Below are 72,089 nucleotides of genomic sequence, written 5' to 3' on the forward strand. Positions count from 1 at the left end.
TATTACTTTTTACCCCTAAATGTTGAAAATTTGCAATTTTCCCTTGAACCTCTGAAAAGTGACATTTAACCTATTTTAAAAACTCTTTCAAAACTAACTTTGGGATATGAAATTGTAGTTTACAAAACTTCATCATTTTAAATGAGTTAATGGATTTTGATAAAAATTTGACTTAACTTAATAAATTTGAAAATATGACATTTTAACTCAAAATTTTGAAAAATATTAATTTAACCTATTTTTGGAAAACTTATTCAAACCCTAAATTGAGATATGATATTTTAGTTCACAAAACTTCATAATTTCAAATAGGGCATTGGAATTTGATAAACATCGGCTTAACTCATTAAGTTTGAAAAATGACACTTTCACCCTAAAGTATGAAAGACATGAAACAAATTTTTGTGAGAGCTTTGATATGCAAATAAATATTCTAATCAAAACAAATGTTTCAAGATTACAAACATATCTATCTAAACTTGAGTTTCTCTTTAAATCTTTAAAAATTCTTCACTTGAGTCTTGTCTTTCATTTTTATTTTGATACTCCTTCAAATGCATTAAGTAAATTCTAACAATCTAAACTTACACTCAAGTAAAATCATTAGTCAATATGTTTAGGGACATATTCATTTGTTATCATTAAAATAAGAGTATAATGACACCTTGAGTCAACAGGGCTCAACTTAGCGAGAATCCAATTCTAATTTAGAGTCTAGTACAAGATAGATTATAGTAACAATGATTAAAATTTAAGAATACTCAAATTGCTCTAATAAAATGTGTAAGAGGACAAGTAGAAATAACTAAAAGAATTAGTGAGAGAAGATTTTTTTACAAATGCCTACGTCTTGATGGGTGTCGTCATCATTGTGATCTCGATATGATAGAAAAGTAATTACACTTTAATTATAATTGTCTTAAGTCATAATTTCATGATAATATAAAGTTATTATTTAATATTGAGGAAATTACAAAAAATATGATAACTCCTAACTCTAGTTAACCTCACTATTCCTAAACGGAGAAGCTTCTATTTGTACCATGAACTAATCATATTATGAACTAACTTGTATGTTAGCGAAGCTCCCTTCCCAATGATCAAATTGCTTGTTAGTCTTACTTCTAGTGTTGGACCTGAATTTAGTTTACTTAGGTTTGAAAGTTGGCTCGATTCAATTTGATTTGTTTGATTTGAATTTGAACTGAATTCAAGTTAAGAGGTTCGGCTTTTAAAACCAAACTAAATTTGAGCTAAAAAGAGTTTAACTTGATTTGACTCATACACTAGGTATATAGCTCAATTTGATTTAAACTTGACTCATAACTTAATTTGAATTATATCAAATAATTATCAAACAGTATCGTTTTATCAATGAGTTTCAAATTTGAATAATGAATCTAAGTCACATACTTAAGTTGTAAATTTAAATTATAAATCTGAGTTAAATTCAAATCGAATTTGAATCATCCTTAATAGTAGTTCAATAAATTTAACCGAATTCAAACTAAATTGTTTTTCATTTAAATCAAATTTGAACTAAATGATGTTCAGACTCAGTTTAGCTTGAGTACTTGCATCCATGAGTTTGACAGAAAGAAGATTTGTCCACTCAACTATTGTAGACATAAGGAGACTAATTGTCTTTTTATCGTTGACATAGGGAGACTAATTGTCTCTTACCACAAATAAATTTACAACAATCACAAACCCACAGATTTCACAAAACATAAACAACTGAAAAGGAGTTTGGTGGCCTTGTCAAATCAGGCTAGAGGCTACGACTCTCAGCTGAACTGGAGGTAACAATCACGGCTGGTGGTGGCGTAATCGCTAGCCCAGATTGTGGTTTGAGGTGGTGTCACTGTTAGCCTAGCTCGCCAACGACCTCTAACTGCATGATTAAAGATAAGAGGTTGGCAAAAAGGAAACGCAAAAGAAAAAGAGACAAGAGGGTAGTGAAAAGGAAAGTAAAAATAAAAAGACGAGAGGAAAACTTAAAAAGAATAGTAATGAAAAAGAATAGAGTCTGAACATTGCGTCATACTCATGGATGCAAGATTAAAGTTATAGTTGGTAAATTTCATATGAACATTGTGAATGCCACCATCATCGACTGATTCAGTCCACTGGAGAAGAAGCTGATTGAATTTTAAAAGAATTTTATGTATAAAATCAATTATTGATGATAGAACATTTTCCCTGGAATTATCCCACCCAAAAATTATCAAAATGCCTTTTAATTTTGAAAATTCTACTTGTTCATTTGTAATCCACTTTTGTTAATGAGTAAATTATTAGTTTGTACTGTTGATTAGATTATCATTTACCAATTAGTTTTTATTTTTATTGATACTGTAAAAAATGTCCAACTTCTTTCTTTTTATCGTTTCCCTTCTCTTATGTAACAATCACTATCTCTAGTACAATCCATAAGAAACTAGTAATCAAATCTAACGACATTATTGATCGGTTGATTTCTCTGTTAACATCATCCTCCACATAAGGATTTCACTCTTTCCTCTAACATGTTATTCAAGTTTCCAATCTTTTCAACTTCTTCTACTTCTCCTCTTAGTTTCTTAATTAAACTTTCTTCAATAACATCTAATATTCTTATCATTTGTCTCTTTCTCCTTTTTCACTGCATCAAAACTAACCTGACCCATTGACAAACCCCATTACTTGCCTTTTCAAAAACCCTTTCACTTTTTTCTCTTTGATATCTTGAAGGCTTTTGGCAAGGTTGAAGTGAGTATTGATTTTCTCAGTTTCTTGCATACACATGAGTCAATCAAAAGAATAAAGCCAAGATGTGAAGGCATAGACGGTCTATGTGTACAAAGACAATTAAAGCAAAAATTTTCATGTGGAATTCAAGAGGAAGAGAAGAAGGAGATCCAAAAAGGTCAAAAAATATATAACAGTGTCATTAACGAAAATGGGTAATAAATAGGCAAATAAAATTTTCCAACTTGAAAAGAGGAAAATCATCATTTGATCAAAGTTAAGTGGAAAATTCTCATTGGGCCTTAAGCCTTACTAAAACTAATTTAATTAATAGTGAAATATAAAAATATTAATATTTTTGTTTTATCTTTTTCAGGTCTAACAAACAGAACCGAACAAGTTCCTACACCGAGGGTTTCAAGATCTGCCATTTCTACTCACCGTAACGCATCATAATTTATGTTATTTCCTTTAAATTATCTGTTTGTGTTTCTCATCATTAATGCGTGAAGGGCTCTTTCTTATTACTTTTTTCTTTTTACTCTTTTGGTTAAGTATGAGAATTTTTGGATCTGGGTATTAGTGGTTTTGTGGAATTTAGTTGATTTTATAACTGTATTTGCGTATTTACAGACTTGGCACTTGACTTTTTTTTTTTTTTTAACGATTTTTAGGTTATGAAATTATGCATCTGGCTTTACTCATAAAATTTAGTTAGGGTTTGTTTAGGTTGATAAGGAATGAATTTTTGTTTGCAGGAACAGGACGGGGAATTCTTGTCATCCCCGTGATGGGATTTTTCAGTGTATCATGGATTGTTGAAGTTGAAGTTGTGTATCATGGATTTTTCAGTGTGTAAATTGGAAGCTTGTTGCTTTTGGTGGACAGCATAGTTGGAGTGGTTAGGTGGTGGTGTTGGTTTTGGCAATTTCTTGAGTACCCTTAAGAATTTTGTTTTGTTTGAAGTGTCATCACAATGCCTTCTACTGATAATCAGGGTTCTTCATCACCCTTTCATTCATTTGGTCGTTCGTTTTGGAGTGGCAGGCGTGAACAAGTTCATTCAGTAGAAGGGAATAATGAGTCTAATGCCGATGAGTTGGAGTTTGAATCCTTCTACAAACAGGTTACGGACCGTTTTTATGAACTTTCAGTTGTTGGTGCTGAAGAATTTCTCTCTATTGATTGGATGCAAAAGCTATTGGATGCATTTGTTTGCTGCCAGGAGGAATTTAGGGCTATTTTGTTGACAAACAAAGCTTTATTGTCAAAATCTCCTTTGGATCGAGTAGTTACTGAATTCTTTGAAAGGAGTTTGAAGGCACTTGATATAGTTAATGCAACTCGTGATGGGATTGAGAAGATTCGTTTGTGGCAGAAGCATTTGGAGATTGTATTGTGTGCCCTTGGTTCTAGTCAGAGGGTGATTGGCGAAGGCCAGATTCGCAGAGCTAGAAAAGCTTGCATGGATTTGGCACTTGCAATGCTTGATGAAAAGGATTCAGGTTCAGTCTTTTCACACAGAAACCGGTCATTTGGGCGTCATAATACAAGTAAGGATAATCATCGTCGCCCACCGGGCCACTCTCGTTCTCTCTCATGGAGTGTATCACGATCTTGGTCTGCTGCTAAGCAACTCCAATCAATTTCTAACAACTTGTTGCCACCTCGAGCAAATGATATTGCAGCCACAAATGGGCTTATTGTCCCTTTTTTTGCAATGAGTTATATGCTCATGTTTGTATTGTGGACTTTGGTTGCTGCAATCCCTTGTCAGGACAGAGGCCTGAATATTAATTTTTCAATCCCACGGCAATACTCATGGGGTACTCCGCTTCTCATACTTCACGAGCGTATTATGGAGGAATCAAAGAAGCGGGAGCGAAGGAATTCTAGTGGATTGTTAAAGGAAATTAATCAGATTGATCAATATGCTTGTAAAATTACAGATTTGGTGGATTCACCTCAGTTTCCATTGACGGAGGAGCAGAAAATGGAGGTTGAACAGGGGATTCAGGAGTTAGCATTGGTTTTTGAAGCCATTAAGAATGGATTGGATCCGCTGGAACACAGATTGAGGGAAGTATTCCGTAAGATCATGAATATGCGATCAGAGAGCCTTGATCACCTGGGTAGGGGAAGTGAGTAAATCTGATATGGCAATTTGCTAATGAGCATCAAATGTACAAATTTGCGAAAATGTTATTATATACTATGCATGCCATTTGCAAGGCGGAAGGATGACTTTCAGATGGTGTGTAACAATAAACTTTGAGTAGGTAGCTTTCTTGTATTTATTTCTGTATTTTCTGTAAAGAACATAATATCTATACTCTTCCTTTTCTCATGTAAGGTGCTGATTTCTGGTTTGGTTTGATATCATTCTATTTAGCGCATATATATGATAATAGGCATTCTTTTGGGTGTTGTTGCAAATCAGCTGTGATAATATACTACTAAATTTGGACTTCTGCTTTGAATTGAATGAACGAAAACAATATAGAATTTTGTAACCAACCATGAATTAAGCTGTTGAGCGGCTCTAGATGCATAGATTGAAATGTTGAACCTGTGTGCAGGCTGCTTATTCCTTACTGTGTGCATGTTTTGTTGATGCATTGCTAGAGTAGAGTAACTTCCTCACAAGCAATAAAAAAGGGTAATGATTTTGCATTAAGTTGAATTGTATTTTTGCAGACAAGTCCAGCTGTATATTTGTACATTTCAATTAGGATTGTCCTGTTTGTAAACTTGTATTGAATTCGCTCTTTTGTTACTGTATACTTGCAACGCAGTCCATTCCTTAATTGTATTGTGGAAAGACTGAGTTAAATGAATTCAAATCTACAGAGAATCTCTTTCACGTATTCTGGCTGTCTATGAATAAGAATTCATCAAAATATAAAGGATAGTTCCTGCAGAAAGTAGCCTGCAACTACAAGAGAACCATTTATAGAACAGGTATCACCTGCTCCTTAATATTAAAAAGCATAGTTCCTGTATTCTTCCTTTGTACAAAGAAACTGGTAAAAGTACAGGCATAAATGTAAACCCCAATCTCCAAAAACCGCCCTTGAAATCCACGAGGTAACGTTGATCCACCGTTGAAATCTTGAGGCCTGAAATGCAGCACGTCATGCCACAGAAAGGCCTGTAGGATCACTGAAAATTGCCATCGAGTAAAGAAAGAATATCTTTCTTCAATCACAAACCAAAATTCCAAGCCAATAATTTACACAGTGCAACATTTCAGTGTCATCCACGTGGCAGACCAGCCCGAAAAATCCATCTTGGACCCATACCATGCGATGGGGTCTGCCTAGAAGCCATGCAAAAATCAGGACTTCAGTCATTCAGATTCTGCAGTTTTTCATACTCGGCCCTGTTCAACATTCCTGAAATTCCGTCAGAAACAGAACTCCCGCCCAGAAGACCAAGTGGAGAGAGCAAAATGATAGGAGGCATTAATGCAGGGGTAATTATCGAAAAAGTTCTGGGAAAGACCACATTATGAACTTTGCAAAAATATCAGATTCCAAAAACTCAATATGGGCAGCCCGTCCAATGAGAGTATTCAAATTCCTGCCTTGAGAAGAGGTATCAAAGTTAATGTCAAAGCGCATGAAGACTCGATGCTCAGATGAAGGGGCATACATCTGCTCCAAGCAATCATTTAACATCTCCAAGAAAATGGCACGCTTTTTTGAATTATCCCAAAGAGACGCTTGGGCCATTTCGATTCTAGCAGAATGATACGGAACATACCCATCCTGAGACATTGATGAAAAATATGAGACCAATAGGAAAAAGAGAAGGACAATGTTTTATTATGAATAAGCTATCTAAATAATCAATGATGACTCCAACAAATTTCAATTAATATTAAAAACAGCACCCAAACAAATCACCCAAACTTTCCCATGTTTGATGCTCAACACTGGAAAGCACACTTGATCTCAATTAGGTTAGTCTTTGTTTCATATAATTAACAGAATACAAAGCTAATAAAACAAGTCGATATCCTAAAACTAAACCGCTCTCATAACAAGTATTTGTTTTCAGAAAAAAATGTTTCAAATACGAATAATTAATATAGAATAGAGTTCAGAATGAGCTAGAATGGAATCTGATGTTTAAGCAATAATGAGCTTCTACACTTAATAATTGAAATATACGGCACATCAAATGAAATAATTAAAAGAGTTATCCAATTGAAACTCTCTCTTCAATTCACAAACAAAAAAATTTAATAATACAAACATTATCAGTTTCTGAGACAAATACAGCAGATTCAGGAATGTTATCATGTAAACGCCTGCAATAGAAGAGCAATACCTGGGGTGAAGATAACAGTAATATATTTTTGAAGAACTCCAGTGTCCTGTGCTGGAATAAGAATAAAGGAAAAAAATATTGAAATTGCAGAACTAGGTGTAAAACGTTAGCATTTAACCACTACTCTTCAAAATGCACAGTTTCATGATAAGCACAACTTTTCTCACTATTCAGCAGACGCATATTATAGAATTTCTTCTCAAGGGTAAAGAGGGTCTGTGAAGCAATAGTCCTTTTAATACCTTACACAGATTATAGAAGAAAGTATTCTGAAGATCTGGATCATCTGAGAAAGTAAGTTGATGAATGCATTGTGTACCCCTGAGCTTTTTTAAGAGCCATAACCCAGAGTTGAATAAAGAGTTTGAGCTATATAGATACCCCAAGTGCGGACCGGATATAGAAACATATGTATACAAGAATCTCAGATATGGCTCCATCTTACTCTCTGCAGTAACATAGTCACATATTCAGCACACAACAAAAACTTCAAAGAAAATACGACCTCAAAATGTGCATGTACCTGTTAATGCACTTCTTATAATAACGTTTCCAATGGAATGCCCAACAAAGCTAAGCTTGATATCTCTTAAATTTCCACTTCTAGAGACTTTATCCATTTTCTTTTTGAGGAAAGAAATCACCTCTTCTGCCAGCCTTAGTCCCATTTCTCTAAAATCTCCATCTGTTTTATCTTCATTTACCTCTGACATAAGAAACTCTATCTTGGGATCTATTAAAAGCCATTGATTTCGAACAAGCCTTAAATCCAAATGATGTCCCTACATATATTGAATTGTAATGAGTAATTATTAATCACTGATTTTAAACTACAATATCATTCCAAAAATGGATTAAAAGGACTGTACAAAAATTTCAGAACTTTGAAAGGAAGTACAACACAGGATCATACATTTATTCTCCAGAATATTTTGTTTATCTAGCTTCTTCCATAGATAAAATTTCCTATAAAGAATTTAAAGCTTTAACAATAATTTTACGAAGAAGGAAAGGTAAATAAATTACATGTAATATATGCATACATAGATGTGATGGTTATTACAATAAATGAACATGAGTAATTTTAACATAAGTATTCTCTGATCTCGATGGAGGATAGAAAGGAGGGAGAAGAAAGGAAGAAAATAGTAATAACTTAAGGAAGAACAAAACATTAGGAACTATAGTAAAAAACCCTCATAGCCATCCTGCCTACGCCTAACATATGTGCACAGGCCCCAATGATCTCCAACATCAACTCCCGAGCTTTTAAGAAACAGAGAGGAATTCATATCTTAACAAAGTTGAACATAACTTTGGACCTTTAGACTGTGCTCAAGGAAAAGTTACTCTAAAAGTAGTGCTAATTTAAGATGCAAACTGCAAAAAGAGCTTAATTTTAATTTAAGACTTTATTTTATTCTCATTCTAGTTTTTTTTTTGTCACTCCAACAAACTATTGCCAGGCTCTTCTAGTTGCTTTGAAAACCATTAATATGATTCATCAATGGAGTTTATAATTGTTAGCCAACATTTCTTTCCTAAAAGAGGCACAAACTTACATTAGAAAAAACTTCATATGGACACAATTCACAAATTATGTGCTAGTTCGCTGAAATTTCTTTCCTAAACAGAGAAACTTATATTAGAAAAACACTTCATATGGACACAATTCACAAATTATGGGATATTTTGTGGCCTTTAAATGAAAAGGTATATTCGAAGAATATACACGTCTCAGCGTAGGTGTATGTATACATAGCTTTAGAGTTCACATTTCAAACTGCAGATATATAATGTCTTGGAACAGGAAATTCCAATAGGAACAAACAATGGCACCACTTGATGGCTGACAATTCCAAATATCTTTAATTATAGGACAACTGCACTGTCAACACTCCATTCCAGTATATAGGTGAATTAATCAGCCAAGAGAGCTGCTAGGATAAACATTTTATTTCATTGAAGAAAGCACATTGAGCAAGCCACACAACAGTATACTGCTTATCACATAATCTTTCCACCTCTTCAAAAAAGTTTTGCAGTCATATCTACCACATTTTCAAGTGTTTTTTTATGTGCATCTACCACTTTTTCTATTTTCAAATAAGATGCAAAAAATATTATTAAAGAAAGATTAACTTACAAAAGAGGTGAAACAGAAGCCCACAAAAAAGAGAAAAAAGCAAGACTAAGGACTTATGAATTAATAAAATGTTTCCCAATCCCCCCAGATGAAAGAAAAAGAAAAGCCCTCAAAGAAGCAAGATTATGAACTCTTCCTAGTAAAAGCTCCATGACCTCATATTCACCTTCATCAAATATTAGTTTATTTCTTCTGAATAGTAAAAATCAAATCACAGCCAATTTAGAGCATCTCAAAAGGACAATTGCTTTCTCATCTCAACCAAATGCACAGAAAATAATCAAAATCTGGAATCTTTGGAATATATCGAGCCAAATCAACCTCACTAAATCTTGGACCATAGGTTTAAAGCTATAGGAAAATAATAAGAAAATTACAAAAGTTTTCTGCTTTCTTTCTATGCATAGCCCACCAGTTACCTTGTGAGCTCTAGAAAAATGTTACAATCTTGCAAATGATTAAAAAATAACGTATCTCCCAATCAACAATCCTCATAAAATATAATTATATTACCTCTCACCTATGCCAATCTTTAATCATTTGAGAAAAATATATAGATTAGCAAAATAGCCTTACAATGACTTTTTCAGAAACCCTGACCATAATGTTAGAATCCCACCTATTTTCACGGGAAAAATTACCACTTTCAACCAACAAAATGCCACTTTAAACTAGATATATTAAAAAAGTACACTTTCTGTTTTGAACAATGTATTCAAAACAGTTTAAAAAATTTTTAAATAGAAAAGAAACAAATCTTTTGACATCACAACCTGTTTGTACACACATAGGTAGTAACAGCTTGCACACTATCTTCCTCTGAAAGCAGGTCATATAGTTTGGCTGAACATTGTCACTCAAAATAGAACATATCTCTACGACCTATCACAAATAGTCCCACTGAAGCGAAATCACCTTATAACCTCAACACTACTACAGTAACTTATTAAAAGATTAACATATACAGTGAAATTAGAGCTTAAATTATATAAAGGAAAATAAAAGATAAGAAAAACAGAATGAAAATGTGACACAATCTGCTTTGGCCTGAGGCATGAAATACTGGAAAGATACTCTTCAATCATCGAAGGTTGGGGCAATGAAAGAAATACGAATTGAAGATAGAAATAGTATTATCAATCAGATCATGGATATCTTAAACCAATTTGCAGCTTACTTTTGGTTAGATAGATATAATGAGCTAAGAAAAGTAACACTGCAAGCAAGCATTGTAGTACAGGCCTGAAACCCATTTAACTTACCTAGAGAGTATACATTAATCAAAAGCTTCACCCTCCTAGGAAAAAGTTACCAGTTCATATTCAAAGAACTCAATATGATCAAAGCCACCAGAAAAGATAAATCAATAATTCCTTCATACAGAAATGTATAGAACAAACCTGAAATCCATGTACAAAGACAACTATTTTCAAAACATGACCAGCTGGTTGTGAGCTAGCTCCAATTGACTTTTCCACAGCCTTAATGCTAGGTCTAACGAGAAACCCGTGCTTGTCTCTCTGGTCTAACTGGCTAAAATATAAATTTCCACTGGTTGTACATAATGGTGCACTTGTGCAACGTTCTACCATTACAATAGGGATATGTAAAGGATCTCCAAAAATATGCATGTCCTGAATTGATTGATTGTTGATCTGCTCAGATGCCACAGCAATTCATGAAATGAGCAAAAAGTGTAAGGAGAATGAAGCACTAGAAACCAATAACTCACCCTCATCTGAGCAATGCTTCGCCGATGTAGCTCAGCACGCATAGCTGCACTTTGTGCAGGCTGTCCAGAAAAAAAAAAAAAAACTAGAATTAGAGGTTATACTGTGTATCATGTACAGATATTTATGATGGGAGTGCAGAACAGTTGCAAGAATGATCTTAGCTTAAGCCTAAAGCTTTAGAAAAGAATCATTCAGTGCAATTTACTACAAAACTGAGAAAGGCCAAGTAAATATAGAAGTTGATGCTAATTACATCTTCACTGACACTGTACTTCTGCATACTCAAAGCTTTTGCACGGAAGGCCCTATAAGAAGATTCATCAAGTCCAGTACTTAATAAGTGACTCGGTACCTCAGCTTTGGAGTACATCATCCATATTGACCATTCAGCTTTCCGATCATTTGCCCATGTATCACACAGAAATTCCATTACCTTTGCTCTGTTAGCCCTGGAGTGAATTACACAGAGCAAAGAAATAGAATAGATGATGATTTAGCAAAATATACAGGTTCAACTCTCTATCTATTACATAACTACAAGATACACGCACAATACATATCAAAGGAGTCCTATTTTTTTTTTTCCAAAACATAATATAGAAATACTTATTAGGTGCAAGTATATGATACTTATTACTATCAATTCGATGAAGTTAGGCACTGTATTTCATTAACTAGTCAAGCATATGCAGTCCCAAGAAGTCTTAGTTGGGACCACTGTGGAGCACCAAGAGTATGAGAGAAAGACCATGTGCAAGAGTCTCAAACGGCTATCATGGGAGTCCTGAGCTATATATACCAATTAGGTTAAAAATCCCCAATACAAAACCATAAATGTGGTTAAGTCAAAGGGAACAATATCTTATTTCATAGAATTTAGGTCATTACATAATGGTGAAACATCATAGGGTAAAAACTATTGACTTTCTTAATGACTTAAGAAAATGCAACAATAGGAGTTTTTATGAGCAAGATTGGTGCTTGCTAAATAGTTTCTCAAAAGGAACTCCATATCACTTTTCACTTGTCTTCATGAATATATTAATAATCAATTCACTGATAAACCTAATGGATTAATTTCAATTATGATTCTACAGTCAGTCTGGCTAAAACATTCCCAAAAATAAGTAGCATAATTCTTTGAATGCCAAGTTTGACAGAGCTTTGATCATCACTACATTTCATGACATAATCTAGAAAACAAAACACCTTGTATTCAAGCTGGAGTTGTCAACAACACTCCATCCTTTACCAACCCTCTTGATCAGATTGAATTCCCTAAATTAGTGAAATTAGCTTCAGCCACAAGGTAAAAAAAATATTTACTATGCTACATACTTCACATCTGCAAAGGCGGATTGGACCAGAAAGGACTTAAAAATATCATGACATAACATTATATAGTACATATAGGTCATCTTATAACAATTCTCTATAGCTGCTATTAATCTTAAACTGAAATTTTATTTGCAGAAATATATAATATCAAAGACATAAAATGAAAAGCGCAACTAATACAATTAAATTGAAAAAGAAGAAGACACAGAAGGAGGAGGAGGAGATGCTAAAACTAGAGTAATTTAATTTGAAACATACCGGTGAAACATCAAAAATGTATTCCACAAGGACAAAATTTGATTTCCCAGTATTTGGAAAGCATTTAATAGATCACCCCATGATATAGAATCAGACAGTTCATCATTTAAATCTGTTTTGCCTTCGGCCTTCTGCAAAAAGAGAGGAAAACATTAAGTAAATAATGAAGATTATGGAAAAGAATTGAAAATACTCCAATTTCAGAAAAAAATCAAAGACCTCAACACCGTTCTGTTGCATGCCTGAGAGTTGTCCTAAAACTGTGCAGTCCACACAACCAAACAACTTCGTATCATCCAACTTGAAAGTACAATCAGTCAAATCAATTGCATGGTCAATTGCTTCGCTAATTCTTTGAAGATCTCCAAGAAGAATTTCATAGGCAGTTATTAGGGCTTTAACGAACATGACCTGTTTGCGACCTACAGAAGCCAACTGACCCCATGCCTCCTGGGTTTTGAAGTCTGACTGTGAATAACCAAAGGAAAATTATTGAGCACTTGCTCAACAAAACATAAACAAAGATTGAAAAGAAAATAAACCCTGACATTGTCTTAAAAAACTATTAACAGTGGTAAATTTGCATAGTTTAACAAAATATATTCAAAGATCTAACTTCAGGCAAGACCATAAAAACTAAAATTGTCTCTCTCTTCTCACCTCAACATCAGACAGTTTAAAATCTTTGTGTTATGATTTTCTCACTGTATGGGTTTTCTTAAGTTCTGTATTCATCACTGAGCCATCAAATGAAATGAGAAAGGGGACAATGTTGAAAAGTAATTTGTACTTAGCAAAGTGATGCCATTTCACTCAATGTGGAATTTTCAGCGAGAAGGGAATGCAAGATTGGGCATTTCAACAAGTTTAGTTGCACATTCATGCTGTCATCTTAATTTTGAGGAATCTCTATATTTCAACTATAAAAAGGACAGCACTTATAACCAAAAAGACAAACCAGATATAATAATTCACCAACATGCTCACCAATTAACAGTTTCAATTAAAAATTATTTATGGTTAAAGAAAATAGTTGATTTGACCCACTAAATTGAAGGGACATCTTCCATACCATAAGAATCAGTGAAATAATTTTATTGAGCAAGTTACCTTCATAAAAAAATATAAAAAATCCGTAACAATTAATAGGCAATCAAGAGTAACTTCAATAAACAGACAGTAAAGCCGTCAATATAGGGGGAAATAGATAGAGTTTGTGACTAGTTTAATAGGTACCTTCAATGAGGCCGTGGAAGAACTAGCTTTTAGTAGACTAATGTGTACAGTTACATCAACAAGTACAGTGTGCAAAGCATCAAAATGAACAGGGCAATAAGAATGCAATCCTAGAAGTGCTTTGGGAGGAATTCGAAATTCATGAACTGCAGCAGGACATGCACCAAGAGATGATAGCAACTCAAGGCTGCACACACAAAGTCACCATTTCAGCCTCGAGGAATAATTAAATGGACATCCTATTAATTTCATTTGTTGGCAAAAACTATAAACTAAGTATTGTTAACTAACCCATTCTCCAGCCTGGGAGCATACATGAGCTCAAACTTTAATATAACAGCAGATGTTGATGGCCCCTGAGAAGTAAATACTATATCAGTTGCAATGACATCTCTGAGAAGCATTAAACTCTAGTAACGAATAGGTTCATGCCAAGGAACATAAAATAGATATTCTCATGTAGACTGGAGTTTTTTTTAAATATCATAACAGCAAAAGCTTCAAATTTTGTTCTAAACTATTTCAGTTTTAAGCTCCTCCAAAAATGATTCCACCCACCCCCTCCCTCAGGGCACAAGATATACAACATTGAGCATTGTTTTTCCAGTGATGGTGGCAAAGATAACTGACTCTTGGATATAGCACACTACAAATTCTATGTCCCAGTAACCTTTCTTTGTTTATTTTGATTTGGCTTTACCTTCTTGGCTATTGGAAGATCTCCAAACTTCAGTCAATAACATAGTTAATTTCACATCAAATCTGGTTAAAATAAGGTAAAGAAGGAAGAAGAATGAGGTAGCTACCTCATGCCTACTATCAGCTAAATTGAATGCTATCATAACCGATAGATAAACATCCTGTCTTGCATATCTGATCCAGAAAGGCTGTGTCCAAAAACTGTTTTCTGTATCATCAATCCTCCAAACCCCAGAAGTACCTTCAGGGCCCGGTTCAGGAGCTGCAGGTCCAAAAAAGCGTTAATATTTCTTAGCTCTTAATTTTAGTGAAAAAGAAAAATCAAAGGACAAGCTCATGAATAGATAAAATACAATAAAATAAGTAAACTGTATCTCTTAGCCTGAACAATGACAAAATGCAGTGCATTAACAAGTTTATTAAAAGACAACGAAAGACCTAGAAAATTCAAAAAGATATTGAACACTACAGATAAGTGAAAATGTCAAAAAAAAAACAGAAAACAGTCTTTATAAGGTTTTATAAACACTGATACTGTGGAAAAAAGGGAAATCCGGATTGAGTTATGCCACAGATTAGTCGAATTGGCATCAGGTATGCCGGAAAACATCCAAGAGTAGACCACAAGTTATCAATGATTTTAGTTTAGCTTTGGAACATTTTTATGAGTTTGATGAATTTGAGGTGTCTCGATAGGTCACCTATTTACTAAATGTTGTAACACTAACGCGTTCTTCTATGGTTTTGCAAATAGGCGAGATGATCAGCGAGGCATGCGAAAATCCAACTATCAACATGTATTGATGTATTTGAAACAAAAGAAGAGTTAATACAAAAGGATCAGCAAATTCAAAACTCTAAGCTTTTGGTTTATACTAGGATAAAGTCTCAAAAGAATACTATTGATCCATCTATTCCTTTAATAACTAGCCAATCTCATAATCTAAGGGATGATCTTCCAACTGCTTATGTTAATTCTAAACTTGATCCTACATCTTCAATTGAGTCTCTAAATTTTGATATGCCTATTTTAGATATTCTTGTTGTCATTCGAAAAGAAGTGAGATAATGTACCAATCATTCTATTGTAAAATGTTTGTCATATAAAAAATTATCATATTAACACAAAGCCTTTCTTTCAAAAATCTCTATCTTGTTAGTGCTTAGAACAATTTAGAAAGCACTAGGTGATCTGTATTTGAATTTAGCAGTCAAAAAAGAGATTAATGCTCTTAAAAAAAGTTGAAACCTGGTAAATCATTGACTTACTGAGACATATGACCACAGTGGGATACAAGTAGGTTTTCATTGTAAAATATAAGGCAGATGGAAGCACTGAGAGGTACAAGGTACGACTCGTGGCGAAAGGGTTTACTCAAAATGAGTATCACGAGACATTTGCCCTCATTGCAGAGATAAACTCAATACGAGTTCTTGACTCCTTAGCAGTGAATTATAATTGGCCATTTTATCAACCAGATGTAAAAAATGTACTCTTGAAAGGAGATTTGGAAAAAGAAGTTTTCATGGATCTCCCACCTGGCTTTGCAAAAGGCCTAGGGGTAATCAAGGTATGCAAGCTAAAAAAATTCTTGTCTAGTTTTAAACAAACTTCTAGGGCTTAGTTTGAAAGATTTGGACAGGCAGTGAAAAGTTACGAGTCCTCCCAAAGCCAAGCAGATCATAAAATGTTCTATAAACACACTTGAATTGGTAAGATTGCTATTTTAATTGTTTATGTATGACATAGTATTGTTAGGAAAATTGAAGATCAGAAGAGCAAACTAGTGGGTGAATTTGAAATTAAAGACCTAAAAGCTCTAAAGTACTTGAATGGAATTTGCAAGATCCAAGGAATCTTTAGGAATCAACGCACATATATCTTAGACTTACTAGGTGAAACAAGAATGCTTGGGTGCAAGAGAGTTGAGACTCCTATTGAGCCTTACTTGAAATTGCAACCAATTGAAGTAAAGGATGTGGTGAATAAGAAGCAATACCAAAGACATGTTGGTAAGCTAATTTCACATACACAACCTAACATAGCCTTTGCAATGAGTATGGTAAGTCAGTTTATGCACCACTCGTGCTTAGGACACTTTAAAGCTACCTATAGAATTCTAAGATACCTAAAGGAAGCATCTCGTAAAGGATTACTCTTTAAGAATCGTGCTCACCTATCGTTAGAGGTTTATAATGATATAGAATAAGCAGGAAATGTTGCGGAGAAGGTCAATGTCAAGCTATTGCACCTTTGTAGGAGGAAATTGTGTTACTTGGAGAACCAAGGAACAAAATGTGGTAGCTACGAGTAGTGCTAAAGTTGAGTTTGGTCAATTACTCATGGAATTTGTATAATTATGTGGATAATAAGGCTACTAGGAAAAAATTAAAGGTTCAAACTCCTTCACCAATCAAGGTGTAATATGGCTAGGATTGTGATTGCTGACAACCCAATCCTTCATGACAGAACAAAATATATTAAAGTTGCCAAACACTTTGTTAAAAAAAAATTAATGATGGAGTGATTTGCATGAAATATATTCAAACTATCAACCAAGTTGTCGATGTTCTAACAAAAGGGATGCACAAGAAAACAATTTAATAGTCTAGTAAGCAAGCTATTTATGAAAGATATCTTTAACCCAACTTGAGGGGAGTGTGGAAAAAAGGAAAGTCCAGATTGGGTTTCCAATGCTCACAGTCTCAAATATCTTAATTTTCTAATTTTTTAGAGATTGTTTCTTGTTCTTAGCTAGGATATCTTGTAAATATAGTAAATAAGAATTATATAATATTTTAAGAGTTAGTATTGTTCCCTAAGTTTGAGATCTTCTTCCCTACAAGAATAAGCTAATTCTCATGTAATTTTGTGTGCTGAAATACAATTTTTTCCCTATTATCTTTGTCCTTCAATTTATAAATATGAAAGAAGAATTTTTCACAAAATATTCAAAAGTAACACAGTGTTTGAACAAACAAGTTAAAGATGGTTAGCTTGGTGTTGATTTATTAGAGCTAAAAGTGACAGAAGACATTTAGCATGGAACTGCTTCTTGATATAGGTTCTATTTAAGTTTTTTGGTTAGACTAGAACTTAATGGCCATCCTAAGTCATAAATTCTGTTTTTTGATTAGTGGAGTTGTATGATCCATTATCAGTCTCTTTCTTCTTTCTCCTATAGTCACCTCCTCTCCTAACTTCTACTCTCCCTACAATTTTTGTTCTTTCTCTAATTTTTGTTCCTTTCCCATCATTTTCTCCCTTATCTTCTCCATTCTTCTCTCCATTTTCTCCACATTAATTAGTCTCATAGTGATACTTTTATTCCAAATGCTCACTTAAAACACCAAACCCAATTCTAATAAAATTCCACAGCCTCCACAAAGAAAGCACCCACTTCCGATCTAGACACTATCAAACACGTTCTATAAACACCTCAATGTAAATAGTCAAATGTTCAAGCTAGGACACAGATCTCGCATTATAATCTAATACCGAACACCCACATTATCGTTGCCACTTCCAATCCACTGACTCTAGCCAACCACAAAATTCCTACTATCACAGTCACTATTCAGTTTCAAAATTATTATCGCTAGCACCATTAATCCAAAAGAACCATCCACAAGATATCTCATGAACTAATATGCCAACCAACTTGCATGAGACCAGATTCTATCACACTAGAATAGTTTTTATGCTCTTAGGCCGACTTGTTTAATTTCACTAGTGCTTTGAAGCTCAAACATCCGTAATGAATGTTTAAAAGAGACTTTCTTTCTATTCAATATAGTTTTTAAAATGAACTATGTAACACCCACAAGTAAGCCCAACTACATTTTCGTCTTTTTCTCTGAGTTTGTATGATTTTGGTATTGTGTATAAGTGATTTTTTGTTGGGATGATCATCCATTGCAACCCATTCATGCCTGGAGAAGGGCAAAAAAGTCTTTGTGTAAGGAAAGCGCAAAAATGTTTAAGTGTAAGAGGACAAATAACGTGCATAATCGAGGAAATGCCAGTTCATGTGTTCATTGAATTTGGATTTGGATAAGATACGTTTTATGATGATTTTAGGACACATTTTAATTGGATGATGACATGAACGACTGCTCATAAGGAAGGAATGACTATTCATCATATTTGTTTGGCAAAATAAAAAGAGGTGCAACGCCTGAAGCGTTTTACTTTGAGCATATTATCACAACAGTCGAACAAAGAGAAAGATCAGAGATTTGAGAGTTCAGAGAGCATCAAGGGCGGTTGGAACGCCGAAATTACTGTAGCCATGCAAAGGAAAGCGAGATCGTCAAAAGGCAAATAAGTAGTTGGCCTTTCCTTCTTCCAATCGGTTGATTATTGTTAATGGTGCTATGATTCTTGTATATTGATTGTTGCCTATGATAGCATGTTAAAGTGGTGGATAGTTATGATTATGTGCGAAGTTACAAGTTATTCGTATATACATATATGTGTATGTGTGTGTGTATATATATATATGTGTGTGTGTGTGTGTGTGTGATGATAAAGTATGGTTTTTGAGTAACAAGTTCATCATCTGGAAGAGTAAAAATGTTTGATGTTTGATGGTTGATGGAATCATGCTTAGGGAGATATAGCGACTGTTTGGTGCAATTTGGAGACTATGAATGGTTTTGTGTTGGCTTGAAAACGTAGAAACTAGTAGGGTGCGCAATTTCTAGACAATGATGAACACCCATTCATGCTTGCATGAACGCTTATTCATCCCTTTGGTGGAAGAAGAATTCCTCGCTCACGCAATGAACATCCACTCCAAAGGTTTCAGCTTATACAGTTGTTCAATATGTGACAAAAGCCCATTCATGGTATCTTAGGGTGAATGATGAGGTTAGAGAATGAAATAGCGTTAAGGATTTAATGACATTAGTCAGAAGTTAGTAAGTTGTTACTCAGCGGAAGAACTAACGCCTGTTCACAACAAGATGTACACTTGTTCATAGGCTTAAAAGATGAATTATGAGCAAGCGCTATTGACACCCATTCATATAAAGCAAAATGACTATTTTACTCTTGTGCAATGTGTTAGAAATGGCCTGCAAGACGCAAGATTAAGTTAGTTAGTGAATCTAAGGTGCCCGACTATGTGAAAAACAACATAAACCTTAACCAAGGCAGATTATAGAGAAAAATAAGGAAAGTGGTATATACCTAGATAGTCACCAGTTGTATGCAAAAAAGACATTATATGTGAAAACAATAGGGTTATACAAGAGGTAAATACCCATGAGATGCATCATACACTCGAAGCTAAGGTGTATTAGCCATTTATTTTCAGTTCAGGTGTGCATGGTAAGAGATAGTGACATCAGTCAATTTTCTCACGTGATCAGTGGGATGCATCACATATACATCCGTCGTAGAGGCTATCCTAGGATGGTAATTCAGATAGCAATCCTACAGCTATGTGTATATGATAAGGGAGAGACTACAACCAGTTTCCCCGTGTGACCAGAGTATCACAATTAGTTAGCTCAATAGTACGATCGGTAGTGTACGCAAGACACATAAAGAGTACACATTTAGGATATCAATTGCTTTCAGGAGGGCATCAAATATATCAAGTTCAGCTTAGGGCACGAGGTCTTATTCATCTAGGATGACATTGCCTATATATTAGGGCACGAGGGTGTCAAAAGGAGATGGATGGGCATAGGAGAATGTTGGAAAACATCTAAGTAACCACATAGTGACTTAGTGATATATGTTGTGTGTAAGGTGTCAAGAGGTGACGTACTAATTGAATGTTTTCACTCACATATTCTTTTTTATGGTTTTGCAGGTAGAAGTGAGTAGCAGAATATGCAGGAGAGCTAGCGATCCAACTCAAATCGTTGCATGAAGCTGAGGAGCATCTTCGTCATTTATAGATTTTTATAAGTTCGTGTATTTCTTTTCAGTTGAGACATTGTATTGAATTATGGACAGTTATTGTGGTTTTGTTTCAGACACATTAATTTGTATGGATGGTTTATTAATGATAAATTGAGGTATTTCATTTATGAATATGTTACACCTTTTTGCACGCATTTTGAGCAAGCATGCTCATTATTCCACTGTAATTAGTTAAGAGTTTAAGTTACGCACGTCTCTTGGGGTCATATTTCGTGTAAGGGTATGTATCCGAAGAGGGGAGTTACAGACTATAGATTCCTAGTTTGACAAATTCTTGAACCTTCTTACAAATTGGATGAATACAACCTACTTAGAACATTCCTCAAAAGTTTGGACTAACAATGTGGGGAGCCTTTAGACAATGTCTTAGGTGATTTGGACTTCCAATCCTTCCACAATAAATACTTGCAATACTTTGTCAACACACAAATGCTTCAAATTGAGACTTGAAAAGTTCCAAATCCAAAGAATAATTAAGTCCTGACAAATTTCTGAAAAACCCTCAAATTGTTGACTCATACTATGTGAAAGATCTTAAGAGCCTCATCAAGTAGAATTGTCTTCAAATCCTTAAGGATGATAATATGGACACCATCAAGGCATGTTAGTCTTGTGTACATGCCCTAAAAAATGTATATACACATTTTCTCAAACATTATGCCCATCCTATTGAATCAAATATGTTATAAAGCCTTCCAATATCACTCTACTTTAGAGTTTAATGATGCATCCTTATTTATTGACTAAGGCACTCTCAAGTGACCTTTGTTTCTATTTATGTTTTTACAAATACTTCATTTGATAAAACTTCCTAACCAGCAAGTTCTTCCAATGTTACACATGGTTACAATATCATTTTGTTGGTATCAATGTCGATCAACTTGTTATGTCCACCAGCAAAAATTTAATGTATGATAGTTGATCAGCAGTATCTACCCATAACTGAATTTGCAAAAACTTAAATTGTTATCAAACTTGCAAGAATGGTGCAAAACTTAAACCTAAACACATGTTAAAATACTATACTTTGGAATGGTACTTGATCAAATAAGAATTTCTTGATTCTTATTTAAGTAACATTTGAATTACTTATAATAGATGATCTCTAGTTTGAATTGCATGCATCAAAATGACCACATTATGTTTAAATACCCAGCCATAGTAGAAAATCGAGCAAGGAATACCAATTATGAGCTCAATTAATAAAATTTAAGGAAAAAAAAACCTTCAAATTGAACAACACGTGCCGGTATTCCCATCACTTCGCTGTCCTCCCATCTCAAACTAATCTTAATTTGATACCATCTGCAATTTTATTTTTTGGTTAATTTTGAAACAAGTAAGCATTATTAACAAAAATAAAATAAAACATTAAAAAAAAAAAAAAAAAAGAATGTTAACTTACCCTTGCTGGAAAAGATCAAGATTATGAAACCTATGAATGTAAATAGCGATTTCATAAAGAGTATCTATAGTAACATCGATGACCGCCGTAGGAGTCGATGCTGACGACAGAGGCGAGGCGGGAGATTTAGGGTTAGGGAAGTGATTATTAGCATTTGGCAAACGTTTAATCGACCAATTTCTATGGGAGAAAGGAGTGAACCATTTTAGTTTCCGAAACATATGTAAACCTTGTTAATTTTTATTTTGATTTTCAATAATTTCTTTTTCATTCCTCACACACTCTCTCTCACCTCTCCAACTCTTTTCACTCTCACTCCGTTCTAACCACCACCCATCCCAAAATCTATTATTATTATTATTATTATTATTATTCAATCATCAAAACAAAAATATATCATTATTTTATTATTCACATGCATGCGTAAACTATACATTATTTATTTATTAAAACCTAATAAATACCATTTTTTAACATTAAGTTGTCTTGTCGTCGATGATAAGTTCTCACTCAATCACAGCATAGGCTATCATTAACCACAATCTAACATCGTCAAACAAATGAAAAAGTAAAAAGAAAGGCAATGCCAGAATAAAAAAAGGGAAATTGGGAACAAAGGAAAAAAGGGGTGAGGGTGAAAATAGTTATTTCATTTCTTGGCCCTCTGTTAGATTTTTTTCATTAACAAATTTGGATTTTGGGTAAAAAATGTTATTTATATCACCTATGATTAAAAAAGTTTGTTTAGGTTATACCTTGACTACAAACTCGCCATGTAATTGTTCAACTTAAAAAATTTAGTTTTGACTAAAAAATATTCGAGCTTTACATGGGTTTAGACAAATTTTTTGTCCATTAAATTGTTAAAGCCCGATGCTCAATAGGGTTCGAAAATTTATTATAAATAAAAATATATTTATCAAGTTCTCAAATTTATAAAAAAATTATAGGAGTATTTCTATAAACTTCAAAAATTGCAAAATGAGCCCAAATTGGCCCAAAACTTGAAAAAAAATTAAAAAATCAGTTTTGAACAAATATCTTTGATGTCCAAATGGACAAACCCAAAGTTTGACTCTACATTTTTTTTTATAAGTTCGAGCTTAAATAAACCAAACCCAAAACCCAATAAAATTTAAAGAATTAAACTTAAAACCAATATATTTGATGTCTGAATTGATAGGCCTAAAGTTCGAGCCTAAAATTTTTTACGAGCTAAAGCTTAAATAAATCAAGCCCAAAACCAAATAAAATATAAGGAATTAGGCTTGAACAAATATATTTGATGCTTGAATAAATAGACCCAAAACTAGAGTCTACAATTTTTTTACGAACTCAAACTTAAATAAACCCGACCCAAATAGTAGGCATGATTTGAAAACCTTATTCATGATCAATATTTTCATCGGCAATGTATCAGTTATTTCATGGGGAAGGTGTAAATTCGGAAAAGAAATTATTATCATTTTTTTTTTCCATTAGTTTATATTGGTGGGTTATAAGTTAAAGCATAAGATACCGCATGTGGGCATTTGTAGTGGTTCATGAGTTTTATTGACTTGTGTTATTCTTGTTGAAGTTTTTGTTGATGGTTACTATATTAATATCTGGAATGTGGCATCTATTTTTATCATTTTATGGGGTAGATTGTTTTGCTTACTCATAAAGGTGGGTACCGTTTGTTTTTGAAGTCCAATTGTCCAATGTTTTGGATGGTGGCAATGGCAATGGCATAGGTGGAGGTTGATGAACTTAGTCTTTAAAGCTAATTGCGATTGGAAAACAAACCACCCACTTGTCTGAATTGTTGGCGCAAATACATGTTATGCATAAAAAAAGATAACTTTGTAATATGTTGAACAGATGAATGGTATTTTTAGTTAGAATTTTCAGACAATGGAGTTGCTTTTGGTAGATGAATGAGATTTCAAGTTAAACTTTGCACACAATAGATGATGTTGAATGGTATTGGTTTGCAGACAACTTCAATTTCATTTCATGTCTCTTTATTTGCAGACAACTGAATTGGTTTGGTCAATGAATGTAATCTTATGTTAAATCATGAATGAATGATGTAATGAAATTTCCACTGAATTTTTTTTTTTAACTTATTCTAATTAATTAAAGCTTGATTTTGAGCCAATTTCACTAAATTCCATCTGATATTTTATTTACATTGGTCCAAACTCAAGCCACGATACGGCAACATTAGTCGATTTTTAATCCAAGTTCCATCTTACCTCTTCGCTGTTAAAGCCAAGCTTGAGATTACCTTTGTTCGGGACCGATTTAGATTTAACCCACCGTGGACACGCCTCACCCCCAACTTTTGAGGCTACAGCTACAGCTACAGTTGTGGCCTTGCTTTTGGTCTTAATATGCACCCCCAGCCCTTGACACCGCCGCTCTGGCCTGCTTTGGTGCTGACCTGTGTTAAATATGGCTTTAATTTGGCGTTGGTTTGGCGGTTTGGCTTTACAATACTATTGTGCAAGGATGATTGGATTTTGGTTATTCTACAACTACGTGATATAAAAGGACATGCGAACGAAGAAGATGAGACTAGATTTTTACTTTGCGAATTCGTTAAATTTGACTTCGGGCAAAGAGTTGCGACTAATGCTCCATTTTAAATTTATTTAGGACAAGTCTACAAAGTTTTTAAAGGATAATTTTCCCTCATAAAAATAATAAACATAAGGAATTTTTTTTGTTTCAAAAATGAAAATATTTAAAGGCACCATTAAACAAATATAAAAATATCATACTATAAGATTAGTAAATTTGAGTACAAATCAATTAGTTTTTCTCCAGGTAAAATATAGCAGGCAAGAAAGCTTCCTAATCATAGAGTTCTTACTCTGTTTTTTGTTTGGCTAATTTTCTACAGTATTCAACTTGAGAAAATCTATAACAAATTTGTCAGGAATCTCATATGCGATGGATTTACATATCCATCTTCAATGTAGAACACATTATTTAAGTCTGCGGCTGCACCAGCTTCTGTCAAAGTTTAAAGGACATTTGTTAATCTATTTCACAGATATAAAGGTTTTCTTCTACCATCTACTCTCTAGCTATAGCTTCAATGTTAGACGAAACAGACTCATCTCACCATTAATGATAACAACAAAGCTCCTTTACCAGTTTAGTGAATGCACTCTCCGAAGAACACGAGGTGGTCTTCTCTTCTCAACAACTGGAATGAGATTCTCCATCAACTGCATTTAAAATGAAGCACGAGAAATTAGAAGCAACAAGCCATTGAATTAAAGGCAGAAACATAGGGAGAAAGGTTAATCATTAAATTCACTCGCAGTCAGGTTATGTTTCCAATAGTCACATTAGATCAAGTCTTTGCTTCTAATTCTTAATCTTTTTAAGAAATGAGATTTTGTCAACACGCTTAAGTTAACCTTCACTATCAAGAATTAAGGCACTACTAATAGCCAAAAAAAAAAAAAGTGAAGTCTTTGAAAAGATGGTTTTTTATCTTTGCAGATGACCATCTAATAAAACCTGATCATCATTCATAGGAAAGACTGTCTGCATTTAACTGCAGGAATTTTGAATGGACTTCAATACCTCAATGCCTCAGTAACTATGAAAAACTTTAAGAAACAAAATCTTCATTACCAAAAAACACTCATTTTTTTTCTTAATAAAAGGTTTCAAATTAGTGGTGCATAGAAGACATCTGATTCAACACAAGTGAATGACACGATTGTAGAAACAATAACGTTTAAATATGAATTTCGCAGACATTACTTGATCTTTGTTCATTCTATATGTCAAATTCTGTGGAAAGTAGATTAAAAACTGCATGTATCTATAATATACATACCTGCTTGAACCTCTCCTTGTTTTGGTGAGCCTGCAATCAATATTACCACTCATAAGAAGCCATTTGAAAATAAAAATCCAAGTACAAAAGAAATTAAAAAAACAGTAAAAACCAAACATAGAACCATCAACTTGTTATAAGTACTAACTGAAATAATCATTAATTTCCAGACCATACAAAACATATATACTTGATGATATTAGATCAACAGATTAGAATTATTTTCTTCATTGAAGGTCTCTGACTATTTTTCTAAGCTTCTAAACTATTAAACACACAAAAAAAAAAAAAAAAAAAAAGAACAGTATAAAAATATCTTTAAAAGAAAATTTAAAATAAGATAGATATTTTTGCTAAATAAAGGTCAAAGGCCATCTACCAAAATCTTTCAATGAAGCAGATCAAGAGAACCATTTCTTCATAAACAAAATGAGTTTCATAAACCTCTCAACAATTGCTCTCCACTCTCTCTTGATCTCACATCTTACACTTATATCAAACTGTGATGCTTTCATATCAAACTATTTTATTCCTTAAGATGACTCATCTTCTCTATATCTGTGATTGAGGGTATCTGTTCTCTTGTCCAGAGTCAATATTTCTCCATCGCATGAACCAGTATGCATTATTAATGAACGAAAAATGGAGGCCACTAAACAAAGATTCCCGGCTTGCCAACCAATATAAGGGTAAAACGATCGTAGACTTCAAAAGCAACTAATGGTTGAAGAATTTTTAATTGCTGCTTGACAAATTCAAAAAAACTGTAGTTATTTTAAATCACCCCAAATCACCTTTTAAGTGTATATATAATAAAAAAATTATGAAAAAACAAAACTTCAAAATTGAATAATACCTCTTCTCTCAACAGACGAGCATTCTCCTCCTCCAGTTGCGTTACCAGAGACTCCAGTTCAACTGTATACGCCTGAAAATAAGAACAAACAAACACCCACTTAAACAGTCAAAACCCAGAAAATATATAATACATAATGAAAGATAAATTTCAAAACAATATTCTTAGATTGTTAAAATAAATAAACAAAAATAAAACCTGCTTGCGCTCTCTAGACCTAGCTGCAGATTCACGATTCTTGATCATTCTTCTTTGCTTTTGCTGTGTAGCTTTATCCAAAGGAGCCTCTTCAACTATTCTTCTCTTTCCCCTTCCACTTCCAACAATCACCATCTGATTATTCCTATAATTGCTAACACTACTATTATTATCAATATTATTATTAGTAACGTTATTAACATTATTATTATTAGAATTAGAATTAGAATTAAGTTGATCCTCCTCTCTGACAGCATCAGCCTTGGTCAAAAAATCCTCCAGCGTCATCTCCTCGTCTCGTGATCCGACGCTCCTCTGATCAGTGCCGCCGCCAGCCACCATCTCCTTCCAGACCTCCTCGACGGATCTGTTGGCCATGTCTTTGGAAATATTGAAACTTCCCTCGTGTGAGAAGGATGCGCCAGAGAGCGCGAGTTCATCGGGCGTAGGAACCGAATAAATGTTCTTAAGAAGATCGTCCATGGCGTTAGGGAAAGATGGATCGGGAGGATTGTCTTGTTGATTTTGAAGATCGGCGAGTAAAGAGCAGAGGGATGGACATAAGGGAGACTGCTGACATGACAGATCCGAATTGGTCGTTGAGGATGACGTGGTCGTCATCACCTTCGACGACGCCATCATCTCAGGTGCTGATTTATCAGAAGGATTTTGGTTTGCTTTTTATTTTTAGAGATTTTCGATTTTAGGGTTGGGGGTTTGTTATCTCAGGAGAATGTGAGAATTTTGATTGGATAAAATGAGACAACAGAATCGAAGCATATTAATATAAGATAAAATTATTTCTACCAATTTTTATGTATTATTTTATGTATAACAATATATTACTATATAATTGATATTATTTTATTTTTATATTTTAATTATTTAATTATAAAATAATATATTATTATTTATATACAAAATTTTACGCATAATACTATTTATTAATAAATTTATTTAGACAAATTACTATTTACCTTTAAGTTTTAAAAATCTACCTTTCTTATTTATCATTAAAATTTATTAATAAAATGTGTTAATTTTTTTTTTTATAAAATTAGGAAAAAATATTCAAAAGTAAAACACAATTCAGCCCAAAAAGTTAATTAAATTTTTATTTAAAATAATATTATGTATATTTATTTTTAAGTACATAATAATATATCATCATGTAATTGAAAATTAATTTATCGCTAATTCAAAAGCACTCAATCATTTAACTCCACGATATATTAAATATGTATTTATTTATATACTTAAAATAAGTATACATAATTTTTTTCTTTCATCTATGTGCACAACTTTCTAAATCTTTTATAGATCGATTAGATTGATTATGCCCTAATCAACGTTGTCTTTAACACTCAATCTCTATCTAGCCTAATCAACAACATTAGTCATTTCTTCTCTTTTCTCATCTGTTCAATCAACCATGCCACCATCTTTTCTCCTCTCAGACATCATCTCTATTTCTTCTTCCCTATAAGATGTCAGTTTCTTTGCTCATCCTATGACCATCCTTGCAAGTCTGGAGTGCTTAGGAATTTTTGCCAAATGAACAAGGGAGCTCATCCCAAAAGTAAGGACACCCATTCCCATGACAAGGACACCCATTCCCCTGTTTGGGACGTTCATTCCTCTGTCAATTCCTTTCTATCTGAAGCTTTTGAAATTGAATTCTGAAGGTGCAAAGAAGAATACCCATCCCCGAAAAAGGGACACCCATCTTTCAAATGATACTTTCAAGAATTCAACCATTGGATGATTATTTCAAAGTTGCTAAAATCAGAATGTGTAAGAGGACGCTCGTCCCTCAATGTAGGATGTTCATCCTGTTGTGTTTTCAAGGTTAAAACATCATTATCAAAACTTAACGAATACATTATCCCAACCAATGGTCCTTTAAGCTATTCCAACCATCCAATAGTATAAATTGAAGACTTTTTTATGGGAAATAAGTTAGAAAATATAATGTACAATGCTTATATTTTTTTCTTCTCCAATTCCTCTCACACAAGCTCATAACTCAAAATTCTTGAGAAATAAATTTGTACTCATTTTCTCGTATTAACCTTGTAAAAACATTCATAAATATTATTTTTTATAATCAAACACTTGGGCGAAATCTTGAATAACTATTGTGGTGGGAGAAATCTCGAATAACTATTGTGGTGGATGAAATCCCAAATAACTATTGTAAATGAGGGATTCTTGACTAGTGAAACTTCAAATGAGTTGCTTAAAGAAATGGATGTAAGAGATTTGGAAGAAAAAACTCTGAACCATTATAAATTTTGAACATTTCCTTTCCCATCTCTTTACTTTATACTTTATATTTGTGTTATATGTTTTAACAATTTGTTGAATATTGTTGATGCTTAATTACTTGAGTTTGTTGGTTGTTGGATTTGCTTGAATATCTTGATGAATTTATTTGTTTGGTTGTGACAAATTATAAATTTTCTTATAAAATTTTTATTTAATTAAAAGTTTTAAATAATTTTGTTCACCCATTATAAAATTATTAGTCATTTGAGGTTTTTCAATTGGTATCATAACTTGGACTTTAGGTTTATAAATTTTAGCGAATTTTAAAGTTTAAGATCGAATTTATAATGACTAACACATCTATCCTCGTTTTTGGTGAAGGATATAGTATTACAAGACCACAATTATTTTGTTGGTCAAACTACATTCAATGAAAAATTAGAATGAAACTTTATATTCAATTGGTAGATTATAAGTTATATAAAATTATTGAAAATGGTGATTTTGTGCTTAAGGATCCTTGAACAAATTTCCCTAAGAATGAAGAAGATTTTAATGAGGAAGATGAAAAATTGATTAACTCTAAATGTAAAGGCTATGAATATGTTATTTTGTGCATTAGACTCAATTGAATTTAATCGTGTTTCCTCATATGATTCAACCCAAAAGGTATGGACTATCCTTCAAACCACTTATAAAGGTATAAAGGAGTTCAAAATAGAGCTTTTCTTCTAAGAATACGAGTAGTTCAAAATGAAATTAGGAGAAGATATAACTTAAATGTATAAGAGGTTCTCAAACTTGGTAAATGACCTTTGAGGAATTGGAAAGAAGTTTGAGACCATTGAGCTAGTGAAGAAGATTTTTTGATCATTGTCGGAATTATAAAGCATGAAGGTGATTGTCATTGAAGAATCAAAGACTTGTGCAAAATAGGCATGGATGAACCCATTGGTAGCCTATTGACATTTGAGATGAAGAAAAACCCTAAGAAAGAGGAGACTAAACCAAAGAAGAATATTGTCTTGAATGTAGAAAATGAAAATGATGATTCTTCAACGGATGAGGAAGATATGAGTATTCTTGCAAGGAAATTCCATAAGTTCCTTTCAAGAAGCAAAGAAAAGAACTTCTTCAAAACAAAATACAAGAAGAATCATGACGATGAAGTTATATGCTATGAATGCAAATAGTTCAACCACATCTGACAAAATTTCCCTAAACTCATGAAGAGGAGGAAGGAGAAAAAGTTCAGAAAGAAGGTGCTTGCAGCCACTTGGAGTGAAGTGACAATTCAAGTGATGAAAGTGAGATAGAGCATGAAAGAGTCAACCTATGCTTCATGACCATAAGCAAATCGAAGGAAAAAAGCAACAATTCTAACTCTTACTCTTTTAGTGAATTGCAAAAAACATTTGATTTTCTCATGGATGAATACAAATACATGTGCGCCAAAAATAAATTCTTGAGAAAACAATTGACATATATAAAAAATCATTATGAAACTCTCATTAGTAAACATGCTAAAATCAAAAAAGAACTTGAATTAGTTAAAAATGAAAAGATTTTAGCATCAAATGAGTTAAAAAAGCTTAGAAGTGAAAATGACGTATTACATGTGAAAATATCTAACTCAAATGAGATTTTGGATAAATTCAAAATAGACACAAAAAGATTAAATGAGATATTTACATATTAAAGATGTGCATTAAATAAGGAAGTCCTAGGATATAATGAAAATAATCTTTTTGTTAAAACATATAAACCATTGAAAAATGATCATTCATGGTATTTAAAATGCAAGTTTTGTGCTTTTATAAGTCACTTTATTGAAAATGTCCAATTAGGAATGACAAACCATTTAAAATAAAAAGGTTTTAGGTTTGTAAAGGGACATTGAAAACTAACCTTGATGGACCCAAAACCATTTGGGTACCAAAGAAGTCTTGAATTCCTTTGTACGTGTGTCTTGTAGCATTGGAACCAAAATATTGCAAATTAAATGGCTATGCAAGACACATATCTGAGTAATGGAGATGGGAGCACCAAGGTACTTTGAAAATTATAATTTCTTCAAGATGAGAGCTTAGGATGTCAAGTTAGTACATAAACTTTTCTCTTAATTCAAATAACCATATGAGTTTGATTGTTGGTTGGTTGGTTGTTCGAATATATATTCTTTGAAATATTTTTGGTTGAATCCTCATTAATATGATGATGATAATATTTAAATGCCTTCAATGTTTATTGCAAAATCGAATTGAATTGATGTGAACTTGTGTTCAAAATTGATCATGACTTGATTTACATAAATTATCCTGAAATTGGATCAAGATATCCAAGATTTATATTTTGAGGTATTTTTTATTTGATGCATAATTCATTTATCTCATTGTATGGTTTTAACTTCAAATTTCTTGAAAAATCATATATCAACAACTTTATGCAAAAAGCTAAAGGTTTCACCAGTTTAAGCTTCTGCATGTACACCCTTCTATGCATTTCATTTTTTCTTTTACTCAAATTGCATATCATAACATTTTGAGGAAAATGTTCTTTTCGTTACTCAAACTTGTTCTTATGCTTATTTTGTTAATTATCATTGCTTATAGTTGTGGATGATATTGATGTCTAGGTATCAATTTTGAAAATTTGTATAGATACCTAGTTGACATAGCTTCTACCATATTGATAATGATTTTGATATTTTTCTTGAATATTTATAGTGATTATCTTGATGATGTTTTGAGTTTAAATTATATATTCTGAATTTTATTGACTTGATAAGATATATTTATTGATAATGATTGATTGAATAGCCTTGGGATATATGATATTCTTTTGCATTGAATGTTTGATAGATAGTTCTAAGGTTGAATGTAGATGAAAATTGGTTTAATGCCTAATTGATATAGATATTGAGGTGAATTGTAGCTTGGGGTTGAAAAGAAGTTTGGATTGTATAAATGCATATATTAAAGTGTATTTGTTGTTGATTGAAAAATGGATATATCAAAAATATAAGGGACACTATGCCAAATTTTTTCCAAAACCTTTTCATATGAATTTGCTTTAACATCAAAGCTTTGTAAATATTTTTTGCTAAAATAAGGAGGAGCATATAGACATTGACTAAGGCGAAGAAAGTTTTCAAATTTGTATTGTGCTTTAATTTATTTTTCTTTTATTATTATTTTTTATTTATGATAAAAAGGGAGAAATATTGGTTAAGTTTAAATGTATTTATAAAATGAAAATGATAAGAGGAGAGATGTCAAATTGAATTGTATTGTTAAAGTAATAGAGAGTTTTCAAATGAGTGGGAGCTCCAAATTCTTTCTAAAGTTTTTCAAAATCTTTTAAATTGCTTTTTTAATACTTAAACTTGAGTTTTGTCATCAATCAAAAAGGGGGAGATTATTGAACCTATAGGTGTTCTGATTATGCCAAAACTAAGTTTAAAGTTATTAATTTATATTTATTGAACTAATTCAGTTTATAACATAAAAATTTTAGGACCAAAAGGTAAGCAAAATATATGTTTTTTTTTTTATCTTTTTAGACATGAGACTCCTATCCCTAAATGTGGGATGCATATCCCCTATGGGACGTCAATGCCTTTGCTCGTCTCGTGACCATCATTGCAAGTATGAAGCTTTCAAAAATTTTTATCAAATGAATAGGGATGCCCGTCTTAGAAAAAGAGACGCTCGTCTCTTAAGTGGTGCATTTCAAAAATTCAACCATTGGACAACTATTTTGAAGTTGCCAATGTCAAAATGTGTAAGAGGACGCTCGTCCCTCAATATAGGATGTTCGTCCCGTTGTGTTTTCAAGGTTAAAACATCATTATCGAAACTTAACAGATACATTATCCCAACCAACTATCATTTAAGCTATTCCAACCATTAAAAACTGTAAACTGAAGAATTTTTTATGAGGAATAGGTTAAAGAATATAATGTAAAAAACTTATACTCTGTTTTTCTCTAATTCCTCTCACACAAGCTTATAACTCAAAATTCTTGAGAGATACGTTTGTGCTTATTTTCTTGCACTAGCCTTATAGAGGCATTCACAACAATATTTTTTATATTCAAACACTTGAGCGAAATCTCGAATAACTAATATGGTGGGTGAAATCACGGATTACTATTGAGTTGGGTGTAATCCTAAATCAACTAGGGAATGTGTATGAAATCCCAAATAGCTATTGTAAAGAGGAGATTATTTACTAGTGGAATTTCAAGCGAGTTGTTTGAAAAAGTGGACATAGGAGACTTGGAAGAGAAAACTCTGAACCATTATAAATCTTGAACATTTCCTTTCCCTCATCTCTTTAATTTATTATGTATATTTGTGTTATATATTTTGACAATTTGTTGAATATTGTTGATGGTAAATTACTTGAGTTTGTTGGTTATATGATTTGTTTGAATATCTTGATGAATTTATTTATTTGGTTGTGACTGACTATAAATTTGCTTAAAGAATTTTTATTTGATTAAAAGTTTTAAATAATCTTATTTAGCCCCTTGAAGGTTTATTAGCCATTTGAGGTTTTTCATAATTTGTCATCCAATCAACCCCTTGAAGGTTTTCCTCAACCATTCTTGTTTGTTGCATTTTTCCAACCACTCTATCACATTAAGCAATGAAACCACTAATCCCAATGCCTTTACCAACCTTGTGCCACCACCTCCTCCTCTAATTCCTCCACCAAAATGGTGTTTTTTACCTTCTTGTAATGCTTTTTGATACCGATGATTAGAGGCGTCAATTGGGTTGGGTTAGCCCATGACCCGACCTGATACTATAGCATTTTGAGTTAGGCTGTGGGTCGGTTTGGTAATCTTCACATAATATTAAAAAAATAATTAATTAATTTTTATAATATTAAAAATTAATTTTTTATTAAAATTGATGGGTCGGTGCATGGGTTGACCCGTTTAAGGCTCGACCCCATATATAATAGATTGGGTCATGGGCTTTATACATTACATGGGCCAACTTGGCCCGAAGGCCTACTATTGTAGCGGGTTTTAGGCCCGGTTTGACCCATAGACACCTCTACGACAATGACTCAGTCATATACAATATAGTTAACTTTATAGAACAAACAAATTCATTAGAAGATACATCTGATAATCAATAAAATTCATCCTTAGATAATTCATTATAAATAAATAAAGTAATAGCCCTGTCTATTAATTGTTGGCTTTGCTGACTCTTTTAAAACTTGGTGGGATAATCATCTTAAAGAAAAACAACAAAATCTAATAATGGGAGTTGTAAAAATTGATGATAATGGAACAACAAATTTAGATAGAGATGGGAAAACTATCTAAGACGTCATAAACACTAAAGGAAACGGATAGTCACCTATATATACAAAATAATATAGGGATGATGAGGTGTGTTATAAGAATTAAAATTCTCATAAATCTTGTTAAATGCACTAGTAATTTATGATGTTAAAATCTAAGACCAACAAGTGACATTAAAATCTGGATGCGTTTATAGTTGTTACATATCATAAAAGTTTGACAATTAATTGTAAAAAGTAGCTCCAATGAATCAAATCTAGAACCAATAGTATTAACCTCAAATAAAAGTTGGTCAGGGTATGTCAATTGATGAGTTCTATTTAAGAACTCATGTGAAAGTTGAAATTTAAAAAAATATTCATACAAATAAAATCATAAAATTCTTTAGTTTTATTTAGATGAATATGATATTTGTATACAAAAATAAGTCGGAGTACAATGACAATTTTGAAATTATATATATGTATCAAAAAATTTTAATTTTTTTAATTATAAACAAATCGATTAGATAGACTTCAAATAAGAATATACCCTAATGGGTTTCTATTTTTGTTTCTAAATCTTAACAATAAGTCGACTTTGATTTTGATTAGGGAGATCCTCTCCCTGCTACTTTTAGAGCTATCAATCGGGTTTATTAAATTAGGATTGGCTTGTTCAAACTCAAACCTATAAAAAATTTTAGGTTCGGTTTCGAGCCTAATCATTTAGACCTCCAATTCATTAATTTTTTTAGGTCTTAGACTTAGTTTTGACCTATTTTAGATTCATTTATAATTTTAAAAATCCGTAGAAACATCTTTTTAATTTTTGAACAAATTTGAAAACTATATCCTTGCTCATAATATTAAATCTCATACTCAGACAACCTTTATTTAAATCTGAACCCAAATAATTGAATGAACAAATTTTTATCACTAGGTTCACTCGAGACCCGAATTTTATTTAGTTTGAAACTAAATTTTCTTGATGAATAATCAAACCTTCTATATCCAATTCACTAGTCCTAGCCAATGGCCGATTTGACCCATAAATCAAACCGAAATTGACCTTTGAAAATCAAAACTAGAATCGTTAGAATCAAAATTCAATTAAATTATCATTTCTTATTCTTTCAATTCTTAATACTCTCCCAATCTTTCAATCAAATTATCTCAAATTCAATTAAATTCTTTCTTTATTTTTATTAATTCTAATTTTAATTTTTATAATTTAATTATTATTATCTTCCTATTATATAATTTTATAATTAATTATAAAATTTATCTCTATAAATTGAAAAATTAAGTCCAAGAGGATACATAGTAAATTTAATTAAAAAATTAAGTCTAATTTTTTTTTTAATTTTTAATTATTAATTAAAAATAAATCGAGACCTTGAATTAAAATCAACGGTTTAATATCAACTCCAAACCACGATCATGAACTAAAACGATAAATTTTAAACCAATTACGAATAGTCCTACCACAGTCCAAATTCAAGTTTCTATTTTTTTTTTAAATCATAAACTAACAGTCTTGAATTGAAACCGCTGGGTCATGAATCGTGACCAAGTCTACGATTCATAGTCCTAGCTACCCTAAACAGGTACTTTGGATATCTGCTAACCTGATGGGAACTACATAAATTCCCGCCAAAGACAACTAACTGAACTCTCTATAAAAAAATCTACCCGCAGCGACCTCAAAATCTATTATGCTTCAATGGCGATCAAGATTCCAACTCTCCTCACTCTCTTCACCTTCCTCCTCTTCTCAACAACGACCGTAACTTCTATCTCCACCAGCGATCTTGACGCCCTCCTCACTCTCCTCCGCGCCAACGGCCACTCACTCTTTGCCAACGCCATCTCCACTTCCGACCTCCTCTTCGATCTCCTCTCTCTCCCTTCTTTAACTCTTCTTGCCCCCACTGACCCTTCCCTTTTTGCCCTCGACATGGCCCAAACACCCTCGTTTTATCTCTCCACTCTCCGCCTCCACGCCCTAACCCGCCGCGTCTCTTGGTCAAGCTTCCTTCACCTCCCCAACGGCTCCTCCCTCCCCACGCTCTTGCCCTCGCGTCAATTACGCCTTACCAGACGCGATGGCGCCAATGTTGTTCTGGTTGTTTCTTCAGGCGGCGGCGCCGCCGTTCAGGTTGTCATGCCGGGGTTGTTCTATGGTAACCATGTTGCTGTACATGGATTGGCCGGGATTCTCACTTTTCGCTTCAAGACAGCCGACTATTCGGTTTCTCACCCGAATCGCACCGTTTTCTATCCTCCGGTTACAAGATTTCCGTTTGCTCCGTTAAGAATTCCAGAGATTTTGCCGACTAACCACAACAATCACCATTCTCCGGTTAACCGCACCGTTCTTTCTCCTCCGGTGCTGATTGATCACAGCAACGATTCAGATCATGTCTCTCCAGTTAACCGCACAGTTGTTTCTCCTCTGGTGCCGACAGACATCAGAAACCATACAGACCATGTCTCTCCGGTTAACCGCACCATTCTTTCTCCTGCGGTTAACTACTCCTCAGCCTCTCCTTCACCAAATCCAACAGATTCTTCTCCTGTTCCAGCACCGGCTCCTATACCAGGTCATGATGCTAACGCGGCGCCGAAACTGCAGAAAAATAGTGATGTGGCAACGGGATCAAGCGAATTTGTAGTGTCCCCGGGGTTTGTCGGCACAGGCGACGATGACGGAGGGGTAGAGAACCAGATGGGGTGGTGAAGTGAGAATGTGGAACGTGGAGAAATGTGACGCGTTGAAAGAAGTATGCTGATGTATGGTTTGCATTGCAATGTATGACACGACATGAGCGGTAAAATCAAGTGAGAGTTTTTGCTTGGATAGCGATTTTTGAGTGAACATTCATAGTAGGAAAGGAATTGCTATTTCCTTATTCAATTAATTGACACCCAAATTGCATTTCTTGTAATTTTACCAATATTAGAGGCTCACCCAAAATCTACCCTCCAATGCAAAATTACCCATTACATGTTCTTTAAATTTCGGTTTTTAACAACAAAAAAAAAGTCAAAATTTTTAGCTAGGATAATTTACGCAATTAAAAACAATATATCTCCCGCATTCACAAGAGTTGTAACATGTACCCATTTTTTCCTTGGCATTTATGAACTCTTTCCATCATTTTTATCTACTCTTCTCCGCCTGAGTTACAGATTAATCAGCATCAAACCCTCCATCTCCATCTCCATTGCCATCCCCATCTCCATAATCATTATCATCTGCCTGCTCTTGGTCAGCATCTCCCGTATTAGCATAGAGTGCATTAGTTTCATTATCGTGTTGCCCATCAACATCCATCGGTTGGACTCCCCTATCTTCAACCTTCGGCTTTGGCTTCATAGACTCCCAATTTTCATCACTGAAAAATGAAGCATATGGCTTTGATACCTGTAAGAGTACCTTTTTAGTTAAGACTACAGCTACAGTTATCCATCAGAATGAATAGGATGGACATTATAACTTAGGACCAACAGATTAAGGGAAAAATTAAGGCAAAGGTCATGTTATTTAAGAACATGAAAGCAACCATTTAATCTGATATTCTGATTACTTGCACTAGATGCTTACAACAGCCAGAAAAGATACACTGTTCACCTTAAATAGACAGTCTCGCTTCTCAGCGCTCGTCACTAGGTTTTTCCAGTGCTCATCATGCTTCAGCGTCGATGCAGAACCTACCACCTGATGAAGCAACCCAATGTTTGTTAATGAGTAAAGGTGAACTTCATGATTTGTCAAAATGCCACGTCAGAAAATAAAGCCATACCAGTATAGAAGACTTTGCTCTGGTAATCCCAACATTCATCCGACGAAAATCAGAGACAAATCCTATACTTTCATTTTCATTTGCCCTAACACATGAAAAGATCGCTACATCTTTCTCCCGTCCCTGAGACAAGGTAAAAGAAGTTTAAATGCTGAGCCACACTGAGGTAACCTTATAAATTGTGCAATCTGTAAATGATATCCTGAAAACAATTTTAGCCCCAGTGAGTGATTACGAATCGTGGCAGGATGGGTGAACCAAATCTCTGATGTTTTACAAGCTAAACAAACTTTAAAAATACTAAATTATTATTAATTATTGATATAAATATTTGAAATTTTTAATATGTATGCCTTTCCCACATACCAGTAACAAGGAGGTCTTAAAACACGTTGAATTGTAAAATATTTTTCAGGGTGGAAAACATGCAATAATTTTAAAATAAAAGGTCTCACAGACAAATAATTAACATCTTTTAATATGATCAATAGTTAACAGAAAACAAATTCCAATGTACAGAAAGGAAGAAAAAGCCTTATTACCTGGCAACCATCAATTGTGGTTATATCAACTACCTTCTGTGACTCCACCCCAAAAGTTTCCTTGAATCGTTCTTGGAATTGCTTCACTTGATATCGATAGGGTGATATAATAGCCAGCTGAGAACTTGACTTAAGCTGAGGAAACATACTCACCAGCTTATGATAGAGGAGAAGAGCAAAATCAACCTCATCATAATTTACCCAAGATCCACTTCCAGAGGGCTGGGACTCTTTCCCTTCATGAATGTCAAAGAAGCAAAAAGGTCCAAAACAGCGGTATTTGTGCCAGTCACGAGATGTATAATCCTCAATACCAGACCCGTCTTCCAATGCTTCGTCATAGAACTCCCTTGAAGGAAAGCTTCGTATCTGTCAATCAGATAAATTAACAAAAAAGATAATAATTATAGTCAGATCATTGTTCAAGCAGGTTAGGTTCAAGGTTTAGTCATGCCAGAATAATAGTTAAAATTTGGAACTTGGTTAACATATCTGCAACTGCTATTATAACAATAAGAATAAATTTTTTACAAATTACTTTAAGACATTTCTGATCTAACCTCTGGATGCATTCTGTACTGAGTTTTCAGCATTTTTACAGGATAACCAGCCCTTTGAAGTCTCTTGAACAAACTTGTGCCATATCTTTAAATTAAGGACAGGGAAGAGAGAGTCAGCAAAAGCAGTTGCATAAAAAAGGTAAGCTGCAAAACAATCAATTATTGTCATCATCAAAGTGTTTTACCCCAAACTCTCTGCAATAGGAGAAATAACAGTGGCTGGCAATTGAACTGGATCACCAACCTAAGTCATATGACAACATCAACATAACATAATAATCATGAACTTGAACATCAACTGCATGCAGGCACATATGAGAATGGGTTTAATGCACAGTACTTGCATGTGTTGAACCACCAGCAGCATAGTTTCCATGTTATTATCACTGTTGGTATCTTCCCACATCAAGACAAACAATGGTATTCAAAAATCACAGAGACATGTATCAAGCATTGATTAAAATAATGTGATGAAATCCAAAAAACCAATAAGATAATGGATACTGATAACTCAAACAACAATTTTTATAAAAAAAATCCTCCTTGGAAACATACCAGAAATACTTGTTTGCATCCAGTTGTTAAAGGAACAAGAGTTGCAGGTTCCACCTGACAATGCAAGATAGTAATATACTGAGAAATTCACAATCATTTGAGAAGCAAATGTATAGTTTCTGCAGAACACTTGAGGACACTAATGTAAATTAGATGAGTTTACAAAGTACAGAATACTTTAAATATTGAAATAAAAGTACACTGTTAATAATGTAAACAAAATCTGGTATAACAAATCTTGGAAAATTAGATAAATAAACAAGTATTAGTGACAATCTTATGATTTAAGCCTCAGCACTACTGTAGAATAATTTGAATTGTTAATGTTTGATGAATTATCTAGTTATAGATAAAATAATAAGTTCAGGAGATCCATTTCCATTACCAAATATCTTTAAGGAAAAAGCTACAATGAATCAGACAAAGGGAGAGTGCAAATGTTTAGGACAAGGTAAGGGACAATACAGATATAACACTTGCCTCATTCAACTAAAAACAAGACTATAGTGGAAAGCAAATGACACAGAGAAATGCATAAGTATAAGATCTGAACAAACATCAGACATATATAGAAATGGTCTCTAGCTACTGTATCTCATTTATCATCACTTAAAATTCTGGACAAGAATAATGATCTGCGGACCTCCCTTACCAACCAAAAACTTGCTTTTCTTATTTAGCCTACAAACAATCAATGAACTAATCAGCAATGTGAAAAAAAAAAAAAATCATCAATACGATAGAGCTAAAGATGAACCTTAATTTCTTAGCTCATACTTCAAATGGACATGTAATGTTATCCCCTCTGATCCAAAGATCAGTTCTCAAAACATCTTACTTTTTGAGTATGTCAAAAGAACTAAAATAATTTGAAATTGCAAGTTCTATTATACCAAACTGCACTTATTGTAAAGGGTTCAGGCAATAACAAGTGCTTTCATTGTTTCTCTAGGTCTAAATGTTCCTACACCTAGAAGCCAACAAGTAAACTCAAGGAATGTTACAATTTCAGCAAATGCCATCATAAGGATAACTTGAAATGTTACAACATAAGCAAATCTCATCACAATGATAATTTATGTGCTAAAAATTTAACCCATTCATGGGCGCAGTCTTCTGCATTTTATGATGGTCGATTTTAATTCTGACCAAAACATGACCAGCTTAAGCATTTATAGTATCAACCTTCAAGATAGAGTCCTCTTAAAAAGTAGAGATGATTATCACTTCAACTTCCCATTTACCATTCTATAAATGTTCTTCAATGTCTTCATCAACAAGAAGAATGAAGTGAAGCTTCGGATAAAGGTTTTCATATGGCATATAATACACAAACACCTTGATCATTATTCAATTTAATATGGTTTTACAGGAAGAAGCTCGCTACTAATTTTTTTTATTGACAGGTCACTTGCAGCTTTAATTAAATTAAGAAATCATGTTCTATTATCTTGTCCAACACCTATGGAAATCCAAAACCAAGAAAATATTTTTTGAATTTATGTGACAACTGTATCCATAAATGTCAGAAAAAAAGAATAAAATAAGCCCATCCTACAGACAAAAAAAGGGAGATCTTAAGAAAAACTGAAGGCCTTTAACATTTTATTATAGTTTTGCCAGGGATTCTGATTCTTACTCATCTTGTTCCAAAGAGATTCTACTTTCATATTTCAATGAACTGTAAAGAAGTTTGAATTGAATTTTCAGACTAAAGTACTAGCCATCAGAACACGAACTGATTGCAAATCAATGAAATTCGATGAATTTGAGGCACTCACAGCTTGGGCAGCTTCATCTATTATAGCAACATCAAAACCATGATTCAATTTGCTGAGGAGAGCTGAACCGCTGAAGCTAAGGGTAGAGCAGACCTACCAGTACTACAAAATTAAAAATGAAATTCTAATATGCTGAATTTAACTTTAACACAAGGCTAAAATTACATACGATCACAGCCTCATTCAGAATTGCAGTACGGATACTGTCCCTATCCTTTCTTGTGGATCCATGTTTCTGTTTATCAGCAGCAGAGTCATCACGTTTTTGTTCCACCTGCAAAGGAGAATCTCTCATGTCAGTCTAGACTAATAATGTTTGATAAACTACTATAAGTTAATCTACCGAAATTCAATGGAAACCCAGTCAATTCAAATCAACAAGCATCATATTGTGTCTCTATAGTGTAAATCAGCAACAATTGACCACAAATACATGCTCTATTCTGGCAGCCAGGTCGTTAAAATCCTTGATTACTATCTTTCAAGCTCAGCCTTCTTATTATTGATGCTTTAAGCCATCCTACTTTAAATTAAATTTTCTTCTTTCTACCTTGTCAACCTGGATTATAAGGCATACAGTATTCATGTTTAAGCTTATCAATTACCAGCCAGCATTGGAACTGCTTACTTTGTGAAGATTTCAACCTTAAATTATGAAGCTAGGCTCAAAAGAAAACCGAGCCTGATATTAAACAAGAAAATTCTTCCAAGGTAGTGTTGAATCTATGAACGATAATAAAAGTTGGTTAGCAGAATACAGAAATACAAAATGACTCATGAGATAGCATTGGCTGGCTTAATAACCCCAAAATCACACTTTTTGAATGGCACAACCCTCAACCTAGAAAATGATCTACCTTGCAAAAGGGGAGTCAAGGTGAGAGACCAGTTTACCAGAATTTGTTGGAAAAATAAAAGGTATGGTTTGGTTCCTTTCTATTTCGTTTTAGACAATCAAAAATGACAATGATGGCATAATTATTACAACAACAATGACACCTAAACTATCAACAACAAAATTTCAGTTTTTTTTTTAAATCTGTCAGACACATACAAGGTGATCCATGGAAACTGAATTGACAGAATGATGTGCTTTAAGACCAATCCGAACAATTTTAGGAGTATATGAGCGAACATTTTCATCTCGAATCCCTGAGGAAAAAGAAACATTAAAATGTTACATCAGCTATGACAGTTGAATGCCAGAATATATCTACTTCAAGAAAAAAGCACTCCATTTCCACATATTTTTAATATGACTTCATCAGCCACCTAGTATCTGCTTTGTCACAGTTTTTAACATAGAATTAGCCAAATTGCTCACATTCCTCTATACCAAAAAAAAAAAATCAACCAAGTAACGTTACTCATGATTCATCTGAGTATAGCCAAAAGTTCCTCTATTTATTGTAGGAGTTCTTAGTTATCAGATTAAATTTTTATATAGATAATTATCTATTATCTATTTGAAATCTATATCTTCTATTTTGTTATTGATATAGACTTATCCTAGTTGGTAATTATCTAACTATTTAGGAGAATTCTATATATTAGCTAGCATTATAACATAACAAAATATACCAGAAATAATAGAAAAATAACAGTAAGCTTTCACTTAATGCTTTAATTTATTATCTGAAATTTCAACAATTTTCCCTTCAAAATGAACAAAGCTAACAATAGAAAATCAAGCATAAGAACGAGAGAAATTTTACCAGTATTCAGAAGGCGTACTACAATTTCATCAAGTGCGGAGTTTGATGGGGCACATACCAGCACCCGTACACGATATTTTCGACTGGAATTAACTACTTCTGGTTTCTGAAGAATACTTTACATTAGAATACTGATCTGAGACTCATAATATAATTCTGACAAGGTTCATAATATGTTCTCACTTACCAATTCATTTCCAGTGGTAGGAAAAAAACCATCATCACCATCAATAGGCATAATATTATCCCTGGGATTAACACCAACTAACCATGGGGATGCCTGTCCCCAGTGACAGAATCTGTTAAAACATTCAACACCAGGTCAGTGAGTAAACACAGAATACCATAAAAAGATCCAGTTTTTCTTCATGAAGTTGGTTAACAGTTTATCAAAAAATTAAATAAATAAATTTATTTAAATTACTTTAAAAAAAGCGATAAAAAAGTATACCTAATAGAATTGTATTTTAAAAAAAATGAAAAGTAATTATCATAAAAAGATCCAGTTTTTCTTCTTGAAGTTGGTTTTATCAAAAAATTATATAAACAAATTAATTAATTTAAATCACATTAAAAAAGGCAATAAAAAAAATATACCTAACAGATTTGTATTTTTAAAAATAAAAAGTAAATATCATCCCTGGTCAAGTGCATAGTACAAGTAGTAATTAACTTCATTGAAAGCAAACTATTGAGTATCACATACTTCTCATGAATGGGTAGTTCTGGACCACGCTGTATTTCGCGCAAAACACCTCTACATGAAGAATCAACAAGAAAAATATAAGAATAAAGATGAAATTTGAAAAAGGAAATTGCAAACGTGCAACTTATCCTGATCTGCAGTTTTGAAAACCACAGCAAACTAAGAGCTATTATGGAATCTCAATCAATTAGAAACTGCAAAAATAAAGAGAACAGCATGTTTATACCTGGACTGCATTCTAGCTGGAGTTGCATGCAAAATGGCACTAAGAAGTCCAAGTATGGTCTGTGTTTTCCCCGTTCCAGGGGGGCCCTGGAAAAAAAAAAGCAGGCATGCAGCTTCCACAGATTGAAGTATATAATATATAATAAGACTATAAATATATATTAACAATAAAGGATCAACCTGTCCACTGAAACAAATAAAACCAGTCAAATACAGCCAAATGACAGATGATATCATTTTACAGTTGTTTTAGTTCACTACTCTATTGTATACTTGGGAAACAAGAAAAAAAAGATTATGCATTGTTTCATGCTTCTTTCAAAGTGTGTTTTTGGGTAAATGGAAGTGAAATTGGTGTCTAGCAATATATTGCTAAGAGAGAGATAAGAAAATTTGAGAAACTCTAAAGCAGTGCCAAGAATTTTATTTTTAAGCTGCACTGCATCATCAATTACCAAAATGAAAAAGTCCATCTACTGTTAAATATTATGGCATAAAACTAATAGTAGGAGACGTCCAGATGCTTTTACAAACTTAACCTGAAGGAGGGTTTTGCCAAAAACCTTACCATTTAAACTTTGGGAAAAGGTGAAATGCCAATTTAACCGAACTCTTACCTTATGTCAGTATTTTGTGTAACAACCAAATTTAGCCATACTATCTAACAACTTTCCAACGAGGAAAGCTTCTCTCCTAGTCATGACAAACAATCCAAGTCTACCAAAATCTTAAAATCAAAGTTTTAAATAGATTCACATACTTTAAAATATGTCCTGCATTTACATGGATACCTCAGACTTTTTTTTCATAGGAAGATTTATGGACTATCTGTGAAAATAATACAATTAATAAGTTGGGGACCCAAATAACTGACAATATTCATTCTTTGACACCATAAGATGAAAAAACTGGCTAAAACACACATATAAAAGTAAGATAAAGACAAAATGTCCAACCTGTATCAAGACAAAGGCTTTTCGAGATAGACCTTCCTGCAACAAACAGTAATGTTCTTTAGACTAAAAGAAGCAACAAGGAAAGATACACGATTTTGTATGTGTGAGTTGCTGGGGTTATGTATATTTATGGATGCAGTCAAGTAGAAACATACATATATCGCCTCTTGTTGGGAGACATTATGATTTTCTTTAATATACTCATCCAGGGGTCTAGGAATTCTCCAACTCTGGGATTGAGCAGCAGTTTTCTCTGTAGCTGTTAATATCAAATCCTTAAAAGGGAGAGAACCAATTGACCTTAGAGCAATATATTCCCGGGCAATAGTTGATAAGCTGCAAATCTACAAGATATATTGCATCCATTAAAGGCAAGCCCAAACCAGATATTGTTATAAATAAAAAACTATAGGAGATGTAGTTTGTAATATGTGTCATGGTTAGAAAAATCATTTTGACTGATTATGTAGTTGGAAGAGACAGAATAAGTTTAAGACAGAATAATCACATACATTTGTCAAATTGGGCCACATGATAATGTTATAAGCAAGTCAGCATCTTATACCCATTCTTCCTCCTCATATAAAACCACTTCAAGCCTCTATTCTGATGTATTAATAATTCCACAGAAAGCATGGAATTACTAAAGGTGTATTAAAATCCCAAAAAACTACTTGTTTATTCAATATTTAACATTATTGTACCAATGTATATCCAATGACCCATAAACTCCAGCTTCCTATATCCCTAACTGAAAATACTAATCCACACCCATTTTGAAGGAAATTTTTCAAGGTGAGTTTAAGAAGCCAGCTTGAAACGAAGAAAAAAAATTAAAATGTAACTCATATGCAAAGAAGGGGTATCAAGAAATGTTTCAAAACCTATCCATATATTTAACGCAACTTCAAATTTTAAATTTTATTGTTCTGGTAATTGTGGCAGTAATTCAGAAATCAGATGATAAAGAACAAGATAGGAGAAAAGTACATATTTCCAAAGAAAAATATTATATACTATAGTTTTATTTAGCCAATGTTTCAAATATGGAAGAAAACAAGAAAGAAAAAATGAAGTGGAGCAGGAGAAGAGGAAAGAGAAGAATTCAGTAAAAGTTCAAAGAAATACATGAAGGGATAGTGGTAACATCAAAAAAATTTCCAATTAATTTTTTAAATCCTAGTAAGATGGGTCAATTTTTTTTTTTTAATTTGTTCTAACAACAACCATTAGAAAATACATATCTATGAATTTACTCTATAAACAAATCACATATAAGCTAAAGACTTTTTGGGTTAACATTAAAAAAACATGGCCATAAATCATGAAATTGTTCTGTCATGTACACTTTGTCCTAGCTAGCATTATTTCAATAGAAATTATTATCTGCAAAATTGTTTAACCTTAAATTTTCCACATCTAACTAGTCCATTTAAGTGATTTCCATGTCATTCAGCACCAAATTTTAACAACATAAACATATTAATATATGCTCAAAGAAGTGATGGGCAGCTTACAAGGTAGAAACACGTGCGGATTGAAAAATTACCTTCAGACTGAACAAACATTTCTCTACTGCTTTGACAGATGAAGTGATAAGAGAGCACATATTCACTAGCCTTTCAGATTTAACAGCATCTTCATTCATATGTATGACTTCTCCAGCTAAGTACATTCTAAGCCTTAGAAGATTTGGTTGGGTATGCTCCACCAGTGCAAAAGCATAGGTTGTTGGCAATTTTGAACCTTCCTTAAACTGAAATAAGTAATGCCCTCCAATAAGTCAAGACCATAAGCTATATTACTGATTTGATTAACAATATATATAGACTCCAATCAGTTGGCAAGAACAAAGGGGAAATGATATACAGAAAGAAGAAGCTGGAAAACAAAAAATAAGAAGCCCACTATTTTCACTCATCATTTTAATCATTTTGGAATAACAAAATGAACTTGAACTAGTTCTATTACAATTTTCCCAGTAATAAAAACTGAACTTGCAGAAAATCTCAAGATAAATTCCTTTGATATTGCATGAAATATATTCACAAGAAATATTTTAAATATTAAATCAGTTTCTAATACAATTAAAGATAAAATGTTCAGTGCTCTAGTTACCTCCTCTTTTGAAAGCAGTAAAAGATCATTTGGTGATATCTGCTCTTCTTCCTCAGCATTATAAGTAACAGCAGGTAAGTGAAACTCATCAACCTCACCACATTCCATGACCAACCTAAGTTTCCAATCTCGCACTGGAATTACCAATCACAAAGCTTTTGTGTCATAATCTAAACCTTAAATTACATGAAAAATGATAAGTAACATATCCATTTATACTAAGAAACTGAAAGAAACAAAACCAAAACCACCTTAACAGCAAATTGCTTAACATAAATTATTTGGAATTGAATTTCATTTCAGATTACTTGCACTTTCATTAACTTACAAAAAGAAATAATAAGAGTTAAAGTAACTTCTCGGGATGCAAAAAGAAACTAAATAGAGACACCTTCTTCATCATCTTTCTTTTGAATAATCTGAGCTTTGACTTCTTCAAACAAAAGGGGCTCAAAGGTAGCCAAATAATCATCCACGTCCTTATAAATGTCCTTCACTTCTTTCAAACCCAATATGGAAGCATCAACATTTTTACTGTTTTTGTTATTTTTCTGCTTTGAAATAATAAAAACAAAAAAATCAAAACATAATTTGAAAACAAAACATACACAAATATTTACAAGTACATACACTGAATTCTTTAAGAAGGCGAAAGTAGTCCCAACCAAGAATAGTTTTGCAGAAACGATATATTGAAGCTTCATCCTGAGGCTTGTCTTTGTCAGCTGCCATCTACTACCAAAACACAAGAAAAGTCATACCTTTTCGTGTTTCTGGTTAGAAGATACTCAACCCAAACCCAATCGGAATGAGAATCATGTCAAAAACACCTAAACGAAACACAAGCTGTTCTATGAACTAGTTGACACAAATTAACCCACTTAACACGTTTTTACGTGAAACGACACAATCTATCAAAATAAAATTGCAATATTATGTTATGAATTGATAATCGATTAATTTTTATTATGATAATAATTAGGATGATACTGATAACAAATTATAAGAAAATGACGGAGATTTGAATACGAAGACTAGGATATTATTTAATTAGGATAATATTTATATAGGATAAGAAGTTGTTATGATTAATATTTATGTGGAATAAATGGGATTGGGGAGTTATGAAACATGTATGGTATGTGTTGGACTGGGGAGTTATGAAGTGGCACGTATGGGCAATATGACAATTGCTAAAGCTGACCTCTATTGGTCTCTAAATGCTTAAACTAAACCTTAACAAACGTACAGTCATATATCAAGCAAACATTATAAACAATTCCAAGAGTTCGAAAAGCTTAAAAATAAAAATCACACTAATCATTGAAACCAATCGGACGCGATAGATCAAATTGAGCCAAAATAACTTCTGCAGAATATTTTCATGAGCCTTTCTGACTGCATGTGTTCTAATCTAAACATCAAAATTAAATAAATAAAAATAAGAATTAAATTTAAAAAATAAACAACAAATCTTGCTCCACACAAAAAAGAAACTAAACAAAACACTTCAACAAAATAAAAGTTCCCAAACGGAGCTGACCCAAACCGATCCAAAATTTCCAGAGAATTAAACGCAAATATAATAATAATAATAAATAACAGAAAAATCTGAAATTCCTACTTAATTTAAGCTGGAATTTTTCTAGTTACACTACCAAAAGTAAAAATTGTGAAAAAAAAAGTATAACTAACAAATAATTATGTAAGCTATAGGATTGTATTGGATGCGGCTGGCCGCAACCTTGAAAAACCATGTTTCAATATTGAAAATAAAAAATCATATTTCTAGACGATGTTTGGGGGTTTTCATACGATAAATTATAGAAAACACACACACACAAAGCTAACGATTAAGGAAAATCAATATGTTTCTCTCAAAAAATAAAAACAATTTTTATTTGGTTTATGTACACTAATCTGAAAACGATGAGAAGAAAGAGAAACGTCGAGAATAAGGAGAGATGAGCGATACATTAGTTAAAAATTTATATAAAAAAGAAACACAGACACACACACAAAGCTAGCGATTGAGAAAAAACAATGTTTCTCTCAATACTAAAAACAATTTGTATTTGGTTTATGTACAGTTACCCGAAAACGATGGGAAGAAAGACAGACGTCGAGAAGAAGAGATGAACTACAATGAGAGAAGCGACAGAGAGAGGAAGAAGAGATGAGCGGTGGTCGGCCGGTGGCTGGCTCGCTAGCTCGGTGATCCTACTTTGCTTCGGGAATTAGGCTGGGGACTGGTAGGAGCAAGTGTCTTAGATTTAAAAGGCGGCACTAGCATATATGTTGGGGAAATTGAATTTTTTTTTTTTAAATATCATTATTTTTTTAACAGCAAATATATATTATTTCTTTTAAACCCTAAACCAAAATACCAAAATAATAATTTATTTTTTAAAATATCTTTATTGGTATAACTCATAGAAAAAAAGAAAACACCATCTCTCTATTTTATCTCAATCTTTCAGTAAAGAAGGAATCTCTGTAACATAAAAAATATTATTTAACAGAGAAAACATATATAATTGAACAATAAAACTCCTGGAAAAGCTATTACAAGATATTCAACTTGGACATAAGGAAGGGAAAGACAAAAATTGTTAAATTTATTTAGAGAATTAACATTTATTGTAAATATTTCATAGCAAAATCATTTACATTCAAGTCAGTCATGATTCAAGAGCATATGTTATGTGTTTTCTTGATTAACAACAGAAAATCAAATAATATATAGTAGATTTATGTTTATAACTTTACATAAAATATAATTTTGTTGTGATTTTATATTGTTAAATTGTTTAATGTTGTAATTTCATATTATTTCTATTGTTTAAAGTTTTTATAATGTTATATTGATGATTATAAAATACGAAAATTCAGGTTTAAAAAAACCCAGACGAAGAGCAGAGTGGTGTTAACGTCAAGGGTTGGCGTTAATGTCAAGACTTAATTAAATTTAGATCGAATAAAATTTAATTGGTATTTGTAATTTACATTGAATTATTTATGGGAAATTATATTAAATACCCTTTTTACCCCCTCCATTAAGCAAAAATGTTCAATTTTCGTATTCTTAAGCAAAAATGCCCTAACTTTTTATAAAATACCAAAATTATCCTTCACCACACTACATAAATTCTCTCACTCACTCTTATTACACACACTCCTCATATTACTTAAACACTCACTCTCACTCTCATTTTTACTTAATATTAATTAATATAGGTTCGTTTAGACGAAAGAAGTTCGTATTTCTAAATTCTAATTGAAAAGAGTCAATTCGTGAAAAAAAGATATTTATACGAATCTTAACTTAAAAACTTAATTTTATTTATTAAATCTAGTTTATATGTCTTGTAAAGAGGGTACTTGAAATTAGATAATAATATAGGGGTTAAATGAATGTTAGAAAAATATGGGGGGTATTTTGATATTATACAATATATAAAAGATTTAAATAACATGTTAAGAATAGATAAATATATTTTGATATAAGACAACATACAAGGGTGTTAAATAAATTGTTAGATAATTATAAAAGGTCAAATAAAATGTTATAAAAATATGAGAGACATTTTGATATTAAACATTGTAAGAGCATTATAAATGAAATTTTAGGAATAGATAAATGTATTTTAATATGAGACAACATACAAGGGTGTTAAATGGAATGTTAGATAATTATAGGGGATAAAATAAATATTAAAAAAATATAGGAGGTATTTTGATATTACATAATACAAGAAGGATTTAAATAATATGTTAAGAATGAATAAATGTATTTTGATACAAGATAACATAAAATGGTGTTACATGAAAGGTTATATAATTATAAGAGGTTAAATGAAATGTTAAGAAAAATATGAGGGTATTTTGATATTACATAATATATGAAGGATTTAAATAGCATGTTAAGAATGAATAAATGTATTTTGATAATAGAAAACATATGAGGGTATTAAATGAAATATTAGATAAGTATGAGGGGCTAAAAAAATGTTAAAAAATATGGAGATATTTTGATTGTAAACATTGTAAAAACGTTTTAAATGGAATGTTAAGAATAAATAGATACATTTTGATACAAGGTTATTAAATAAATTGTTAGATAATTATAGGGGATTAAATGAAATATTAGAAAAATATAGAGAGTATTTTGATATTAAACATTGTAAGAACGTTTTTAATGAAATATTAAGAATAGATAAGATACATTTTGATACAAGATATTATATAAGGGTGTTAAATAAAATATTAGAAATTATAGGGGTTAAATGAAATATTAAAAAAATATATGGGGTATTTTGATATTAAACATTGTAAAAACGTTTTAAATGGAATATTAAGAATAAATAGATGCATTTTGATACAAGATAACATAGAAGGGTGTTACATAAATTGTTAAATAATTATAGGGGGTTAAATAAAATATTAAAAAAATATGAGGGGTTTTTTTATATTAATAATTGTAAGACTATTTTAAATAGTTATTACAGATTTTTTGTTATAAAAGATTAATTTTTTTCAAAAACTTGTCATTGTATGATTGATAATTAAAATGGATGGTTATGCATTGGTTCGTTACCAAAAAGAATGAATTCAAGGTGATGACAACACAATGAAATATGTTGGAAGATCCAAACAATTGATTAAAATTTCTTATGGAACAATATTTGAGGGATTTATTCAGATTGCGGATTGCTCCAATGAAAAACTATCTTTAACTATCAATGAAGCCAAGAAAAATTGAGCTCGACTACTCCGTACAGATCCAAAATGATGAAGATGTCCAAGGTCTTATTGATATGTCTCAGTACTTATAGGAATGTATTCCTGTTTTTGTTACATGTTCCCCAATTGAAGGACAAGAGGAAGAATATGAAGATGAAGAAGAAATTAGTAGGGTGAAAAAAGAATATGATTTGGAAAACTTGATTGATTTCAGTAATGACCCATTGTACATTACAAACTCATAGGCTCATGGAGAGAAAGATAAGGTTCCTGATTGGTGACTTTGATGGAAATGATATGTCTGATATTCCTTCTGAAGAGATAGAGCCCGAGTATATACCACCTGTTACGGAGAGTATAGATAGTTTGCAGCTTGAAGATTCTATTTCAGGTGGGAGAAATTATTTTGGGTCATTTTTTGACAATGTCCCCACTGATCCGTTTAGGTAGCTTTTTAATTTTCCTCCACAACCATCAACATCATCAGGTGGCACAAAATCAATCTGAGAAGAGAACAGTGTAAAGCTTGGTGATATTTTCCATAATAAAGTACAATTGAAAGATGTTATGAAACAATTTGCCTTACTGAAAGGATTTCAATTCATGGTCAAGAAGTCTGATAGTAGGCGATGAGATATTAAGTGCAAGGCTGAAAATTGTGAGTGATATATACATGCAAGCAAGTCCAAAGTCGGTGAAGTGTTTCAAATCAACTAAATGAATCCAACCAACACATGTTTAGTTGACCAAATCATGTCACATCACAGACAAGCTGGGGCCTGAGCTTTAGGTGAATTAATGAGGTCAAAGTTTGTATTGATTGATTGAATTTATCAGCCTAAGAAAATAATTATGGACATCGTCAACCGGTATAAAATTGACATTTCATATTCACAGGCTTGACAGGTAAGAAACTGTGCTTTAAATTCATTGAGTGGCTCACTAGAGGAATCATTTATGCTCTTACCAAATTATTGCTACAATCTACAACATACTAATCCAGACACCATTACTACTATTGAAACGGATAATAACCATCGATTTAAGAATTTTTTCATGGCATTAGGATGTTCCATTCGCGCATTTAGAGAATATCTTCGACCTGTTATTTGCATTAACGTTGTTTTCTTTAAAGGTCGATATCTAAGGCATTTATTCCTTATGGTGGCTCTTGATGGTAATAACTAGATATATCCTATTAGTTTCAGTGTCGATAAAAAAGAAGATTATGACATGTGGTGTTGGTTTCTCAGAAAGATTAAAGAATGCATCCATGACTTCTGCGAGCTGGTGATAATCTCAGATCGACATCATACTATATACTTTGCAATGGCTGAAGTCTTTCCAGATATCCACCATGGATGTTGTTATCATCACCTTCTTTGTAACATGCGAGCAAAGTATAAACGAGACTAAAAGATAAAGTGTTTAAACAAGTATTAAAATTTTGAAATGTTTATCTTTTTCATACATTTTGATTATAAAGTTCTCATATTTTTTACCACCTTGCAGGTTACGGGTGTTTATTGGAAAACTGTAAAATCATACATAGAAACAGAATTGGAAGCTATGATGCGATCTCTTGATTTGATGAACCCTCAAGCTGGGGCTTATCTACATAAGGTCAAATTTGAGCGCTGGAGCACACTTTTTGGGATATCGATACAACATCATGACAACTAATGTTGCAGAGTCATTTAACGCCCTTATTAGACATGCATAAGGCCTATCTATCACAATACTCGTCGAGTTCATTCGTGATACCATGCAACGATGGTTTTACGAGAAGAGAAACCATGCAAGTACGTATCCAATCGTTAATAATTAAAAGTTTTTGATCATGTATTTCTTCCCTTATGTTTGTTATTAACAAATTTATTGTTAATATTTTTTCAAATTATAAATGAATGCCCTAACTTTGTCACCCTTTGGACGGAGGAGAAGATCAATAGTCATCTGTCAAAGTCTGCATATTTAGAGGTTTAGTCAATTACACCTACTTGGTATCAGGTTGTTGGTTTTGGTGGATACATAGGTATTGTGGACTCTAGTGAAATATCTTGTACATGTAGAAAGTTTCAACTTTCACGTATTCCGTGCAAGCATGCCATTGTTGTTGCACGACACATAAGACTCACAAATGTCAATGCATGGGTTTATCCATTTTTTTGCACTGAATTTTACAGTGTAATATATTAGGAACTTGTCAATCCTCTTAAAAACAAATCAGAATAGTTGCATTCACCAGAAGAAATAGTTATTCTGCCTCCCTTCCAACAGAAATCGACGTTCTTTGCAAGGAGAAAATGTTATACCTAGGATTTGCAGTCGTTGTCATGAACTAAGGCATGTACGAACCCAATGTAAAAGCCCAACACCCGTCCCAAGCTCCGCCCCGTAACATTTATCCAGAAAAGGTAAAGGGTCGAGATCTATAACCGATGTATTTTTATTATTGTTTCAAATGTGTAATTTTATTCACGTATGATGTAATAACTTTAGTGTGAATAATTTCTTTATTTCATATTTGTTAGAATGAGCTGTTTGAGTATTTCTTTATTTCATCTCACGTTTGCTAGTAACATCACTCAAATCACATATAATTATTTCTATGACAAGATTGTTTAAAAAATGAAATCAAATACATATTCATATATAATGATAGATAAAATACATCGTATACATACGCACATACAATAAATATATACATAAAAAACATATGAAGAACGATAAATAAACAATGAGCGAACTAAATATACACTCGTGATCTACTTGATACAATGGAAATACAGCTACGATGTTAAACGTCAATGCATAAAGGTAGACGACTCTTGGAGAAAATCGACGCTTTGTGACAATGCCAAACACTAAAAAAAACACAACATAAATATGCCACAGTCACCGGAACCCTCTCTCTATTGAGGGACATCCGTCGCTTAATGTAATATGAGGGGATCACGTCATAAAGTCTGCCTAAAAACTGTCCAAAAACTCATCGCTTCTAATAATGCGGGTATGAATGTTGTATACGAACGTATCTACTGTTCGAGAAACCCCATATTCCCTGAGTATGATACCTCAAAGTAGTACACCGTAATCAACCACTCACGAAAATCTATAACTCTGGCTACCCAATGTGGGTAGTCGAAGTTTATAGAAATGTAAACATATAAATAGTGACAAATTAAAGTTGATTATAAACTAATTCAACGTAAAATGTAATGAAAATACTATTATATTATACCTTATTGATCATCCCTCATGGTTTGTAAAATAAACCCAAGGTATAAGTTACCTAAACTATCCTTGTGAAGAGCCTCGAAAACTGAAACTCCTCATTCGGTATGGTTTGCCAACTCTTCTAGGCCATCTTAACATGTCCTACAAAGAATGTGTGGGCAGTCGTCCAATGCTATGAAATAGTTGAATAGTGATTATCCTAGTGTCGACGTAATATAGCCAAAAAGGAATCCACATGCTGAAATGGTATAAATAACTTCAAATGTGTTAGTTATTAATGAATGTATCAAACTTTTAATCAAATTATATAGTATAGATAACTTACATCGTCGATCAGCCACTCGTGCAACTTTACCACAATCCACCAGAAACTGTCTTTCGACTTCAATCCGATGAAGTAAATATCATACGCATTGGAAACCGCAGCTCTGGTATACCACGTGAGGAAAGATTCCTCACGCTCTGAGGCAAAGGATGGAATGGTCCTAAGTTGTCATTTCGCCTTCCCTTTGATTGGATTTGTATATGGGGTACGAACGAGCAGACCCTTTTGGATGATCCCACTGTGTGCTATACGAACCAGCTATAAGTACATACAACTATTAATTCATTATTTTATCTTACATAACAATTATACATTAATCGATTAATGTTACCTTCTCCATGTATGTTGGAGAAGGTTTCGCTGGAGAATCTTGTATCATGGTCAAGTCCACCGTGCGTGCCCCTTTGACGGACTGCAAATTTGTAATTTTGAAAATCTTAGTGATCAGTATATATGAGTATTTATATACTGATTATAATGGATATACCTCAACATGGATTGTATCAGAAACATCCTCCTGTAAGTCCTCTTCATGTGAACTAATATCCATTATCCTTTTACTGGAGCTGGGGATATTAGGAAGTAACCATAACCGCTCATCATGAAAAGGAGACAAAACATTGTTAAATAAACATTATAACTGGAAAGACAAATCGATCAATGACATTTCTTTAAAAAACATAACCTCAACTTTTGGGGAAAGTGTTCGGGGAGAACCCTCGATCAATAATACCTCAATGCGAGTCCCCTATATGCATGAAAAAAACAAAATGGTAAATGATATTTCATATAAAATATAATATCTATAATAATTTTCACACCTTAGGTAGAGGATTTGAAGCAACCGAAGGTCTGATCGAAATGCCTTCAAGAGGAAGACCCTATACGAATATATAAAATGAATTAATTGATAACAAAACACTCATAAAAATAGAGTTTCATCAATAAGTGACATAGCTCAGATAGGATATGTGATATAACAGAAGGGCCAACTGATGCCTTATCGTGGCAACTACCCTAAGGTAATAGTAATAATAACTTGATCAGTGACATTTCATATAAAACAAAATCAGAATATAGTAACAACATTTAATATTAAATATATATTTTGAAATTAAATACAAATCTCATATAGTTAATGAGATGGTATTGACATGTCAATAGGAGAGGTCGTCTCAACATCGTCATGCCTATCCTATACAAAGTTAATATAGTTGTCAGAGTAATAACAAAATACAATTTTTATAAGCAATAAATGAAATATAGTTTTACATCCTAATCGATTGGGGCTGGCTGTGTACGCGTGACGGTGTCCTTCAAACGAGTCAGATAATCCTCTAATCGAGTCACCTAAGAGGATACATTGTCACGTAATTGAGTCATCTGTGAATACATATCGTCGTAAAAACAGGAAATCTCATGTAAAATCATAGCACCCCAGTGTGCCAATGCAACATCTAATGTGGAAACACTGGGTGATATCGATGGGGGATACTCCTCTGTGATAGGATGGGTAGTACAATCTTCAACCCCAGGAAGGTCTGTGGTCTATGGGTTTTGAACTACAAGGGGACATAAAGGCTGCTCCATAACAGAAGGCTGAACAAGCTCCTCAAATATCCCAAGAGTCTCGATGGGTATATCTGAATGTCATGAGACTGAAGAAGCCCCGTCTCCTGTCGCGAGAAGTATCAAAGATGATGAGGAGGAATCAATATCTGACAAATCGGTGTACTCACAGATGTCCATATACCAAGCTTGACCCTCCTCAATCGGTGACAGATGAAGCAGAAATGTGACATCATCCTAATCATAAAAATATATAACTCAAAATAATTGTAATATTTAATTAATCAATCGACTGATTAATTAACGATTACATACAGGGTCACCAGTGAAAATAGTGCCCATATGACTCTAACTAGGGGTGTCACATGTACGCCACCTAAACATCTGTGGAGACGCATGTATATCAATCATATCAACCCAATCATACAAGGTATTCAGCGTCTCATATATCTAATATTGCAATATAACCATTAACGATTAAAATAAATCAATTAGTATTTTTATCAATTAATATATATAATCAATAAATTAAAATTTACCTTAAATACGAAAGAAAATTCGTAGAGGTTATATTTACGTATTTCAAGCATCCCTCTAGAGCAGACTTTATCACTCGCTTGTGACATAGACTCATACGTCATCTACCACACGACAACACCCCAGAGGTAGGAATTAAACCGGTTCAGATGATCAACCAACTGTAAGTACTCTACAGATACTTTTTTTCATCAGTCATTCCCTAGCAACACCATATGAAGACAGTACAACAAGGTCATCTTGATGACGTTAATATTGTCATCCCCCCATAGTCTGAACAAAAAAACACGCTCTATGTTATGATATTACACCTTTGAACAACCTTGAAAGTATGTATCTTAGATCTTATATCCAGAGGAGCGGGGAATATATGATGAAATAGCAGTGAGTCGGCTAAATGAAAGCCTTGTCATCAAAGCAAACTGAAACAGGTTGAATCTCACATCAACCCTGTTAACTCTAAACTATAACTCGTTTCTAACAGAGGGTCGATGTAGCTGTTATAGGAGAAATGTATGAATCAATATCCCGAAAATTTGGTTTTGGGTAGACGAAAGAGATGCCCAAAATATGTCCTCTCAAATAATCGAAACTGATCCGGGGTCAGTGTAGAAGTAATCTTGGATAATGTGGCGTGTTGTGCATGACATATAACCTCTGCCTGAAAGTATTTGGACTCATTGGGGATTCGCAGCTTACCTTCAACACGTTTTCTTTTACAAGAAATATCCTGTAAAAATTTTAGAAATTCGTAAGACATTCAAACAAAACAAATATGTAAACAAATGTTGTAATGATTAAAAAAAAAACATAGAAAGATAAAAAATAGAAAAAATCAAAAAAGAAATAACAAAATTTAAAAAATAGGATTTCATTATCTTAAAACGATGAAAATAAAAAAACGAAACTGAAATTTGAATTCTGTATGTTGAAATATCCTAGAATGTCAACAATTAAAAAATCGTTTGAAAATGTAAAAAAATACGAGTCGATATACCTAAAATTGTGAAAATAAAAAAAACAAAACTGAAATTTGAATTCTATACGTTGAAATACCCTAAAATGTCAACAATTAAAAAATTATTCGAAAATTTGAAAAAATACGAGTTGATATATCCTAAAACTGCGAAAATCAAAAAAAGAAACTGAAATTCGAATTTTATACGTTGAAATACCCTAAAATATCAACAATCAAAAAATTGTTCGAAAATATAAAAAATACGAGTTGATATATCCTAAAACGGTGAAAATAAAAAAAACGGAACTAAAATTTGAATTCTAAACAATGAAATACCCTAGAATATCAACAATCAAAAAATCATTCGAAAATCTGAAAAATACGAATCGATATATCCTAAAATGGTGAAATATGAAAAAATAAAACTGAAATTTGAATTCTTTATGTTGAATTAACAATTGAAAAATCAATCGAAAATCTGAAAATACGAGTCGATATATCCTAAAAAGGTAAAAATAAAAAAAACGGAATTGAAATTTGAATTTTATACTTTAGGTATGTCAACAATAAAAAAATTGTTAGAAAATTATGAGTTGATTTATCTTAAAACGGTGAAAATCGAAAAAACGAAATTGAGATTCAAATTCTATAAGTTGAAATACGTTAGAATGTCATCAATCCAAAAATCATTCAAAAATCTAGAAAGTACAAATCGATAGATTATAAAACGGTGAAATTGAAATTCGAATTCTATGCGTTGAAATACTATAAAATGTCAATAATTGAAAAATCGTTAGAAAATCTAAAAAATATGAGTCAGTTTATCTTAAAACGGTGAAAACTGAAAAAACGGAACTGAAATTCGAATTCTTTAAGTTGAAATGCATTAGAATATTATCAATTGAAAAATTATTCGAAAATCTGAAAAATACGAGTCGATATATCATAAAACGGTGAAATTCAAAAAAACGAAGTTGAAATTCAAAAATACGAATCGATATATCCTATGAACAAAAAAATCGAAACATTAAGCTGAAATTATGTCATTACATCGTAAAATATACCAAAAAAAAACATAAAAATCGAAAAATCGAATGTTAAATTTGAAAACTACAATCGAAAAACCCTAAAACAGAAAAAACGAATACAAAATTCGAAAACTACATGTCGAGAAACCCTAGATATGGAAAATATTAATTTACCCCATCATAAAATTTCTACTACAAACAAGTCCAATATTTATCCCTTGTCCCCTTAATAATTTTCTAATCTCTTAGCGCCCTTGTAGTTTCAAAAAAGTAAATTTCCCCCCAACCCACGGTTTTCATGGCATTAGCCCACTGTCTCATGACAAATTTCAGAAACACCCCCCGTGGACTAACTGCTCTCCCCCAATGCCCTAATGTTTTGAAAATGCTACTTCACCCCCTAAGCCACGGTTAATCTTTCCTAACCGTGGAGAATTCGTCCTGACTGTGGGATCCACTGTTCCTATGGTAGGAGCACCGATCTCTTCGAACCTATTTTCAGAGAAAAAATTTATCGTTTCGATCTCCAATTTCAGCCAAACCAAATCTACATAGGCTATAACACAAAACCCCCTAAGAAATTCAATGAAAACAACCAAGAATCAACACATTTTAAGCATTGTCTAAAATCGAAACCCTAAAGTTTCAAACCGTAAAATCTCTCTCAAATTTTAATAATATGAACAATAACTTGATTCAAACAAAAGTAAGGAAGATGTACTAACATTCTTTGCCATTTTGTTTCAAATATTTATATTAAATATCTACATATGTTCTCTCTCTGTAATGCATAAAAAGAAAGAAATAATAATGTTGTCTTTGTTTGGTTTCTCAAGGTTGAAGATAAGAGCAATTTAGGTACTCTATTATATAAAGTGATAAAAATGTTTAGAATATAAAAAGTGTGGTGTAAATATATTCATAGGCCCAAATTAGGATAAAAATTTAATATCCTTATATTTAATTCAATTTCATATATAAATATTTTTATGAAGTCTAAAAGACTTATTTCCACCCAGGTTTGGCTTATGCCTAACTCTCATCCCTAAGATTTCAAAAATCGAAATATCCACTTATCATTCAATTTTTATTAGAACATATTTTTAACTAAAGGATAAAAACATCATTTAACTAATAATATTAAAAAATTAAAATTTAATCTCATTCCCTCCTTAGTTAAAAAACTAACAATGTTTCTTATCCAAAAGTTTGAAAAATTACCTTTTATCTTACCCTAGGGTTTCATTCCATCCCTTTTCTTCACTAACGACTGTTCACTGGCCACCTTCCTATCTGTCAGTGTTCCCTCCCACCTTTTAAACAAAGACATGATCACAAACACAATGAATCAAAGTGGCTTCTCAAAGGTTCGTCGCACGAATTTGACAAGTATCATAATGTGTTCTATTGAAGGTGAATTCAAGGTGGAATTGAGTTTGAATTTGGGTTTGCTTTAGCTAAGCTTAGTTCAATGGAGATGAGTTCAAACCTATACTCAAATTTGATGAGTTTTGATAGAGTCTAAGCTGAAGCTCGAGTTTGGCTCAAGTTCAACAATATAACATTTTATAAATTAATTATTAGTTTCAAATTACATTTTTTCTTGGGTCTAGGTCCACCTATGATGGATCAACCCAATTCGATTTAATTTAATTTCCAAGGGTAGTTATAAGAGAAAGTTAGAGGGCAACTCCAACTGACGCTATTTTTTTAGAAGAAAAGAATACTCGTTCTTCTCCTGTAAAAACAAAAGCACAGTAATCTGTCTCCCAAATGAAAGTAGTATATAGCACAAATTGGGTCATGGAAATTGACTAACGTTAATACTTCATACTGTACTTGAGTGGGCTGTCACTGTTGATCGATCAACAATAATCTGTCTCCCATACAACATGCCCACCTAGGTCTCAAAGGTTGACTGTCACTGTTAACTGGCATGTGTGAGGCGCGTGATAACCTACTTCTCGCATATGGCGAAGTATACAAGCACGTGACAACCTTTCCCTAGCATATGGTAGTGCGTTTGGCTCATTCTTGGTGCGTGAAAGCACATGTAAACTTTGTGACGATGCATAGAGGCGCGTGCAACGTTCACTTAGTGCATGAAGGCTTGTATAGCCATATTTTGGTCCGTGATAGTCGGTGATAACCTCTTTTTGAAACGTTTTGGTGTGTGGAACCTATTCTTTGGATCTTGGTAGTTGTCTGATGCTCAAATTTATACTTGGAATATGTTCCATGGGTCCTATAATGCGTAAAGACATATAATACCTCATTTTAACTCTCAAAAACACATATTGGTATTTCGAAATACATGTTTCTAATTCATGCAAGTTTGTTGACTAAGGACCATCACATTGCATGTTGAGATTATTTATTATTTGTTGAACTCTCTTAGTTGGCAAGAGATAGTACATAGTAATAATATCCATGCATGAATATGAGTAGATTTATTATAGCTTGCTAAAAAGCGACGCTTAGTAACATATGAGGGAATATTCATCGTTGTGATGTTATTCCCAAATTAATGAACCATAAGGTACTTTACCTACTATAAATTGTATAGAGACTTTATCATGGATAAAGTGACTGACAACGATATGAATCGATAAAATAATCATAGTCATAATAAATGATGCATTTGTTGTATCATATATCTTGTTAAATGTGAGAATTCTAAGATTGGTATAATTTAATGAAATTCTTATCCAGAATTAATATTGGTGCAATTAGATTAAAGTTTAAAATGTTAAGTATTTGTGTCATGGAAGATGATTAGAAACATAGTGAACTTTTGATTATGTGCTTTATGTGGATATTTTAAATTTTAATGCATAATTGCAACAATTGATGTGTATTTGATTGCATTTAGTTGTGTCTCTTATATATCTCTGTGATCCAGTTAACCATAACATCCTAGGACATGATGGCCGATTTGAATGAGAATGATACTGAATAGGGATTATTCTAACATGTGGCATTTAAAATGCACAATATCTTAGATGAACAAAAGGCTTTAGAGGCCGTAGATCAAGCTAAGATAAAGTCGTGGCTAACTGAGGGATAGAAACCCAAATAGTGCCTTACACAAACATGATATGGGCACACATCATGTATGTAAGAAGCAAGACTCACTTCGTATAATATCTTGATCAGTTCTGTAAATAACGCTTCAGTATACAAGTAACAATAATGCTCAACTGCATATGCCATTAGTATGGTTTTTGATTAAAAAGTTTTGGAGGAACTGCAGTCCCTAAATAAAGACAGTTGATTGTTAAATTTGATTAAATATCATATATGATTATAAAACTGAAGTCAACTAGGCACAACCTGACAAATGAACAATAGGTTCATTTAGTAAAGCGATCTCTTCCCGATAGTGGGAGTGTATGAAGGTCTATATGACCCATAATAAGGAAAAAAAAATTTTATTAATTGTTCTTGCCACATAAAATAGAGGACAAACGCCCTTAAGGTAACTAGACTTGGTACTTGTGCATACGTTATGGAGTCTAGTTTTAAAAGTAAATGGTTTAAGTTTTGAGTAAGAGAAGGAGGTTGTATAATGCTCAAAGAACAAGAACAAGGAATTGAAACAAAAGAGTGGCAAAAGTATAGGAAGAAAAGATGGAAACAAGATGAATACTTACGATAAAGCAACGAGAGATATATCGCTCATGAATGAACGATGCTGAAAATTATAGTCTTGTTCTACATAAAGTAATGAAACTTTATTTTCTAGTACTATGATTTTAACTGAGTATTGTCTTACGTGGATTATGGACTCAAAAGCTATCGACCAAGTAGCTCATGATAGAAGATCTTTAATAAATTTACATCGAATTCTAAAAAAGGTGAATTGGATGTGTGTAAGTAACAACACAAGAGCTATAGTAAGAGGAATGGACACGAACAAATGAGTTTTGCAAGGTGATCGATTCCTATACCTACATGAAATCCAACATGCTCCAAATATTCGACGAATCTTGATCAAAGTACTTATTCTTCTTAAATTAGGATATAATTTAAATTTCTTTGGGTGTTTTATCAAAATGTTATAGAATTGATTTCTATAGATTTGGTTTGTTGGTTGAATGGTTGCATGGTGTTTGTCACCTTACATTCTAGTAATGTTAAGTTTTTCATTATTTGTTTTTCTTATATGTATGAATATGAATATAAATATATGACATGCTAGATTAGGACATGTTGGCCAAGATAGGTTAAATAAATTAGCCTATGAAAGTTTAGTAGAAACTTTCACATAAATATAACTATCTACATGTGAGCATTGCCTAGCTGAAAAAACTTCTAAAAAACCATTCGATAAAGTTATAAGAGCTTGACTTCTTTTGCAATTTATATACTTAGGTATATGTTTTCTTATAATTGTAAAGTATGAGAAGGTATCTCATATTTCATTACTTGTGTTGATGATAATGCTCGATTCGATCTTGTCTACTTGATCTCCTATGAGTCAAAAGCAGTAGACTGCTTTAGTTGAGTATATAGTTTATTCAGTAAATATGCAAGAAACTATTTGGTTAAAAAGATTCTTCGTGAATCTGAGTAAACAAGACGATATTGTCAAAGCAATAATTGTCTGTTAAAATAAAAGATCCTAAATTTTTATAGGATAACCAAAAATATTGACACTAGACACAAGTTAGTAAGATACTCCATTTCCAAGAAGGAAATAAACATATAATATAATTATATGCATTACATAGTCATTGATCTTTTGACCGAGATTGTTCTAAGAAAAGTATTCTTACATATGTTAAATCTCTTAGATTGCGTAGACTATGGTTGATAAGTGTTGAACTTATTTATTATACTAGTGACACAATATTGGAAATCATGAATTCAAGTTCATTTTGTATTTAAACTTGGGTCCTGAAATTCTTGGGTTTTCACTGCATACACATCATTTTTAGCTCAACAAGATTGTAATATCACACAAGTTAGAGATTGGCTCACTCACACTAACAATCACCTTTGGTGTGGAGAGAACGCGCAAAGATAAAACATTATTCTTGAGAAATGTGTTGTTAAGAGAGCATGCCAATGAGAGATAAATTTCTCAAAAAAAGATTTATTGAAGATAAAATGTCACCTTGATAATCAATCAAGATGAGATCATGGATAGTTATATTTGAAAATGATCAATTTGGATTTCTCACACCCAAATAATTTATGAATGTCAAATGTGAGTTTTTAATATGGATAAATACTTGCAAATGTGAAGATAATTAAAAACTCAGATTAGACGTTAGGTGTAGCGACTAAACTAAGATTTGTTTAGTGTTATGAATGATATTTGAGAAAATACACACTGTAGCACGTGATTTATACCATGTGTGCATAAGTAAGATGACTAGTTAAAGTAGTGAAAAGATGAATTCCTGCTTCCTCTCTATATTAGACTTTATAAGGATTACCTCATATTGGTACATTTTGACTATTTGTTGTTGTTCGATATTTATTCTTAGTGTTGTTATCTTAGCTTGGAATCTATGACCATACACAATTCGATCTACGAAACATGACTAGAAAAACAACTATGTTTAAATTAAGAATTTCAAATAGAAGAGGAAGACTTATATATTACGTGTGTCCATTAGTCAGTCGATCATGTCACTTATATGGAAGAATAGACTTGATCATAGATACATAAAAAAAATAACATAACGATAAATGGAGGATTAAAGGGAGCTAGTGTTATCGTGTAAGTCTAAGGTGCTATGAGCCTAATGCTTTATTTTGTTTTATTCGAGTTAAAGCAGCTATGTTATTCCTAACAGATGCATAATATTTAGCTCTTAAGTACAAGTTGCTCACGAAGTCGCACGACATATTTACAAGTATGAAACGTACTATTGTATAAGATTTCTATGGCTAAGTATTTGATTCAGGTCTTCTGTCATATGTGAGTATGAGATATTGGGTCTGGGTCTATCCATGATAGGTTGACCTTACCCGGTTTAATTTAATTGTCAAAGGCAGTTATAAGAGGGAGTTGGATGGCAGTTGAACATATATAAGTTGTCCAAACTACCTTCTTATGAAATGACGTTATTTTTTCAAAAGAAAAGAATACTCATTCTTCTCTTGTAAAAACAAAATCATAGTACTCTGGTCTCCTAAATGAAAACAATGCGTAGCACAAATTGGGTCATGAAAATCAACTAATGTCAATACCTTGCACCGTATTCGAATAGGCTTCGTCAGAACATGAATCTAGGTATGTAATTTAATGTTTATTGTAATTCACGGAATGTTTATATTGGTATGATTGTTCCTAACATTTTTTAAAGTCATGTTTTCTAACGAAGAAATCATCAATGGAAGTTGAATTGTGATGAGAAAGGAAAAAGTAACCTTATTTAGAATGAGGTTATTTGTTAGAATACATTTCACCGATGTGGGTGTAAACATGGTAGTAGGTTATGTTAGCACGACTTATGTTTTTTTGGGCATGGCTTAGCTTTGGCACACCTCACAAGCAAAACTTGTATGTCAAGACCTCACAAAAAGACCCATGGGCCAGTTCAGTACAATTACAAAAATTTACTAAAATTAAAATTTTTATAAAAATAAAAAATTAATATTTTGTGGGCTAGCTCGTAAAGCACATAGGCTAGCCCAATGAAAGCACAACCCACCATATTTTCAATCATGTTCTGGCCTTTCCTATTTCATGGATTGGCACAACTTACCAAGGTTGTATTTTTGTGGGTCTTGGTGGCATGACAATCCATGCCAATTTCGGTAAAGCTTTGCTCGACATAACCTGTTAACATTTTTGTATAGAAGTTTTGATATTTTTAAAAGTTTATTTGTAGCAAGTGAAGTAAGTTACTAAAGTGTATCCTTTTAATGTGGGATTTTTTTAAGTTAAAAAGAAAATTGTTGAGCAACCATAACTTAAGCTCAAGATATAACCTCTTATTTTGAGCTCAATCGAGCTGAGTTGGCAATCAAGGTTCAAACCAATTCAACTAAAATCAAACGCTAATTATAATTTAGAACTTACAATACAAAAATCTAAATATATATTAAAGGTAATGTCATATATACTTATTTGAGATTTTAATGGGTCGACCCATTTAGTATAACTTGCTTCTGTAGTAGAAAAAATAATTAAAAAATATATTTTATATAAATAAAAAAATTCATTTTACAAATAAGCTTTTGTTAGGCTTGTAGGGACGTGGTCTGAAGGCCTTAGTTGTGCCCTAAGCCTTGAGATTTTGTTAGGCTTGCCCAACATAAAAGCTCACCAAGTGGTAAACCTCGATCGAACCCGACATGTGAAACCAATAGGTCATGCCAGGCTCAAGCTGACATGGCCTAACCCAACCCACTGCCACCACTAGTTAAGATATTATCAAAAAAAATTTAAAAAATAAAAAAAATTAGCTGCTACAGTACTGGATCATATCAATCCCCCCTCTATAGGCCTTACTCATGGCCCATTCAACCTATAAGCCTTGCATGGCCTAGTGTTTTCCATGTTAGGTCTAAGCAAGCTAAACCAATAAAGTTGTACCCATGTCAAGTTGTGGCTCAATCGACCATTTAATGCCTTTAATCTTGACCCATATTTTGTGTACTAATTTACTTATTGAAAAACCTTTTAAATGGCTAAAATGAACTTAAAAAATCTATGGGGGAGGGGTGAGTTGAATAAGTTCTTTGAAAAATTTTAATTTACAAATTGTAATTTCAAAACCAAAAATAAATATAAGCACAAATTAAAAGATAAAGGATCAGAAAAACTCAATATTTAAAGTGGTTTGGAGTTTTCTCTTACAAGTCTCCTACGTTTACTTCTCTAAGAAAACCGTCTTGGAGTTTCCACTAGTTTCTTGCAACTTTTTTTACTTAATTTTTCTAGGATTACGTCCAAATACAATAGTTGAATCAAGATTTCACTCACAAATATTTGAATGTAAAGATTTTGTGTTTACATGTCTCCCAAAGACTAATTACACAATGTGAGTACTAAAGGTTCTCTCAAGAACATGAATTTCACTCAGTGAGAGAAAGTAAATGAGTGAGTGAGCTTTTGAAGCATTTTTGCTTAAGAATGTATCAATATGTTTTCTAACATTTTTCAACTTCAAATGAGCTCAATTTATAGGCTTGAGTAATTGGAAAATGTAATAGTTTGGTTGGATTTAAAAAATCTAGCTGTTGATTTCTGAAAGTGACATTTTTCTCTTGAAACTGCAATGGAACAAGTGGCACTATTAGTCGAATGGTCGATACTACTATTTATGACTAAAGGTCAACCTCAGTCAAAGTTCTTAACGGTCGACTTTGATTGTTTGCATCACTGATGAACATTCGATATGGCTAATAAGCACAGTTGTTCTCCCCTTTATAGCATTAAGTCTTGAAAATTCCAAAAGTGTGCAAGGGAATGCAAACAAGATAAAGAACAAGTTCCTTAATGACTTATTTTTGCACTATACATGGTTGATATTCTCGAATGCACCGTCGACATAATTTTATTGTCTTTAAGTTTCATTTGACTTGACTTTGACTAAGAATGAGTTGCCTGGTTACACATTATCCTCGATACTCTTCTCAAAACTGGGAGTGCAGTTGGTATAAGCCTTGCGGAACAGTCAATATGCTATAGTTAATTTTTTCTTACATTAACCATACTTAAACGTTTGAATGTTGATCGGTACCATCTTGCATTTTTTGTGTATGACTTGGATTTGGTCAAGAATGTTCATGCATGACCATATTGAACTTAACCAAAATTCTTGAAGTGTGCACGGGCATGGAACGACTTATAGCACAACTTGATGAACATGCCATTTTCTTCATGGAACAAACGTGCTTCTTGGTGTACCGGTCGTTCTCAGGATTTGTTCATGCATTTTTCACATTTTGTTAATTTTGTAATGTTTTACACATTCTTTGAACATGTTAATATATTTAACTTATGTTTTTTTAATTATCAAAACACCTAGATGTCTAACACTTATCCCACACATTCTACCAAATTTATTATCACAAAAGAATGGGTTTCAACTTGTTATACTCAAAATTTGTAGCCATTACATTTAGGCTTGGATATGAGCCAAATCAACTCGGTCTCAAAAGTCGATTCGATTCGATATAGCTCAATTCGAGTTCGTTTTTTATACATTCAAAATGAATCTGAACCATAGAATATAACTCATCTAAAAAACGAGTCAAACTCAAACCAAGTTGAGTTCAGCTTGATTCAACTGACAAGCCAGCTCAAGTGACTGAAAAGTAAAAAGGGACCAATATACTTATTTAAATTTAAAACCTTGATTTTTGTAAACAAATATCTCCCATTTTTTTTCCGTTTTTGTCATTGACTAACTCCTCTTTGCACATTTTTTCTTCCTCCTTTAGTATGTTTCTCTCTTCCTCTCTATCTCTTTCTTACACACAAACAAGTGAAAAAACCATTTTTGTATCATGTTAGTTATCTCTCTTTGTTGTCTCTTTTGCGAATCTTCTCTTTGAGCTTTCATTTTTAAACCGAAAACAATCTTGAAAACTCAAATCAATTGTTATCTCTCTCTATCAGATCTTTCATCTCACAATCTCTCAGGTTCGTCAATGAAGAGTTCAACTCGGCCGGCCATAGCTTTGATTACATATCTTTCAGTCACTGTCGTAGGCAGGTGGTGCATATTTCATCTTTAGAAGTATTATTTTGCCTTTGTTTGTTAAATAATTTGTAAATTTTATCTTCAACATTTGTTTGTTCCAAACATGTATGACATTATGAATGACTTGTTAATTTAAAAGTATAAATGGATAACTTATTTTCTTTATTTTTGGTGATTGGTGAACTTGGAGTTATAAATCAAGTTGCAAATTCGAATACTAAATTCGAGCTACAAACTTCAAATTTTTCTTTCAAATTGAACAAAAACTTTCTTTTAGATTAGTTTGATGAATTCAAATCGAATTCAAACTATCTATAAAATCATTCTAACCAAATTCGCACTCGAATACACCCCTAATTACATAAGGAAGTTCGAAATCCCAAATATGACAGTGCCTAAAGGCGAGTAACTCCAAATTAAAACAAAATAAAAATAAAAGAGTAGAATGCATAATTTCATTTTCTTTCTATCCTATAAATTACATTAAATCATTCTGTTCAATCACATCTTTTTGCTACAACCACCGGCCTATCTGTTAAATTACAGATAGGCAAGTTTATTTGTACAGAAAATCCTATTCCTTCTCTACTTAGGGAACATTAAAAGGCTGCCGTTTTTGCAATTATTTTTTCTAATTGGGATTTTTAATTAAATAATAATAAAATTTCAAAAATAAATAAACATTCCTCATGTAAGTAGGATAGAGAATCAAATAATATGTACATAAATACTATTTTATCATTTATTTTAATAATTACAATTTACAACAGTTAATTAAAATTATCCATTTGGAGGGTCGGTTGAACCTTTGTTGAAAGAAACGACCCTCTTTTATAAAATTGTTTTAACCTAGTTTGATAATTTCAAAACTGGTATACACCTATGTCCTCGCATACTAAACACTCTGTTGCTTATACCAAGTTTCGTCATTGATCTTGAGTTTTTTGTTACTTTTCATGTGAAAAAAAAAAGGAAAAGATTAGAATTTTGAATTATTTGACTTTTAATCTCATAATGAATGTCACATATATCCTTTAAACAAGATGATTGCATCGACCTTTCACTAAAAATAGTGGGGGTGTTATCCAACTATTAAACATTGTCCTAGTGACAACTTTTGGTTGGTAATGGTTTATGCCAAGGATAACTAATCTAATTTCATTTGATTTGTTGATAAAATTAGTGGATAACCTACATGTCAATCCAAACCCACAGGGTTGAATATGGGTTTTAAGAATCATTACTTATTTAACTCAACTCATTTTCGACCAACACCTATATCAATCCTACCCGTTTGCCAGGTTTATACTTAACTCTGAAGTTCAAATGAAAAACTAAGATAGAAGGGAGTTATGCTAATATACCCACAATACACTAGCGCTATATGCTAGAGAATGTGACCCATACTGAAAATTATATCATTTAGGTCTATGTATAGCACGTTGTATGTTATACAACAAAAATAATAGTTACTGATTTTTTTCCTTTTATATTAAGTTAAAACCACTAAAAAAATATAGGAAGTTCAAAAATTTGTTGAACCCCTAAGTGTTTTGATAATGCTAAAAACACAAGTTTGAATATCTAACATTGTCCAAAGAATGTGTGAAAAATATTACCAAATGGACACAAATTGAAAATGCATAAACAAGACATACACGCCCCTGCATCATGACTACACACCCATGTATCAAGCCAAAACATGAAGGAAAGTGGTTGTGTATCTTTCCTGTGCAATTTTGGACAAAAGTCAACATAGTCAAACCAAAGAGATGCTGGTGTGCCTTAAAACACATGCCCCTGTCTGAAACATTTTGAAATTTTGAAGGTGCAATGTAGGATGCCTGCCTTAGAAATAGGATGTCCATCCCTTAAACAACACATTTGAAAATTCGACCATTCAAAGCTTTGATCTAAGATTGACTGAGCACGAAAAGTAGGATACATGCTTGTGTGCCTTAGACATACGTATCGTAGATTTTTGCAAAAATTGTTGGTTTTGATGCTCAATAGATCTATTCTCCCAACCAATGGTCATATAAGATATTTCATCCATCTAAGACTATAAATTGAACACTCTTTGATGAGGAATTGGTTAGAGATTGTACATTTAAAATTATATACTCATTTTCTTCTTTAATTTCTCTCTAAAGCTTACAACTCAATTATTTAAGAAAAACTCTTGTGGTCATTTAGTGTATCAGCCTTGTAGAAGCATTCAAAAATAATTATCCTCTATATTCAACTGGGTGAAATTTTGGATAACTATTGAGTTGGGCGTAATTCGAATCAACTAATGAACGTAGACAAAATCTCAGAAAATTATTGTAAAGAGGAGATTTTTTACTAGTAGAACTATAATAGATTGCTTGAAGAAGTGGATGTGGAAGGCTTGAAAGAGAAAGCTCCGAACCACTATAAACTGTTGAACACTTTCTTTCCCTACTCTATTTACTTTATGTTTTATATTTTTATTATGTTTGTGATAAGTTACTAAGTAAAGTTTATACTTATATATGTGTTGTATGCTTTGATAGATTATTGAATATAGTTAATGCTTAATTGTTTAGACATCTTATTGAATTTATTTGTTTGGTTGTGATTGTTTATAAATTTGCTTAAGGATTTTTTTGGTTAAAAATTTTAAATATTCCTATTCACCCCCCTCTAGGATTATTAACCATTTAAGATTTTTTAATTAGTATCAAAGCTTGGATCTAGATTATGAAATCTAATAATTTTTAGAGTTTAAGATCATTTAGA

General features: G+C 32.6%; 5 protein-coding genes across 21 annotated transcripts; 2 read left to right on the top strand and 3 right to left on the bottom strand.

The window, feature by feature from the left end:
• The first annotated feature begins 3,100 nt into the window (after nucleotides 1-3,100).
• Nucleotides 3,101-5,107, top strand: LOC123206067 (protein ROH1-like). Its single transcript, XM_044623166.1, has 2 exons — nucleotides 3,101-3,172; nucleotides 3,489-5,107. Exon 2 carries the CDS (start codon nucleotides 3,707-3,709, stop codon nucleotides 4,877-4,879), a length of 1,173 nt encoding a protein of 390 aa, XP_044479101.1. The 5' UTR covers nucleotides 3,101-3,172; nucleotides 3,489-3,706; the 3' UTR covers nucleotides 4,880-5,107.
• Nucleotides 5,108-5,604: 497 nt separating this feature from the next.
• LOC123206066 (protein FAM135B-like) lies at nucleotides 5,605-22,159 on the bottom strand. Of its 3 annotated transcripts, none has more exons than XM_044623164.1 (15): nucleotides 21,819-22,159; nucleotides 21,639-21,718; nucleotides 14,583-14,737; nucleotides 14,068-14,132; nucleotides 13,777-13,963; nucleotides 12,760-13,008; nucleotides 12,541-12,671; nucleotides 12,154-12,222; nucleotides 11,198-11,393; nucleotides 10,944-11,003; nucleotides 10,612-10,845; nucleotides 7,589-7,847; nucleotides 7,308-7,513; nucleotides 7,066-7,116; nucleotides 5,605-6,500 (listed from the first exon to the last, which is right to left on the bottom strand). In XM_044623164.1, the coding sequence occupies exons 1-15, from the start codon at nucleotides 22,037-22,039 to the stop codon at nucleotides 6,210-6,212; spliced, it is 2,454 nt and encodes an 817-aa protein (XP_044479099.1). In that variant the 5' UTR covers nucleotides 22,040-22,159; the 3' UTR covers nucleotides 5,605-6,209. The 3 variants fall into 3 exon arrangements, with proteins under 3 accessions (XP_044479099.1, XP_044479097.1, XP_044479100.1); XM_044623162.1 differs by having other exon boundaries at nucleotides 10,612-10,866; XM_044623165.1 differs by lacking the exon at nucleotides 12,154-12,222 and having other exon boundaries at nucleotides 10,612-10,866.
• Nucleotides 22,160-24,176: 2,017 nt separating this feature from the next.
• LOC123206077 (G-box-binding factor 4-like) lies at nucleotides 24,177-27,490 on the bottom strand. 6 transcript variants are annotated; one of them, XR_006499941.1, is made up of 6 exons: nucleotides 26,717-27,490; nucleotides 26,519-26,590; nucleotides 26,042-26,404; nucleotides 25,663-25,692; nucleotides 24,963-25,039; nucleotides 24,562-24,821 (listed from the first exon to the last, which is right to left on the bottom strand). XR_006499941.1 is itself a non-coding variant. In XM_044623187.1 (5 exons), exons 1-5 carry the CDS (start codon nucleotides 27,356-27,358, stop codon nucleotides 24,192-24,194), a joined length of 876 nt encoding a protein of 291 aa, XP_044479122.1. In that variant the 5' UTR covers nucleotides 27,359-27,490; the 3' UTR covers nucleotides 24,177-24,191. The 6 variants fall into 6 exon arrangements, 4 of the variants coding, with proteins under 4 accessions (XP_044479122.1, XP_044479126.1, XP_044479125.1 ...); XM_044623187.1 differs by lacking the exons at nucleotides 24,562-24,821; nucleotides 26,042-26,404 and adding an exon at nucleotides 24,177-24,246; XR_006499940.1 differs by having other exon boundaries at nucleotides 24,562-25,039.
• An 8,402-nt stretch (nucleotides 27,491-35,892) lies between these two features.
• On the top strand, nucleotides 35,893-37,324 carry LOC123206071. Its single transcript, XM_044623179.1, has one exon. The coding sequence runs from the start codon at nucleotides 36,015-36,017 to the stop codon at nucleotides 37,029-37,031; it is 1,017 nt and encodes a 338-aa protein (XP_044479114.1). The 5' UTR covers nucleotides 35,893-36,014; the 3' UTR covers nucleotides 37,032-37,324.
• Nucleotides 37,271-49,534, bottom strand: LOC123206069 (probable helicase MAGATAMA 3). Of its 10 annotated transcripts, none has more exons than XM_044623175.1 (21): nucleotides 49,350-49,534; nucleotides 47,921-47,987; nucleotides 47,647-47,809; nucleotides 47,256-47,389; nucleotides 46,687-46,893; nucleotides 45,293-45,481; nucleotides 45,138-45,173; nucleotides 44,183-44,268; nucleotides 43,957-44,007; nucleotides 43,438-43,549; nucleotides 43,251-43,356; nucleotides 42,590-42,687; nucleotides 41,705-41,809; nucleotides 41,536-41,628; nucleotides 39,755-39,808; nucleotides 39,385-39,443; nucleotides 39,200-39,284; nucleotides 38,640-39,008; nucleotides 38,098-38,220; nucleotides 37,926-38,012; nucleotides 37,271-37,718 (listed from the first exon to the last, which is right to left on the bottom strand). In XM_044623175.1, the coding sequence occupies exons 2-21, from the start codon at nucleotides 47,957-47,959 to the stop codon at nucleotides 37,485-37,487; spliced, it is 2,430 nt and encodes an 809-aa protein (XP_044479110.1). In that variant the 5' UTR covers nucleotides 47,960-47,987; nucleotides 49,350-49,534; the 3' UTR covers nucleotides 37,271-37,484. The 10 variants fall into 10 exon arrangements, with proteins under 10 accessions (XP_044479110.1, XP_044479108.1, XP_044479105.1 ...); XM_044623173.1 differs by having other exon boundaries at nucleotides 47,647-47,806; nucleotides 47,886-47,987; XM_044623170.1 differs by having other exon boundaries at nucleotides 47,886-47,987.
• Nucleotides 49,535-72,089: the final 22,555 nt, after the last annotated feature.

Source organism: Mangifera indica, unplaced genomic scaffold (genome assembly GCF_011075055.1).
Source record: "Mangifera indica cultivar Alphonso unplaced genomic scaffold, CATAS_Mindica_2.1 Un_0023, whole genome shotgun sequence".
NCBI lineage: Eukaryota > Viridiplantae > Streptophyta > Magnoliopsida > Sapindales > Anacardiaceae > Mangifera > Mangifera indica.

What these genes read in the sequence shown, in the direction of transcription:
- LOC123206069 (XM_044623170.1), bottom strand. Translation starts at nt 47,987, where the DNA reads ATGGCAGCTGACAAAGACAAGCCTCAGGATGAAGCTTCAATATATCGT. An exon ending in CCAGCTAGAATGCAGTCCAG is followed by an intron (nt 44,008 to 44,182) that starts GTATAAACATGC and finishes TTCTTCATGTAG; the next exon opens with AGGTGTTTTGCGCGAAATAC. An exon ending in TTCTGAATGAGGCTGTGATC is followed by an intron (nt 41,629 to 41,704) that starts GTATGTAATTTT and finishes TAGTACTGGTAG; the next exon opens with GTCTGCTCTACCCTTAGCTT.
- LOC123206077 (XM_044623187.1), bottom strand. Translation starts at nt 27,358, where the DNA reads ATGATGGCGTCGTCGAAGGTGATGACGACCACGTCATCCTCAACGACC. An exon ending in GGTCTAGAGAGCGCAAGCAG is followed by an intron (nt 26,591 to 26,716) that starts GTTTTATTTTTG and finishes TCTTATTTTCAG; the next exon opens with GCGTATACAGTTGAACTGGA. An exon ending in ACAAGGAGAGGTTCAAGCAG is followed by an intron (nt 25,040 to 25,662) that starts GTATGTATATTA and finishes TTTTAAATGCAG; the next exon opens with TTGATGGAGAATCTCATTCC.
- LOC123206067 (XM_044623166.1), top strand. Translation starts at nt 3,707, where the DNA reads ATGCCTTCTACTGATAATCAGGGTTCTTCATCACCCTTTCATTCATTT.
- LOC123206071 (XM_044623179.1), top strand. Translation starts at nt 36,015, where the DNA reads ATGGCGATCAAGATTCCAACTCTCCTCACTCTCTTCACCTTCCTCCTC.
- LOC123206066 (XM_044623162.1), bottom strand. Translation starts at nt 22,039, where the DNA reads ATGTTTCGGAAACTAAAATGGTTCACTCCTTTCTCCCATAGAAATTGG. An exon ending in CTTCCACGGCCTCATTGAAG is followed by an intron (nt 13,009 to 13,776) that starts GTACCTATTAAA and finishes GGTTATTCACAG; the next exon opens with TCAGACTTCAAAACCCAGGA. An exon ending in ACATTTTTGATGTTTCACCG is followed by an intron (nt 12,223 to 12,540) that starts GTATGTTTCAAA and finishes TCACTAATTTAG; the next exon opens with GGAATTCAATCTGATCAAGA.